Genomic DNA, 72,089 nt, shown 5'->3' on the forward strand with positions numbered 1-72,089 from the left:
ATTTCATTTAAAACTTTCAATATATATATTCTCAACTAGTATGTTGGTAAATTCTGAATTAAAAAAACAAAAACAAAAAACCCTTAGAAAAACAAAAATCATGTACAAAATTTATAGGAGTTTTAAACAATGGTTATTCATGATATGTTAATTGCAATTTTTCATCTTGCCAATAAAATTAATGGAAGTTCAATTCTGAATCATTTGTAACAAAAATATTTCATAATCTGTTTGAAATTTAATAAATATATAAAACTTAACTTCATAATTTCTTACATAATAACTTTTTTATGTACATATGTTTCGCTAACAGATTTTGTTTTACATATAACTGGCTAAAAAAAACCCATATACTTTCACTTAACAGTATCTGTAATTCATTCTTTAGTCTTAAGTTAAATGACTTAACTTATGATAGATGATAATAAAATGCCTCCATTACTAAACTATCTATAATGAACCCATCTACCCTTGTTCCACTCATTATGTGTTTCCCAGAATTCATACTAGGAACCATTCATGCTCACGATTCAGTTTAAACAGAAACACTTTCAATGACTCAGTAAGCTACTGGGTATGCCTTTCTCAGTTGTTGTTGTTGTAGTAATGAATTTCATCTGGCCTCTGACTGTACACAGGTTTGATTATGTTACAGCTATTCTTTATTCCCCTGAAAATTCCATCAATGTTTTATTCCAGCAAAGATTAAAGTATATGAAAAAATATCCTTTTATCAATTTCACACATTTTTTCTTCTATGATTTTCAAATTTCCTCCCTTTCACTTCAGGTTCCTCTACTGTACACAGTATAGATGATTGGGTACTGCACTCCCATTTACAGACATGTTTTAAAATTAAAAATACACACTATAAATAAGATGGATTTTCTGTACACATGTAATACTAGGTGAACCAGCCAACTTTAACAAATATTCCTGACTCGAGCATCTAAACCAGTCAACTGTAACAAATATTCCTGACTCGAGCAATCTAAACGCCAGTCAACTGTAACAAATATTCCTGACTCTAGCATCTAAACCAGTCAACTGTAACAAATATTTCCTGACTCGAGCATGCTAAACCAGTCAACTTTCACAAAATATTCCTGACTCTAGCATCTAAACCAGTCAACTGTAACAAATATTCCTGACTCGAGCATCTAAAACCAGTCACACTGTAACAAATATTCCTGACTCTAGCATCTAAACCAGTCAACTGTAACAAAAATATTCCTGACTCGAGCATCTAAACCAGTAAACTTTAACAAATATTCCTGACTCGAAGCCGCAAACTGTCACCTGAGATTATGTTCTGTACACGAGGATCACAAGGTTTCTCGAGGTTTCGCAGAAATTAGAAGTTCTTTGACACGTTCTGTGGTTGGACCCCAGCGCTGGTACCCGGCTTCATTTTGAAGAAATACGACTAAAGTTCCATGCACTGCTTTAAAGCTCATATCATCTCTACAATGAAAGAATAGTTTTAACTTTTAAAATACTTATTTCTAAGACTGTAAAGAGAAACATGTTGTAACCAAAATTAAAGTTATTTTAAAAAAGACTTAAGGACTGAACAAAAGTAATATCCCACTCTCCAATATCTATAAATGCGGGGCAACTAAACATATTCTGGCTATCTTTCCTAGAAAAAATCAGTGCTTTGTATACAAAATTAAAGTATAGCTGTAAAAATGACAACTGTTAGAAGGACAGTATGCTCTTCTATTCTTAATACAAAAACAGCCAAATTCAAAAAAGGGTCATAATTCTGTCAAAATCCATGTTAAAGCTATAAATATGCCTTGAACAAAGACCTCCTATTGTGCTCTCAAATGAGTGTTTATAAGTTTCCACCCATTTCCTTTAGTTGTTTTGAGAATACCAACTTGCACGCAAAAACTTAAAAGTGTAATGCAGATGCCTGGGTGAGTATGATAGCTTTCCTTTTCTTTTGAATAGTCAGGACAAAAAATTATTTGAAATTCTTTTTACAACAATGGAACATAAAGATATTTTTGATATATGTCACAATAAATTAGTATAAAGAAATAAAATTACTTTGAACACATGTGTTGAAAATCCCATGGGCCTATACTCCATGGGTTCATAGGGCGTAAGAAATGACTTGTTTTTCCGCTTGAATGGCTAGACTCTGAGTCTCAAATTAAGGGGCCTCTGTTGGTGGTCACGCCACTTCCGGTATGAACACAATAAAATGATAGCGGCTCTTTTTGATTCTGTTAATAAACCCTGAAATTTGGAAGATATGAATACTGTAAATCTAGAAGATGACGTGGTAAATTATAACCATGTTATTGCTTTATGTCTCCAGCGAGTCATTTTTGTCAGATTTACTGTCATTATTAAATTGTGTAAAACTTTAAAATTTACACAGTTCAATGTAAATCCTTTTCTTTTAAAATATTAACTTAAAGCATTTATTGTGCAAAAATAAGATTGTCTCACATATGACCTTAAAGGTTAACCATGACTTTCAGCCAGCGCAGAGGCAATATGATTTCTCCACAAACCTTGGTGGAGTGAACATTTGAGCCAAGGAAGAGAGGTAAGGATTCACAGAGCGACACAAAATTATTTGACAATAGAATTCCTCCTGTCTCCAAAATTATGAATATTTAAAACCAATCCTTCAAGAGGAATAGAATTTACAAAGCAGTCATGGTGCAGACAGACAGATAGACACAATTAATTTTAAAGTAGTCTACAGAAAAAACAAAATGTATGACAACAGCTGAGAGAAAAGCAATTCTGGATGACCTTGAAGCATTTATATATATTATAATTTGTCAAATACATATATAGGGCAGGCATTAAAGTAATTCTACAGAAGCAGGCTATTTTGATGGCATCCATGACTTAAGACAGTTATAGTGATACAGAGCAGCAAGGGTAAAGAAATTACATAACAACCATTACTCAAAATGATCCACCATGGACTCCATGAGTTCTTCACAAAATGGTGGGTTAGCCTCAAAATGAATCCACCTGATAGGGGTAAAACTTTTAAAATTGGACTGAAATAAAAAACAAAAAATTTACATTATTTACTCTCTGACATTAAAAGTGGCATTATGCTTCATCCAAGAGTAAATCTTGAAAGTTCAGTTAAAGCGGAAAAATGAGGCTTTTACATTTTACCATATTTGGTAAATATTCTACCTATTTACCCCACAATGACACACTATAGAATGAGCCGCGTCACACAACAAAACAAACATAAGTGTGTTTGCGACCAGCAAATGGATACCAGCCTGTGCATCCGCGCAGTCTGATCAGGATCTATGCTGTTCGCTTACCAACACTATTACAAGTAGAGAAACTGATAGCAATTAGCATGGATCCTGATCAGACTGCGCGGATGTGCAGGCTGGTCTGGATCCATGCTTGTCGCAAACGCACAACGTTGGTTTTGTCGTGACGCGGCTCAAATATCCTTCAGAATTTATCAGTTACGACCAGTAGATAAAAAGAGTGAGGCAGTTTTTATATTTTATCCTCAACATTTCAAATGATCTTTTATTGGTAAATCACCATTGAAACATATATATCTAATTTAACTCAACTTGACAATGTAAAAATGAGTATAAATGTCAAATCAAATAAACAGCTTGACTGAAATAAAACAAAATGTATAATTTTTACAACAATTTATATATTTTTATTCTGGGCTTCAGTTTTTGTCATGATAAAACCATTATTTGAAAATACCTTTGCTGTTAAAGCAGCTTTTAAATGCTCAACTCAAAGAGTAAAGCATAATTTAGCCTTCCTTCTTCAAATTATAGGAAATGTCTAAAAAGAGTGGCAGCGTGGCCAAGTTGTCAACACGTCAGACTAGTAATCTAAGGATAGCTGGCCATGTGGGTTCAAACCCCAATTAGGGGCAAGCTGTTGTTTCCGTAAGCAAGAAACTTTACACCAATTGTTTAATACTAGTTGGTTACAGGAATGGATTCAGGAGTGCTTCAATAAGCTTATAGTTTCAAACACAATCAAACTAAAATAAATTAGTATATATTAAATAAAATGAACAACTTTGACCCCTGGTTTTCAAAATAAAATTTACAGACTAAAACACTCACCCTCTGGAACCAAAGTATGAATCTGTATCTGGAAATGCTGAACAATACTGTGGAAAAAACAGTTAAGTGGAGATGCGAACATTCAAACGTAACACCAAACACCACGATGTAGACATTCAAAACAGATAACGGCAGTGCACCTTGTAAACTGAGACCCTTGTTTGGATGACTGCCAAATAATGTCTTGAAGTTTATAGAACATCTTCAAATTTTCAAAATATTGCTTTTAGTAAAAACACTAATATTTCAGTACATCATAATTTTATTTTTCTCTGTAAAAACAATAATAACTTTTTAACTACATGTAAATAAGAGTTATAATAATACCATATTCAGAGATTTTCGGGGAAAAAATTCAACAATGCATTTCTTTTAGCAAAACTAGTCGTCTCTAAAATGTCAAGCCATGCACTTTTGTACTTCTTTTAATACAATGTTAGTATGATTATTTACATATGCCTAGTATTTTACTATTAATTACCAAATTAAAAAAGAAATACCCTTAAAAAACAAAACAAAAAATCCAAAAAATTAATTTTGGGAATTACTTGGAAAAAAAATTTTAAAAATCCCCAAAAAGAAGCAAAAGTGAATAAAAAATATGAAAAATTTAAAAACAAAATATCACTAATTTTTGAATGCCCCTTAAAAAAAAAATCAAAAAAATTAAAAACGATTCAGTTGGGGAAAAAAAACCCGGAAAAGTTATTTACCCCCAAAAATTTTGAATATTAATTACCCCCTAATGCCAACCGGGCAAAATAAAGACAATCTGGTTCCGGCAAAGATTTATAATTTTTTCTGAAAAAACAAAAAAATTTTAAAATTTTCCTCCCAAATAGCATTTAGACTTCCCCTTTAAATTTTTTATACTTAAAAAGTTTTCATTATTAAAAAAATGTATTAATTATAATTTTACATTTTTTTTTTCCCCTTTTAGGGAAAAAAAATTTTATCAATTTTCCTTCAGTGATTATAATTTATACAGATTTTCATACACATTCAATAAAAGGTATACAATAGGAGGGCAAAATTGCAAAAGTGTTTAATTTTGGTGGATTGCAAATTTTCTCTGGCTGTGTTAAAGGGAATCCACTGAGGCTTTTGATAGGACAGGACTGGAAATATTTTTTCTTAGCCCTGTGTACCCTTTGATGTGGGTCTGAATCAATAACATGTGTATAAACTTGCAGATAATTCCCCTCAATCCATTTCAGATCATTTCTTCAATCCATTTGTCCAAATCTATAATTTCTATTATGCAAAAAGACCCAAAACTGAAAAACATTTCAACACTTTCAACTCAAACTGTGCTAAGAAGGTACTAACTTTCGATTTTCTAATATTCTCAGTACATTACTATAGTATCCTTTGCAGGTTTTTACATTTTAAATGCTGCACTTGCTCTATGGTAAAATTTCAATTTTCATGTTTTAAGGTTTTTAACCTCAGTGGAGCTCCTTTAAAGTTGTATTCACAATCACCCTGCAGGTTCATGGGAAAATATCTTTGTACAAGCAACTTCAATACAATCCATCCAAATACTTACGCAATATCACCCATATGTCAAAAATCATGAATACAACAAAGTTAACATCAACTTACAAGTTTATAAAAATGAGAACTGTTTATTTTGAGAGTTTCTCCTCTGTATTTAAGAAGATGTTGTTCATTTTCTTGTGACATTTCCACAACTGGTTGCCGTGGCATTGGTACTATCATTTGTATAGGATAACAGAATACTTTTCTTCGCTGAATAGGCTCTGGTGGCTGCTGGATTTCTAAACATTATGAAAAAAAATATTGCTTAATTCAAGTCAATTGGATACTGGGAATATACTTTCTAACTTGTCTTCTAATAAAAATTACTCCAAACTTGGCAAATATTTCTTACTGAACTTTTAATAAAAACTACTTATCAGAGGTGATGACAACACATTGTTGATAGAATACAGTGCCGCCCACTTAGCTCTATAGGGAGAGCATTAGATTTGTAATTCAGACGTTATTAGTTTGATTCTTCAGTGACACGAAATTTCTTTTTAAGAATTGATCTTGGACATTGAGTCTAATGATTACATATCACTTTTCTCTAATCAACGATTCAGAAATCATGTAAGAATAAGTAGAAGTTAATGATCGGACAAGGAAGAGGTGACATACATACATACATACAGACAGACTGATTGACATATGTACATACAAACACCATCACTCTCCCATTTTAAGTGAGGGCATAAATGAAATAAATTTTATCTTACCATTGATATTAAATTCTCTGAGAAGTTCCCAATGTTTGTCTGAGATCTTTTTTGCCATCTCACATGCCATATTGTACATCTTTGTACAGATACCCTCCACCGAAGTTTTAGCTGCCTCTGTCACATGGGGTTGACATTGCCTCTTTAAATGTGCTAATCTTTCCTGTAAATTACAGTATTCTTTAAGAAGTTATTCACAATAAAGTCCTAGCAAATATTATCTTCAGTTGCTTTAGCTTTACTAAAATGGCTGTTGATACTAAATAGACAACTTAAAAGTATATCCAAGGTTTAAGGTTTTTTGCATTTTTATATTTTTGCACTTCCTCTTAATTCTTAGCAAATAAAAAGCATTGGCAATTTACACCTACCAAATAATCTTCATAAACAGCATTTTGTTTCCGTAACCACGTAAATGTCTCCTCCACATTCCATTTTACAACCTTTCTACCCTCAGGCGTCCCACCCCTAAATTTATAAATATATAACTATGAAATACAATAACAAATCAATTCAACTGATTATTTACCAGTAGATATTAATTACACAAACAAGAAGCTTTTTCTTTTCTTTTTTTTAAGTTTAAAAGATTTTGAAGACATTTAATTTTCTAACACCATCATAAGATGTTAATATGGTAACCATCAGTCATTACAACACTGGGAATTATCATTATCATAATGATAATGGCCAGAATTATCATCATTTGTTATCATTATCCACTATCATTAGTATCATCAGTAATTACAATTATCACTTAAGCCATTACAAAACATCACAATCATCAGCAGCAATTAGAAATATCACCAGCCATTTCATAACAATTGACTATTAAAATTTGCCACCAGTTTTTTTGGGGTTTTTTTTATGGCAAATTTATTACATTTTTGGGGGGCATATCTCAACAGTGACCTTACCGGCTTACCTGGATATCTAACCAATAAATTCTTTTCTCTCAACAAGTCACCTATTAATTCCCCTTGATTTCTAAATCAGTCATGTGAGACAAATGACCATTAGACTCAATGTCCAGAGATCAATTATCACAAGAAAATTTCTGCACCCGAGGAGCATCCCTGCAACCTCTGGATTAAAATTTTGCTGCCCTCTCTATTGTGCTAAGCCAGCAAACAAACAATTATTATCAGAAATTATCATCATCATTTATTATAATATGCATTAGCCATTATTATCATCATTATCACCCTTTATAATCAACACGGCCATTTCAATCATCATCAGCCATTATTATCAAACATACCTTGAATCTATCATCTTTTTAGCTGCCTCAGCATACCGTAACAACTGTTTCCTCGCATCACCTGAATATTTTGGCTTTACAAGTTTCACTGGTATATCGTTCATTATTTCCCTATACATAGACTGTGACACCTCATTAGGGCAAACTGTCGGAAACAGTGGATCGGTTCCCATGTCTACAACTTTACGTTCCAACAACCAGCGGTTAAATGATTCTGTTGGTGCGTCTATACCTATAAAATTAACTGTCAATTTGAGTTTATGTCATGTTTAACACAATGTAAGATAAAGTTCAGTAACAAGTTGGGTACTTTTAAAACAACCTAAATCTAACTCCTAAAACAGAACAACAAAGTACCACAAACCTGTATAATCTCAGTTTTCTATGTTTAAAATGTGTTTAACAAAACAACACCATAAGACTGGCAAAGTTGACGATCAATTTTAATCAGGTTGCTTCATTTATTTAATGAAAGAAACATAATAAGCGAATTTCAATAACAAAAAATTTCAAGTTATTTTAAAGAAAGACTTATTGTAAATAAAACAATTTTGCATTAAGTCAGAGAGCAGAGAAATTACAGAAATGAAAATTGTAAGCCCTCTTTTGACAAAACCTTAAACATTTGAGTGATATTTCCCCATATAAAATTTAGCCTTTTTCCGAATGGGGGAAACAACTGAAAATTTCAAATGTATACTTAAAAAATCTCAAAAACAAGAATGCCACAACGGCTCTTAATCACTCACACGAGTGCAACCACTCCAGAGAAAAATGTCCTATCTAACCAAACAATAAACAATTTCAGTTGTTCTGGTACAATTCAAATTACCATCCAAAGTATCATGTTTATCACAGAAATAGCTTTTTTTAAAAATTTTTATCATTCTTACCTACCTCAATGTATTGTGGGCATGGTTCCAGATAAATACAAAATGTAGTTCATAGCTTGCATTAGAAGAATTAAAAACATTCTAACATCAAAATTCACTCTCTTCATCTTGTCTCAAACAATAAAATATCTTTAACATAAATCTGTATAAAGAGTTCATTTACCTTCTCTAGAGTGGCACAATTCCTGGTAATGTTGTCGCAGTTTCTGCACTAATTGGGCTCTCATAAGTTCTATTTCAGGATGGGGTGGTGGAAGTACACATGGGGCTCTCTCATATATTACTGCATTTGTTGGCATCTCAAAATTCCAGAATGGACTGAAATATAGTAATATAAAATTATAATTTAACAAGAAACTAATGCTTTTTATCACTAATTATAATTAACCATGTTCAAGCCAATCAGAATCAATAGCATTATAATGAACAGTTACACAGACAGTTACACAGATAAAAAACACCTCTCAATTATCTCTATGATTAATAAAATATCAAGAGAAAAAAATCATCATAACAAAGACATTTGTTGTAACTTAAGTTTCATGATGTAATCTTCAAAAACAACCAATACTTCTTTAAATGTCAAAATTCAGTTCAAAAACAAAACTTAACAACTTCATTCAATTGCCATTTGTTTTTTTAACTTCAATGTCAATTACTTGCTGTTGCCAGGGAAACAATATTCAGGAAGCTTTAAAAAAAATCCAGCTAAAGATATAAGAAGATATTTCAATGAAACTAACCTGTAAGCGAAAGCGGGTCTTTTAGCTGTCGGGCTTCCTAAAACTTCACCACTATGTCGTCTCTTGTGCTGTGGAAGCCCGGACGGTGGTATATCTATACTCGGACGACTTATACGTTTGTCACCAACATGTGGGTGCGGGATATGATCTGAACCAATTCCAAGAGGGTCTGTAGAGGGATCCTAAAAAAAAAGAAAAAAATAACCATTTCCAGATTACCGATAACTAAAAGAATGATTTCTGAAAACTAAAGATTACTTTAAAACATTGCATTATACAATTTACTGTACAATTTGTATAACTTTGCTTGTTTTCAAGTTTATAGAAATCTAAATCTAATGGTAATGGAACGGACAACAATAAAAAATATTTAACAGATATGTTGGTATTCCAGCACGTCATATACACTACTTTACATGTACACATGAACATTTTAGTTTTGTTGGGTCACATCAGCACTGTAAAGGTGATAATTATGGCTACTTTAATAAAATAAACAAGACCTTTAATGATGCAGTAAGACAGATAGACAGGCATCAGAGCATACTTTTCCCTTACAAATTGCTTTATATCAACTACATAAACATTTGGTCTAAGTGAACTAAAACTTCGAACTCATACAAAATATTCAATCTTACATGAAGAAGCTGAGGCATTTCCCAGAGTGACTCATTTGTTATCTTGTTAAAATAGTATGGCATATTTTCTCTTTTACTCCAGTATTTTCTCCAGCCTATCTGTAGAAGTTCCTCCGGTAAGTCATCGGATGGTAACGGCTCCGGGGAACCCATTGACCCAACTGAGGTTTGGTGCTGTAGGGCCTTTTTGTTCGGGTCTGGTACAATTTGATCAGGGGTGCTAGGACTCTTCGAACTACCATTTGTTCCACTTGACTGGATTCCATCGCCCGCTTTATCGGGCATAGTTTTGTCAATCATCGGGGCTTGCTGGACTTCAGCCATTTTTCATATACAGCAATTACATGACGATCTGAAATAAACAGATAATTTTCTATTCATCTTCCTATCAAGATTTTGATTCAAGAATGGTAGCATGAATTAAACTTAATGAGATCAAAAATAAATGTATAAAACAATATAAAAGAAATGTATGAAACAAACAACATATAGTGCTTTAATTTTAGTAAGCTAAATCCAGACCTAATCCTTAATCATTTTAGGTAAAATTTCAACAAGTACTGACTTAATAAGCAAACAATGCAGACAATGATCGTGCAGTATATATCCATTATCCATCTAATTACGTAATGCCTGCTATAAATACTAATTCCTTATTTACAACTGTTTAATTGAACTGCTGAAATTCTGTGCATGCACAGCATTGAAATAAACTGATGACTGATCAACTTTTTTTATTTCGGTATCACGGAGGATATTTGGAAATGTTGCCAGAATCTGAAGGCAACAGTTCCATATGTTATCCCTAAAAAGTCAATTTGACTGTTCCACAAATACCCATGAAATAACTGTATATTGTTCAATGTTGATTACTGGTCAATAAGCCCTAGAAATGGTCATATAGCTATTTCTAGGATTAAGGAAAATGTAGCCCAATGAAATATTAATGGACCCTGTAACAGATGCAGGTAATATTTTGAGGCTACACCCTGATGTGATATTCTGAATGGATTTATTATGACAGAAACTAGTGGAAAAGCACCCTTTATTTGCTGTTGAACCATCAAAATAATACAACACTTAATAATGTGGAGGGGACTTTAAGCTCTCAATGGAGGGAAGATTGGTACAACATTCTTTATTATATAGTTAAGAGTTGGACAAAATTTTAGTGGTTAAGGCCTCTAGGATTTTGACCTTTGACCTCATAATAAATAGGAGTCATCATCTACTAATCATGAACCTCCACAACAAGTCTGGACTGTAGACCAAGGGTGTTTTAAAGATTTTTGTACATACAGGGAAAACCCATAACCTCCAAACCCTTCCCCCTGAATCAGAATGGGGCTGATTTTCACCCCAGAACAATAATTGGAATTATTTTGGTAGATGTTGCATGACAAATAAGAAATATCTTAGCTCTTAGTGTTACAGAATAAGAGCATAAGATTTCTTAAATTTTTACAATAATTATACATATAAGGAAAATCCATGACCCTGCCCAATGTTTACTTTAGGGCAATAAATTTCACAACCTTGTAGGAAGTCCACTTGTAGATGTTTCATGCCAAATATCTAAGCCCTTGGGGTGTAAAAGAAATAGATTTTTTGAAGGTTTTACTACATACATATAAGAAAAACCAATGACCCCTGGGGAGGGCCAATTTTGACCCTCAGGGCAGGACCATAATTTAAACAATTTTGGTAGAGATCCAATAGATGATGCTTCATGTCAAATAACTAAGCTCTTGCCCTTGATCTTCCTGACTTGCAGAAGATTTTGACTATATTGTAAAATAAATAAGAAAAACCCAAGACCACAAGGCCGCTTCCCAATTGAGTGTTGTACTGAGGTGTCCAATGTTTTGGTGTTTATGTAAGAACTAACTAAATTCTTCATTTATCAAATTGATCATCATATTACATTAATGATAATGTTCTGTCTAGTAAACTGAAGGGATTATTTCAATGGAATTGTTAAGACTTCATTATTACACAGACACCCTTACACTATTTAATGACAGAGATCGAAAAAAACTTGTCTGCTCAAAATTACGGGTAGACTTTAAGAGAACTTGATGCAGGAAGAGTAGAAATGTTGCCTGCACAATAGTTTAGAAGCTACTCATCCTGCAGGCCAAGTGACTCTGAAAATATTTTTCGATGCCTGAATGACAAACATGGCTCAGTCTATAATTAAACTGCCTGTGAATCAGACAAGGCTGGTTTTAGTTGGTTCTTGATTTTTATAATTATGTGTTTCAAATATGTAAATTTAGCGGTTAATTGAAATAATAGGTTGGAAATTTGTTAAAAATCTACAAAGACTATTGTGTGTATATGTATGCAAATTTAGTGACTTTATGTCTATATAAATTAAACTGTGCATCTACCCAAGCTACTGTACAGTAATTGTTGCACTACATTAGTTTGGGTAGTATCTGTAAATAATTCTTATCTAAATTAATACTTAATAGTAGTCAATGTTACTGCATTATTGATAATAACGTGGAAATTATCTATTCAGGAAATAGTTATCAATTTTAAGTAGAATAATCTGCAAGAATACTCTCATGAAGGCTGGAGTGATTAATTACAAAGCATTTGTGTAATATTATAAACCAGGCATGCATAACTAAACAATAATGCTAGTAAAATTCTACTTCCATTCTCAAATGCTAATTAAAAAGAGAACTGATATGAATGGTTGCACTACACTGAGCATAAAAGTATTATCAACAACTTTCCCAGATGCCATTTGGGTTATTGAATTCAAATATCACATGTATTTGTTGTTTTTTTATGTTGTGCATATATCCCGTACTAATGTACTTAATTGCCCTATATGTTTGGTAGGAGAATAGTGGGAAGCTAATTAGAATATAATATGAAAATTTCATAACTGCGATACATGACCATCCAAACCTACTGCTGCAGAATGAAAATGTAACCAAATATCAAACAGTATTTAAAAGTAATGGTACATCATGTATACGGGCACATTTTGTAGGGACTGAAAATCAATGTCTAGATGAATTCTCAACAAAATATATTATATATGTAGAAATTTATTCATAAATGATAATCTTCCTGGTAGAATTATTTTGCAGTGAAATCAGGTTGCAGATTGCAGAAAATTTCGTTTGAACTTCCTGTAAAATCATAGTAAGAGGCCGCACAAAATAGCCACATACTTAAAACATGGCCTAACACTTTTAAATGTTCGAGTATTTCTTTATTTATGTTCTAAACATTGCATTTTGTAAATCAAAATACAAAGCAACGAAGCGTGACTGATCTGTATTTTGCAGAGATAAAACATCGATTTGCAGAACATCTACGCCACAATTTTTAAAACTTCATAGCTCATAAGATGCAGCTTACTTTGCTCAATCTTTTGGTATGCAAAAATGAATGTGTTCCCACTTAGATTGCGCAAGCTAACTGAAAAACTAAGAGCTTAAGTTCTACCTCAACAACAACTATGGCCAGTGAAGCCAGAAATGACGTTTCAGTCAGCGTGTTACTATAATTAGTAACATAAAAAACTTAAGAAATAAATAATAAACGAAAATGATTATTCAATATTTTTCTTAACTAAAACTAGGTTTTGTAAGTAAAGCAAAAAACACAGATAAAAATGTATTTCTCAATCAAAAAATCCTTTTATATACAATATATATATATGTACACCTTACTTAAACTATTCTTTTTTGTAAATGTGTATTTTTTCGTTTAAAGAAATTGTAATAATTGTATTAAGCGCGAACTTCCGTGTTGTTACGGCCTACATCTGACTCATTTTGCACAATAGTTAAAAAAAAAAATCCGTAAAATATGATAACTCGGGCCAAATGTAAACCTTCACCGAACAATATAGTACAATAAGGCCGGTTTGACTCTCTGGTTGCCAATAAAACTCAATTAGCCGTTCAATCAAGTTGCATCCCGAATAATATATCATGTTTTTAAATTTTTATATATTATTTGGTATGTTAATTCTGATAAGAATTTTTTTAATAATTGAATTGAAACATATATAAGTCTAAAGTCAACACAGGTATTTATTTATTTATTTATTTATTTATTTTATATTTATTTATTTATTTATTTATTTATTTATTTATTTATTTATTTATTTATTTATTTATGATGAAATACTCGAAGATGACGTAAACTATATCTATAAATATATTTCAATTGGAGATTAATTTTAGATTTTCTGATGCAACAAAACGTATACATATTAACCGAAAAGAAAAAGTCAAGCTTTATGTGCATTTATGAGAGACTAAGTACTGTACACAGAGATTAATTATATTCTTGTTACATTTATATGGATACAGTGATAATTAATACATTTAAGAGTTAACAATAAAGTACGATGTCCGTAAAGGAAAAGGTAAAAATTACAAACATTTTCCCGCGAGCATTCCAAGAAATTATATAGAATACATTCAGAATGAATGATGCAAGTAGCCGATTTAAGTTTGTTGATATATTCCTTTTATGCGGAATTAAATTGTTGATGCCGTAAATTAGCTTTATTTTACCACGGATCTTAATTACTATCCGTAAATCCGTGATTTTACCAAATTAGAGCAAGTCACAGCCTGCAATAGTCTGGGATTTCAGAGCTGATTAACGTTTCCTTCTGTTGTGAAGGAGGTATACATGTATCTTACGGTCCTGATTTAACTGATATGCAAATTTTCTTTCAATAAAAGATTAAATTCTTTTTAGAAATCGTGATTCTTCTGACAAGTGACAACAACAAAAATATGGAAGCAATGAATTGCCGGAGATAACTAATATTGTAAAGAACATGTATTTTATGTATGTAACGAGTGATTATATGATAACATTCTATGATCATAGTTACAAAAATGAATTCATGCCTATGACTTAAATTCTTATATATATGGTGTGTCATATATCATTTTGTGAAGCCTACTGGCCACTATCAAGTTGACATATACATGTTTTATCACTCAACATCAAATAAGCCATTTCTAATATGCGAGTATATATATCTAACTAAGCAAAATCAAAATGCTTCACAAACTCAAATTTTTAAAATGTTTGCATGATATTTCTTACAATGAAAAAAAAATCTGAAAAAGTCAAATTCCTGGCAATAACTAATCATTTATCCTGGTTATCGAAGTGTTTCTTCTCTTGGCTGAATTATTTTAGAACTAACCAATATATGAGTATCGAACAATGCTTAAATATCTCATGGTTTTGGAAGCCTCGCTGATACTCGTGATCGTTTTCCTACCTTATATCAGGCTCTTGATATTGGTAAGCCTTTAAAATCTACACACAAAAAATAGATTATCAGTTACATAGGCCTACTGGACCAGCACATAAGATTTTGCTACGTCATTCTTATGTCGAGTGAGTTAAACAAACTGGCCAACCAAAAACCACCATTGCTTAATATTTCAATGATATATTGAATATATTAGCCTGATAAATATATTGGTATCCGCATCTGGAACTACCAATTTCCGCTGAAAAGGAAAGAAGTTCGTAAACATCGCTCAGTGTTTTGTTTTCATCAATTGTTGATCATGATTTTTTACATTATAAAATGCGTACTTCAAATTTCTGAATGTTTGTTTTTGCACTATATCTTTTTGGTAATTCATCAGAGATGTAGATATGTTACCAGTGATTATGAGACAATTTAATGATCACAGTTCTATGATAAAAGATATGTACATTTAAGTCAATATCCAATGTTTGTTTTCTTGATTTGGTTTTCGAGAAGAAAACATATTAAATTTTACGATGTTTCCGTATTGGTTTGTGAAATTCATTTCCATGTAACTAATATTTGTCTTTCATGTTCCACATTTTAAACTCTGTCCAAACACCTTGAAACAGACAAGTGTTTTGTGTATTTGTTATATAATAATGGAAATGTCTCTTTGTTTGTTACTTTAACGTTTCGTGAAAAAATGTTAAACAAGAACCTGAGAACCATGCTAATAAGTAGTATTATACTTCTATGCACTATGAATATGTTAGTGTTCATCTGTGATGTTCTATAGAAATAAGAAACATTCTCCGGTCGCTATCGCTCGTCGAAGCTTCTAATTTATGTAGAACAGCACAGATGAACACTTACATATACATAGTAGCACAATTAATTATGATTTCAACTAGTTATGAGTGTCACGTGATCGATTATGAGTTTTTGACTCGGTCTGTTGAACAAAAGTACGTGAAAAAGATGAAACAATGACGTCACATTTTACGTCATCAAAAGCTAGCTGTAAAGAAGTAAAAGTAGGTTTTCAGAACGGATCGCCAATTTATTATCAAAACTTAAGCATACATTTTACAAACACAGTTTTATTGAAATTGAAAGAAGAAAGAAAATGACAATTTTATTCCGAGAAACTTTATTCTACAGTACTGTAGCGGACTTTGTAAGTTTGTATCATATACGCTTTAATATGGAGTCAACTCTGTATAAGTTCCCGTGCATTACACTACAGTTCAGGAACAGGAACTTCATGGACAGAATTAATCAATTATCAAAGTATATCTAATTAAAAAATAGAGCTACTATATCAAGTGTATTAAAGATATCAATACACGTTAGAGACGTACCGAAAAGTGATAGCCCTCAAGGTCATATTATTCATTTTAAAGGCCGATTATTACCTTCCACCCCTACTGTGCAGTGTATTAAAACACTTTAAAATAGTTTTAATATCATGAACAAACCACTTTTAAAACAGTACTGTAAATTAATTGTGTAATTTTGGGATATGCTTTACATGTTCGCACAAAAATGATTCATAGAGTATATTGAAGTTTTTTCTTTATATACAGGATTAAAATTTTATTTCACCGAGTGGTATGAAAATAAATATTTGAATTTTCATTAGTGGCGGTATCCTCGAGTGACATTTGATAATATTTACAGCACACGATGAAAATAATAACAAGAATTTTCTGTTTGTAATATACATTTTTACTTTTTGATATTACAATTTGAAAGATTTTCCCTTAAATTTTGTGTATTAGCTGACTTTAGGAGAAAAAAGTTCGGCAAGACACCAGTGAAAATACGGAAAATATGTCCCACTGCAATGAAAAATACTTTTTTACAGTGAAAATATGGAAAATGAAAATACTCATTTTATGTCAACAATATTTCATTTACTGAGTATAGATACTCAGTAAAAAGTTATATCAATAAGATTTAATAATTCTATTTTGATTTCAAATTAACCATTTTAATGATCATTTATTAATTTAAATAACGATAAATTCAATTTTTAAAAACATTTATACCATAAGTATTAAGATTATTTTGGTGTGAAGTTAGAGAATGAACGTCTTGGGAGTGAAGTGTCTGCCACCATTTATCTGTATAATTTATATTCCTAGTATTGAAGATCTACTAGAAATAGCTTACTTCAGTAGACAATTTCTATTTTAACCAAAGTGTCTTATGAACTGTGTTTGATATTTCTAAATTTTCTCTCCCTGGTGATTTATTGAATCTTAATCACAATTTGTGAATTTAAAAAAAATTACCAGTCGTTGTTTGGTATGAAATTAGGGAGCGAAACGTTTTGGTACGAACCAATTTGGCCACCGAAACCAACACGTATGCCGTATCATAAATGTCCTTCACCTTTACGAAAACTGATGCAATGTAAAAATCAGCTGTTGAAAACAGATGTAAATACGTATATTTGATCGTGAACTTTAGAATAAATTTGTTATATTTGGAGAACATAGTTAAAACATAAAAAATGGCGGACGAAGAAATGGTAAGAAAATCAGGTGTTGAAATTATTCGCTTACCGGTTAGTCGCATGTTGAATTCCAATATGGCGGCCTCCATGCCTGAAAGTATTTTTGTGTCTCGTGTACATTTAAACGTTAGATTTAAATAAATTAAAGGCAGACATGGTACTTGATTGAAGTCTTTGCCCATATTTCAATTACTCTGTCTCTGTTCTACCCATCAAATATGCACTTTACTTCACAAAGGCATTTTAAAAGGTAAAATTTGTATGAAAATATGTTTATTGAACGGATTGAACATATGGATAAAGGAAATAAGAGACATACTATTCAGCCCCCAACCGGCAAGTCAAAACAGTAGTCAGACAATTCTCTCCCTTACCAGTTCTCCCCTGATGGTTCTCCACCAAATCGTTTCCTCCCATAACAGTTCTCCCTCAAATTTAAAATATGCAGACAGTTCTCCCCCCATTTCTAAAGTTATATGGAGCCGTTATTTTCTGAATTTTCATGTTGAATTTTCATGTTGGACAGGATGCTGTTACTATCTTCCCAGACTGACGCACATGACTGGCTTATTTTCTCAGGGTCCAACGATTTTTAAGCTATGCTTTCAGGGTTCCCACGCTGTCCGGGAAAACGGGAAATGTCCGTGAATTTGAACACAGGAGCTCCCGGCCTTGAAAAGTCCGGGAATTAGTGTTGATACATAAAAAAGTCCGGGAAGGTACGGGAATTAGTCTGGAAAAGGGGAGGTAAATCAAAAAAACCAAAATGGCGGTCTTTGCACAGTATATTGACTTCCGCATCTTGAATGTTGATGATTTTCGATTTACAACTGTTTTGGGAGGCCAAGTTTGACATTTATGAGATTTATCATTTATTTTCTGGTTACTATGGCGGTTTTGTTTGGAAAATCTAGGAAGACAGTCACAAATCAACCTCAAGTTTGCTTGATTGGCCTGGTTGTTTCCTTTGGCAAATTTTTGTATCCTAATTGCTCACTACCATGCTAAAAGCCAAAGGTAAATCAATATAAAATAAAAAAAATAGTATTACATGCATGAACTATTGTCAAGGCAGAGCACAGCCAATTGGCCACACCATATCTGGGTAGCACAAAATACCCAAATATAACAAAAATATGCTAAAAATAAATGTGTTTTACTAAAAAAGTGCTGTTTTAATCATGAATACAATATACACTTTCACTAAGATGTAATGAAACATACCCAAATATACATTTTTGAACCAAAATATACCCAAATACAGTATACTCCATTCAAGCTATTAAATTAAAAAAATAATACGAATGAACTTGGATGAAATTTCAACAAAATTATACCCTACAAATTTAAATGTAGACAACAAATATTATCATATCTTGCAAGTACATTTGCCTATTCATTAATGAACCTAACAGTTAGATAAATAAGCAAATGTCACTCTTTTTTCTTACAACATCTGAACTGCCAATTTCAATGGAATGATCGAAAGTTATAGTTGGCTAAGTCATATTATTTTGTAAATATCAATTCATTTTCTCATTAAAATCAACATTGTATACAAACCAAAATGAACATTGCTATAATTTAGTGTGTTTGGGTATATTTGGGTATTTCATGCTGCCGCCATATTTTGTAGATGGTTTAAAAAATTGTAAGATCAAATCAAAAGATATGTCATTGAAATACAAAAAAGAATCCCTAAATAACATCCAAAATGGCAAAATTGAAAATGTTGTAGACTAGGGCTTGATATATGGTACTGGAAGTGCACCCCGTAGCACTGGCTTAAGCAGAATACAATATTTTAACATGAAAGTCGTGAAATTTTGAATGTAGAAACACCTGCAGGCAGTTTTCATATACCCTTCAGTGTGACATGCTTTTGCCATTCTATGAAGCCTTAGTGGACTGAGGTCAAATGTGAGGTTACTAATTAAAGTACTATGAATATCTGGTATAAAAAGTGATCCCTTGGAAGCATTAAAAACAGCAAAATTACATGAAAATTGCAGACAACCTGCAAAAACAGTTGCTGTCACAAAGTACATTTCATTATTTATAGACACTGAATGTATTTCTTAGAAAGAATTAGATTTATGTCATGAACTACATGTATTATATTGGTGTTATTAAATGTTGTTCTAAACATTACCATGAACATATTCATAGGACAAAAAATCAAATACATGTAGCTTGAAATTTAATCTTCTAAAAAGTCCTTAAAAAATCAAAAAAGGTCCTTGATAAGTCCTGGAAAAGTCCTTAAATTTTCAAAATATCTAAGAGTGGGAACCCTGTGCTTTGTTCGACTGTCTGACATTTTTTTCAGGATGAAGGGAGACTAATATTGACTAATTCCTTGGTTGTTCCTAGCGAGATTACTTTTCCTTGAATGTTGCGTTATGTGTAAATTATTTTCATTGGCTGATATCGTGAAATTAACCAATGCCTGAAAACCGTTCAATCGGCGTATAAAGTACAAGTTGTAAACATGGAGTCCTTGAAATATTACGAAGGCTCAGTGCCTGGGGAAAAAAATTAACGCTGTCAGAAAAAAACGGAAAAAGAAAGTATGAAAAACCAGACCAGATAGAAAATTTAATTACAAATGGAAAAAAGGGTGTGAATAGCTGATTTTATGACAATGTATAAAAAACAGGAAAACACAAAAAAAAAAAAAAAAATTGTGACACATTTATTACTGGAATTTCAAATTTTCACATTTCAACTGTTAAAGATCATGAAATATCAAGTGTTCACAGAAAAAAGCAAATGCATCATAATGCCATCTGTCTGTGCAAGACAGAAAATTGTGAGTGAGAAAATTCAGACAAGTGCTTGGATAACATTTACGAAAATTTAAGTCTGCTGATCAAAATCAGAATGACGAATATTTAGACTTTCAGGATGTACTGTTCAACTTAAATAAACATACTTTACTTTCACCTAGGTTGAAGGCCCAAATGGCCTATGATCTAGAAAAGTTATTTCGCAGACTGATAATTTCAGGGCATTTTTGCTTAAAGTATAGGGTAAACATGGACGAAAAAGACATAATTCAAACAATGTCTATAAACTCTATTGCACCACCTGCTAACACTGCCAAACAAAGTAAAACTCATTTAGTGTACAATTTGATTAAAAGTGGTACACGTTTCTTATGTTATGATATTATGAAATTCATGTATGTTGGGGGGGAAATCCTTATAGGTTTTGTTTAGTTAGAAACATTATCCTAATTCTATCCGTCTTTCTATAAATTAATTATTGGTTCTAGTCACAGAATGATGAATAAAAGACCTGGGACATCTTGAGTTTTATATTACTGGATATAGAACCTTAAATTTCTTTGATTACAGTTACCCTTTGACCCTAGCATGAAAAAGAAGAAGAAGAAAAAGAAGACAGGGTTTGATCCAGATGCTGTTGATGATGCTCCAGCAGAGGCACCCGCTGAAGAAACAGCTACAGAAGAGAAAGCTAGTGAAGCAGAACAAGTCCAAGAAAAACCAGTGGATGAAGGTTGTACAGAATTGATTTTCTCTAGCATGTTCTTCTTGTGTCTCTAACTTATACTTTTAATTCACTTAAAATTGTTAAAGAAATGAAGGAAACCATACATAGTATCTTCTTTTTTTTAAACAAACTCAAAATAAATACTGTACAAGGAGTAGATAGCGCAACTTTTTAATGATGGCAACACATATATTTAATTATCTTGACTTAATGCATGCTAGGGGAATCAACAATCTCATAAAGCAATTTTAATATTTTTCACATTTATGTAAGAATACCAAATTGTCTCACAAGATGAAAACTTCACAAAGCTTTAACTTATTGAAATAACCAATGAAATTGCAGAACTGTCATTGGATTTTGGTGGTTTGAAGAAAAAGAAAAAGAAGAAGAAAATGGACATGGATGATTTGAAAGATGCTTTACCTGTAAGTTCAAGATTACTATAATTTAAGTCACAGGTTCTTGAATAATATTCAACTTTATCATTGAATTTTCTCTAGTTGTGCCTCTTTGTCATCTTAAAATTTTTCTGTTTACTTTTTAGCTCATCTGAGCATATGCTCAGGGTAAGCTATTAGGATCACTCGTCGTACGTCGTCCGTTGTCCGTTCACACTTTTAAAACGACATCTCCTCTGAAACCATAAGGCAGATCATAATGAAACTTCACAGGGATGTTCCTTGTGTGAAGCCTTAACAAAGTTAATCAAAGAATTCCATTCCAAAGAGCTAGAGCTAAGATATTTAGCATGAAACATGTTCTAATGGATGTCTACCAAGTTCGTTCAAATAAGAGCCCTGGGGTCAAAATTGGCCCCGCCCCAGGGGGTAATTGATTTTCCCTATATGCATATAGTAAAAACTTAAAAAATCTTCTTTTAAAGAATGCAAAGAGCTAGAGCTAAGATATTTAGCATGAAACATCTTCTAATGGGTGTCTACCAAGTTTGTTCAAATAAAAGCCCTGGGGTCAAAATTGGCCCCGCCCCAGGGGGTCATTGATTTTCCCTGTATGCATATAGTAAAAACTTAAAAAAATTTCTTTTAAAGAATGCAAAGAGTTAGAGCTAAGATATTTAGCATAAAACATGTTCTAATGGATGTCTACCAAGTTCGTTCAAATAAGAGCCCTGGGGTCAAAATTGGCCCCGTCCCGAGGGTCATTCATTTTCCTTCTATGTTTATAACAAAAACTTAAAAGATCTTTTTTGAATAAAAAAACAAATAGCTAGAGTTTAGATACTAAGCATGAAACATCTTCTAGTGAGTGTCTTCCAAGTTTGTTCAAATAAAAGCCCTGGGGTCAAAATTGGCCCCGCCCCTGGGGTCATTCATTTTCCTTATTTGTGTATGACAAAAACTTACAAAATCTTCTTTGAAAAAACCCCCTAATAGCTAAAGTTTAGATATTAAGCACGAAGCATCTTCTAGTGAGTGTCTACAAAGTTTGTTCAAATAAAAGCCCACGGGTCAAAATTGGCCCCGTCCCAGGGTACATTGATTTTCCTTATATGTGTATAGCAAAAACTTAAAAATCTTCTTTGAAAACCCTGACTAGCTAGAGTTCAGATATTAAGCATGAAACATTGTCTAGTAAGTGTCTACAAAGATTGTTCAAATAAAAGCCCTGGGGTCAAAACTGGCCCTGCCCCAGGTGTGTCATTGTTTTTAACTATATGTGTAAAGAAAAAAACTTGAAAAAATCTTCTTTTAAAAAACCCAACAAGCTAGACCTTAGATGTTTAGCATGAAACATCTTCTAATGGGTGTCAACCAAGTTTGTTCAAATAAAAGCCCTGGGGTTTAAACTGGCCCCGCTCTGGGGGCCTATATACAGGTGAGCGACTTTAGGGCCATCATGGCCCTCTTGTTTCTTATGGTACATTTTTCAAGATCTTAAAACTGATCACATTTGAAATACATTTCTGATAGGCAGATAATCCCGAAAGTCCTTTTTGCTTGATTATTTCCCTTTTTTGACTAAAATTATTTGCTTTTACTAAAAAAAAATGTATATTTTTTTAATAAAAATACTTGCGTTTTCTAAAAAAATGTCTAAAGGTATTAACATCAATCCTGAAATATTTGTTTACTATCTTGGGCAGGTTAAACCTGCCAAACACTTTTGCAGAATTTAAACTGTCCAGCACTGAGAAAAGTGACATGTGCTGTCCAGGGACACGTCTTGTTTTAATTATGCCAGGGCTGGCAAAATCTGATTTTGACTTACTTTTCCGTTGTTATTTAAAGTGTTTCTTAACTTGTCCGTATGATATTATATAGTAAATTCTTGAAATTTTCCACTTGTTTGTCAGTACAGCCAGTGGAACAACCTTTATGTTTATTAGCAATACGGAAAGTTTATTTTACCGCCCTTGATTATACTGTCCGGCACTGAGAAAATTTGAACTGCAAACAGACATGTCTTGCTTGTTTTAATCATCATCAAACCCCAACTCCACATTGAATATCTTTAGTTAAGATTTTTCTCTATGTTGAACAGACAGAAGATACAGAAGAACCAGCTGATGACGGAGGTGTAGTGGTTGATACAAGTTCCAATGATGCTGATCTATCTCTACCAATGAAGAAGAAGAAAAAGAAGAAAGTTGATTTTGATGAATTTTCTAAGCCGGAGCCAGATGGTGGTGAGGAAATCTGTAAGTACAATACATGTATATAATTGTATTAACTGGCCAATCAGCTGGCATATTTGTAAGGGTTAAAGATACAGTACTAAGACCCAAGAGGTTATGGTTTACATTGCGTATTTCTAATCAATTACCCTTCATCCCTGCGGGTTCGAATCCCATCAGGGACTTTAGATTCTTTCATCTGATAAAACTATCCAGCTAGCTTACAGAAGGTTTCTGGTTCTATTTCGGTGCCCACTTGTATCCGAAATAATGCACAGTGGGCATCAGAGGTCTTTTCTTCACCACTGAAACTGCGGTGGCCATATGACTTTTACAAAGTGTCAGTGTGACTTGAAACCAGAGCGAAAAAAATGTAAAAATTCAAAATAGAAATCACTGATTTAGCTGAAAAGTTTAGAAATTGAATAGAAAAATATTATATTTTACTTCATATTGTACTGTTACATGTAACAACAGTTTTAAAAGTATTTTATCAAAAATGTTTCTGTTTATGTTTAAAAATGTGAGAATTCAATATAGTAATCAGTGATTTAGCTGAAACTTTGAGAGATTGGATAGAAAAATACTCTAGTTTTAAAAGTATGTTATCATAAATATGTTTGTATTTTATAGATGATACAACTGACAGTGATAAGAAATCAGGAAGTTCAAAGGGCAAGGCTTGGGTAGGGTCTGACCGAGATTATTCATATGATGAGGTTTGTTTTTGTAATATCACTGTATGGAATTATGTACATGGCTTTGATGAACTATTTTTTCACTATTTTGAAACTGTTACTTTGCAAAGAATTTTTTGTCTGCATTAAGAATTAAATGAAAATTTATTGAATTTTCTAATGATTTTCAGCCTTATAATGGTAGATTGCCAAAATATATTTGTTCAATTAAATTTGGAAATGTATATTGCTATATTATAATGTAATGTCTGACTTAAGATAATTTTTTTCTGTTCACCGCAGTTGCTCACAAGAGTGTTCGATATAATAAAAGAGAAGAATCCTGAAATGGTGACGGGTGAGAAAAAGAAAATTGTCATGAGACCTCCGCAGGTCCTCAGAGCTGGTGCAAGAAGAACGTCTTTTGCAAACTTTGCTGAAATAAGTAGAATGTAAGTCATTTGATCATTTCAGGCGAGATAGCATTATGATATGGTAATTTCCATTTTATCTTTTGGAAATTTACTGAGTTTGCCCTCTTTGTGCGTTTTTCTTATATTCTCTCATTACCTCCATTCTTCAATTATTCCTCCAATCTCTGTTAATAAAGTCCAGGCTTGATTGTATGTATCCTTCAATGGTAATGTCATATCTTATTGTAAACTCCCAGTGTCCAGTCTGAGATATGCCATCTGGTATGTTGCCAAAGACCCTGGCATGTATTTTATTTTCAATGAACAAAAACATGGTAACATGAATATTTATAGACAACCATTACATCTTTAACTATTTTTTGATAACGCTGACTTTTGGAAGGAATTGCACTGTATGATTATTTATTTATTTTTACATCACTTTCTTCAACATTTCAATTGAACTGAAGTTTAACATGATTGTCTCCCTTAGACCATACTCCTGAATAAAATATCTTGAACTTTTTAAACATTCTTTTGTTGTAGACTTGTACTAATTTGTGTATATTTCTGTATTTTAGGTTACATAGACAGTCAAAACATGTGTTAGCCTTTTTATTAGCTGAATTGGGTACAAGGTATGTATACAATCTGTTCAAATAAAATATTATAATCAAGGTTCTTCTGTCCATTGTCCTTCCATAGACTTTCAAAACATTGGAATTTAGCAAGCATCCATGTCCTTATGGACACATTCCTAAATTTCATGTGTTTTTTTACAACCATGCAAAGTCCTTAAACAGTTTGATGGATAAACTTCTTTCAACAGGTGTTGAACTTAAAATATTCTTCGTGAAATTATTTGAAGAGAATGCATGTTATGAACATTTTTGATAACCTCTTGTTTGGAAATGATCATCACAATATTGGGCTGAGTCAGGCTAGATTACACCTCTATATGCAGCCTGGTCGTACTATTCTATGTTTTTATACCATAAATCAGAAATGAACTGCTCCAAATACTATACAAGATGAATCCATTACAATAATTTGGGGGGAGAAGGGTTATAGAAAAAAAATCAACAGGCTCATTACTGAAATCTTATTCAGCTGGAATGACACATGATTAGAGCCACCCTGCAGTTAGGCAAGGCTTTGTACTGTTGGTACAAAGTAGCTCAATTTATGTACTTAAATATTGAAAAGCCCTTTAGCTTCAATTGGACTGTTCCAAATTCATAGCAGGGCCAATCCATTACACAAATTTCACTGGGTTAAGGGGTTCATTACAGTTATATAAAAGAACTCTCACACTGTCTTGAGGTCAGTGTTTGAAATATTTATGAGTTACATTATTACAGTGGTTCACTGTTTTAGGGTCTATATTTGAAATATTTGTATGTATTTTTACAGTGGTTCACTGTCTATGGTGTTTGAAATATTTGTATGTTGTATATTTTACAGTGGTTCAGTAGATGGTAACAATCAGTTAATTATTAGAGGAAGATTTAACCAGAAACAAATAGAAAATGTTTTAAGAAGATATATTAGTAAGTATACAGTACAGTACATAGTTTAATTACTTTATCTTATAATTCTATATTATACAATAATTATAATGAATTAAAACATTTCAACATTAAAAATAATATTTCAGAGATTAAAATACTATTATATGCAAAAATTTACCACTTGCCCCTCACTGCTGTGGGTTCGAATCCTGACAGGGACTTTAGATTCTTTCATGTGAGGAAGCTATCCAGTTAGCTTACGGAACAGCGGTGGTTCTACTGAGGTGCCCGTTCGTGCCTGAAATAATGCACGGAAGGGCACCTGAGGTCTTCCTCCACCAGTAAAGCTGGAATGTCCCCATATGACCTATAATGTGTCGGTGTAATGTAAAACCTAAATAAACAAACAAAGATGTGCAAAAATTTAATAATTATTGTATGACTATGTAACATATTAAATGATTTTAATAGATACAATTTTGGTTCATTCAGTTTTTAACAATTAAAAGAGTTGCAATCTTTACTAAGAAGTTACCAATGATTTTAAGGAATTTAACTGTTTTCCTATGAACCAAGGGGTCAAAAGTTCAAGCCCTGCTCTGGTCACAATTAGGCTTGCTTAGATGACCATAGTACAGGCCTCAATGTAATAGAACTTTTATCTTGAGTTATGTCTTTATAACCGCATATCCAGGTGAATCCATTGATCAGAGTCCAGAGTGGTTCAAACTAGCTCAAAGCTCTTAATAAAAAGAAATCAGGTGAAATAAGTTCAAATATTTGGATTCATGATTGAAAAGGAGATGTTATTGATATTGTTATGTAATTTTATATCTTATTTCTATTTTGTTTTTGTTTTTTTACAGAGGAATATGTAACTTGTCATACGTGTAAATCCCCGGACACATTGCTTCAGAAAGAGGAACGTTTGTTTTTCTTACAATGTGAAACATGTGGATCCAGATGCTCCGTGGCCAGTATCAAATCAGGTTTCCAGGCCGTTACAGGACGTAGAGCAGCTATGCGCGCAAACGCGCAATAGAAAAATATTTCCAACTAGTGCTAATATAATTATGATTTAGGAGAGGAGTATGTGAAAATCGGGTGTTTTGATAAAGCGCGGCAGTTCATGTGTAATTCCCAGTATCTAAGTGATTGATTGAAAATAAAAGCTAATAAACAAAAAACAACAAATGTACACGTATCCTTTTATGGATTTGGTTCTTTATATGACAACATCAAGGGATACCCTGGTGAAAGAAACTGACAGATCTTTTCTGGCCAGTGGTGTCTTTTTTCTGTGAATTCTGCTTTATTTTGATGTTATTTGTACAAGTTAAAGTTCAGGAATAGATCAAAATAAGGATTGAGTGGGGACACAAAAAATCTAAGATTACCATGTTATATTTAAGGTCTGTAACCTTCAGAAAATTACTTAGAATTTAAGATTACAGTTTGATTTTTTTTAAGTTCAAAAATAATGTTATTTTAATATTTATTTATTTCAAAAAGGGAATGGTTAAAAATAAAGTTATTGTTAGTTACTTTTGATCTTTTTTTAATGGAAACTTGAGGGAAATGTTGAAATCTCACATTTGAAAGGACATTTTTATTTTAAAAAAATTGGTGTGTGCTAAAAGAATTCTGATAAAAGTTCCAAAAATAGTATTGAAACTAGATTTTATCTGGTAATGGGTTTTTCACATTAATGTGCCATTGTATGTAAAAGTTTTTCAATAGACATCAGCATTTATTGTATTATGCAGAAACTGTTTTACTTTTTTCAAGCCATTATTGTTACAGGAAGAGATTTTGTACATGGAAAGCACATAATACTTGTGTGTGTGTGCTGAAGTTTTGACCGACTGCTTACTGGTCAAGTATTTGAACAATATATAGCACCGCCATGGCTCTCTTGTTACGAATGCGAAAAGTATTTGCATAAACCATAATACAATGCTTATAACAAGTATAAATTGTAATATATACAATGTTTTGTTACCTTGAATAACAACATATGCACTAATTAAGAAATAATATTAAAAAAAAATGGCAAAGTTATTCAGACTACGCGGCATAATGTTGACGCTCGGGGAAATAAGTCTGTAATACTTCTTCATTCACAGACATTTACAGCAGTGTTATAAATTTTAATGTGTCGCCAAAATGACTAAACTCCGACGCAGTTGTCTCCCTTCGCTTACAATTCTGCCAAGGGAGTTAATCTCTGTGAGGAGTTTACAAAATGACATAAAAGCCTCTTCTTTTTTTTTCTCTCTCAATAGATCACACTTATTTTGTTGCCAAAAAACGCCATTGCTTGGAACATTCCTTGTTCTAGATAATCTGATTAATTGAATGATTTTATGAAAGTGTTTGAAGTGCCTTTATATAAGGTTTTCTGAATTAAAGGCCCAACTGGACTATAAAAGCCAGCAGATGGCGCTAGGGCAGGTTTCTCATTAATTTTATGCATGCTTCACTTCAGGGACCCTTTTTCAAAGATTTAAGATTAATTACCAAATGCATTAAAACAACACTTGGCATGTTTGTAGGCATATATATTTTTGATAAAGATTGACCAAAATTATTCAAAATATAACTTTGTTTAGTGTATTTCTGGAAAAAAATACTGGCTGTCAAATTTGAAATTTGAATTTCCCTGGGAGGAGCCATGTGATCATTACAGGTCATGAACCTTCAGTAGTAAACAGAAGCACATGGCAGTGTCAGGCAGAGAGATTTGTAGCAGACGATGTATATTTCAGGGAGGGAGATTTTCAGCAGACGACAAATTGGAATGCTGAATACATGATAAGAAAAAAACAATAACTTTTACTGACTTGCTTTATCAAATCCAACAAATATACAATAATCCATTAATCTATGATTTTTTTTTTTAATTTCAATTAAAGTACTGATTTAACTTGTATTTGCATGAAAACAGTAAAAGTAACTTCCAGGTATATTTCATTTACACTATATTTTGTTGTAAATATCTTGTAGTCAAAAATTACATTTCATAAATGTTAATCAAACTAAATGTTGCATATATGCATAAAATTTTATACATAAACAGTTTAAAAATAATTAAAATTCTTGTCAAGAACATTTTTAGCAGGTTGTTCCTAAAAGAAATGCCCTATGTAGGGCACATCTTTTGAATTTGGATATAATTGTATGACTTGATGAAGGACATATACAGCATTCAAGTGAAAAAAAAAGAAAAACAACTGATTTCAAAAAATAATATCTGGACAAGATGACTTGATAATGTCTTTAATTAATCTGTGAGTTATATAAAACATCCTTTAAACCTCTCCTGTGTAAAATCAGCTGTTTTTGTTTACATTCTCTCTGCAGGTTAACACTGCATGCTATTTATAGTTCAGGGTTTATAACAGACAGTTTTACATCACTGATTAGTCACACCCACAAATACTCGCTGCCGCGGCAGCGAATGTTGCCCCTTTAAGCAGAACATGTTTCAGTAGATTTTCTGGTTTCTGAATTCCCCTTTACACATGACATTTGTAAAATAGAGTTTCCAAGACTTGCTGCTCTGGTTTTTAATAAGAATTAAAAGAAATACAAAAAGCAACAACCTAAGTCGTTGAAGGGAAATGGAAAATAACTTCTTAATTTTGTCACTTGTTTTTTTCTTCTCAAAAATGGACATTTGGAACAGGTATTAATTCTGTTTATTGTATGTAAATAAATTTGTATTAAAATGTGAGATCTCGATCGAGATGTTCTTTGTTGTTGTTTTTTTAAATCGAGCGTTTAGGGACAATAAAACAAGTTTAAAGGTAGATGGTTTGTTGACACAGATGTTCAAGTTACATTTAAAGCACTATTATAATGCTTGCAAAGTAAGCAGACGTTTATATAAATATGTTCGGCGTGTACAAACCAGTGCTTAAAGAGCTGCATCTCTATTCCTGCCCTGTATATAATCTGGATTTCTATGTAAGCCTATGCCGGTGTTCATGCACGATAACTTGCACTTCCAGTACTGTTCATGAACAGACTTGTAACATTTTCACTTTTGTCATTTTGGGCGCTCTTTAGGGATTCCATTTTTCTCTAAGTGATTCCGTATGTCACTTGTGCTTTAAAAATAGTATCCGTTAAAACTACATGGCTTAGAGCTTACAAAGTGTTTTGTACAGAATTGGCTAGCCAGTGTTCCACAAATGCGTTGGTTACACTCCCATGGACAAAATTGATTACTTAATTCAGTTATAAAATGAAGCTGACGCCAGTCATTTGCATTTCCTTTACAGAGCGTTTTAATGTACTTACTTGTTAATAAACTTCACTATGTTAAATCCCGACAATTCTTTACTTCCGTTCATATAGAAAAACAAATTCGGTAAATGATTACCAATAGTTTCTAATGATTAATGAACGTGGGTGTAGAGAGTAATCTTTTCTATCATAACTGGAAAGCGCCGCTACGATTTTTTTCCATAAAGAAATAGTTGTGCCTATCTTGAATGTCATTTAACTGGAAAGCTTTTCCCCAAAAATGACAAAATAATTCGTTAAAGATAAACCTGTAAATTTTTTAAGATAATTAGATTGAAAAATATATAAGTAATTTCAAATAAAACGATGTTTCTATTAATTAATGATTTTATTAGGTATAGTTTGAAATTTAACAGCAATATTAATGATCAACATTAACAGTTTAAATAACAACAAAAATAACATTTTACATATAACAGGTTTAGCAATAATATACTGAAAGAAATAAGTTTAGCAAGTTCTGTAGGGGTACATATAGATTAAGGGACAATGTATGTATACATGTTTTATGCTGTTATAATGTCTAGCTTGACCTCTACCATAGATTCCCTGTACAGTTTTAAGCATATGTGGTTATGAAACGTCAAAACGTGTAGTAACTGGTAAACCACGGAGAGCACGTGCAGCACGAAATCTGGCATGTATAAATTCAAACGTAATATAGCCTTGTCAATCTTATACCATAAACAAATTAACCACATTTAATTTTGAAAATTATTCAATGGGACGTGCTCCAGGAATGACGTTACCTCGACGTCATATGGCTATTGGCATGCTAAATGCTGGTATGACCGCGTGGGAAGTTGCACGACAATTTCACGTAAGCGAATCGACTATTAGTCGTCTAAAAACTAGATATCAGCTAACAGGGGATGTAAAAGATATGCCACGTTCGGGTAGACCACGAAAAACAACGTTTGCAGAAGACCGTTATATTGTTGTGACGTCACGGCGAAATCGATTTATGTCTAGTCGCAGGTTGGCTAATCACCTCAGAAATTCTACCGGTACTAGAATTTGTGACAGGACAGTGCGCAATAGACTTCACGCTGCCAGACTCCATGGACGTCGACCTCACGTGGGGATACCGTTAACACGACGTCATCGACAGGATCGCGTCGCTTGGGCTAGAATTCACCAAAGATGGAACCGTGCACAGTGGAATGATGTTCTTTTTACCGACGAGTCAAGATTTAATCTTTCCTTTGCTGACGGAAGGTTACGTGTATGGAGGCGAAAGGGCGAGCGATTTGATCCGGAAAACGTCATTGAACGCGATCGTTACGGTGGGGGCAGTGTGATGATATGGGCGGGAATTCATCATGGTAAAACTGAATTGATTACAGTAGCTGGAAACCTTACTGCAGTGCGGTATTGTGACGAGATAGTGGAGCCAGTTGTTGTCCCGTTTCTGTTACAACATGCACGAATTTTGCAACAGGATAACGCCCGGCCACACACTGCAAGGCACACACAGAATGTTCTCAGGCGTAACAACATTGCTGTTCTTCCATGGCCATCCAGATCGCCAGATCTTTCACCAATTGAACACATGTGGGACCATCTTGGGCGTAAGCTTAGAGAACGTAATGACGTCATCACCGTTCGTGATCTTGAGCGGGCTTTGCACGAGGAATGGCGCAGAATTCCTCCAAATGTTGTTAACAGCATGAGACGAAGATGTACTGCTGTACTTGATGTTAACGGAGGACATACTCGATATTGACATTTTTGTGAGTTTTCCCTTACATCCCTACCATTTTCGGTTAACAGAATCCAGAGAATTCAATATCTGTTTTCGATTTACTTGTTGATTTACAAATGGAATTAAAAGCTTGAAGATGTATGTCATTGAGTTTTTGTTGAATGTTATATAAACATATCAAAATATTATATTTTATACGAACTTGCTAAACTTTTTTCTTTCAGTATATATGTTCTAATAAAGGGGGAAATGTTCATAACAGAAGTAAGGATATTTGAATACACAAATCATGGTTTATAATACTAAATAAAACAAACCTAGTTATTATGTAAGAACATCGCCTTAAAAATGATCATTTTGCTCTGAGAGTCTTCTTTTTCAGCAAAGACACTTTTTAATTCATTTCTATAAATTCGAAGTTCATTGAAATCTGAATAATAATTTATTTACATCTTAAACATTTACGCTGGTTATGTTTGTAGTTCTGGAAATTTCAGGATCAGAAGATTAAAGTTAGGTAGCCGTAAGTACAGTTTTTTCCAGACAGATCCGTCTCTTCATTGGTGACATAGGCTCTCATCGAAAACATCCAGAGTGAAAAAAATTGAAATATCAATCATCGCAGAAAAGAGGCGCAATAGGAAAAAAAACTTTTCTTTGAAGACCAACGTTAAACGAAATTATGACGGTCATAAAATAAATTGAGCCGATTTGTTTGATTTTTTTTGTCAAAGATAGTATATTGAACAGCCTGTTTCAATTTTGTGGATGGTCAATTGATACTAAATCGAGGCACGATATGATTCAAAATGTCTGTAACTATAAGAACGAAGTTCGGATATGCATTTATGAGATAATAGATTTAAAAGAAAATTCTGCTTACATTTTTATATAATAAAAATAATTCTAGATAATTTCTATTGAAATACACGCAGTCTGTTCCAGCAATGATCCATGCTAACTAGACGATTGTTGCATTAACGCTCCTTATATATTGCTCATGGTACCCAGATTGTCGTATGTTCCAGTTTCAGCTTTACTATCGCTTTCTTGAGTCTCGTCTTTTGGTTTATTGTCATTCTTAAAGACAATAGCAGAATCTTCTTCGAACCGGTTCCATTTATGCCTCTCGTCAAACCACGTGAAGAACGCCAGGGAAACAGCAGTAAGAAAAGCAAGGCACGCGCCAATACCGGAAACAGCAGCTGCCCATGGCATATCGATTTGAACAACTTCCTGTTCATACATGTGATTGTTCTTCAGTGTCTGGTTTATGCTTGCAACACGAGATATAGGCACAAGGAAAAGAATGCCTGCAAAAGACAAAAACGTGCAATTTAACCAATTTTATTACATTTTTTTCAATTATAAGGTGTTTTGTGGTTTTCTTTTTTTAATTTAAAGTTCCGATCTTGAAATGAAATATCTGTGTTTCCCGTGTTTGCTTAAAATGGAACAGTTAGATGGCCATAAAGATGCGCAAATTTTATGAACACTGCTAAATTGTGGTTTTCTTGAGCAAGAAACTTTACACTCATTGCTCAGTACTGGTTGGTTCCAGGAACGGATTCGAAAATGTGTCTATAAGCTTATAGCTTCCTACACAATCGAACTAAAATTAAATCTGTATAAACGAAATTGGGCACATATTTTAGTACTAGTAACATATTTATCCTGCTTTCAATGATAATAATAGCCTATCAAAAAAACGAAAATAGGAGCAAACATTGAATATAGCCAGGTCTTGAGTTGGCGTGCAAAGTGGCCGTGGTGGTGATATAGTATAGTAAAATCATACACAAAAACGGCAAGCCGCAGCCGGGACTTAAATCACGGATCTCTGGATTGGCGGTATATATACTATAGAATTCAGAAAATTAAGATAAAGGAAACCTACACGAAAGAATTAATCCTATTACGCCAATAATGGCTGTCACTCTTTGGCGGCCCTTTAGACAAAATGGCTTCACTGTTAACAGCGTTCCGACGAAACCGACTGCGCCAGCGGCCAATGCAAAAATAGTCTCAATGCGAATGTTGTGCCATGTTGCTACTCCCCCGATATCTAAAAATAAAACACACATTTATGACATCATTTGTAAACTTTATATGGTCGTTTATCATATACCCTTTTGCGACTCCGTTAAAATGGTAGCGAAAAATAAAGATAACCAAATCGCAGAATTTCTAGGGTTTATTTTACCTTCTTATTCAAATCAATCACAGAAGGCGCTGAATTTGTTTGGGTCTCAGAATGTCAGAAAGGTGAAAGATTTGAGATTATAAACCAATTTGTTTTTAGTATACTGCTACCAATGCTTTCCAGTGTTTTACCTGTAGTAAATTGGCTATAATAGTAATTGCAACACTGATATTCAATTCAATGTTTATTTGAATTAACAATTTAAAAAATGAGTTGCCTTAACTGGGATTTGAACTCCAGACCTCTCGCTTCCTAAGCGAGCGCGCAAACCCCTCGGTGAAGTTATGTTTTAACGGCCCGAAGAAAACCATATTATTCTAAATTAGGGTTTGTAACTCTCATTATTTCGACGCTAAACGAGTTGTTTAACACAGATGTAAATAATCATGGAGCTTACTATAAGCATGTATATCTATAAAGAATAAAACAAAATTAGAAATCTTCGAGCATTCGGGAACTATTTTGCTTAAAAATTAATGCGCCTGTCATTTGACAATCTTTACGCAGTGATCTCCCCTGAATTTTTCGGCGTTAGTTTACATATAAAGGGAAGTAACCGCTTCAAAAAAGCGAGCTACTTTCGGCATTTGCAATTAACAGCATCAGAGTCTGAAATTTCGCTACCATTATTTGTTTGGTCTGACGACCCAAACAAATAAAAACTGTTAAAAGCTGAGAAAAATACGATGAACAATATTGATCGTAAAAATACGGCTTACATGGTCAAGCAATCGACATCCTAAAGTACCTAGCAATTATTAAGGTTGCGAGATTAAAACATTTAAGACCGGGGTACTATGGTATTCATCGAAAATAATTGTATATAATATGTATTGAAACAATAAATTTTCCATTATTTTCTATGAGTTTGATAGGAACTGCTTGTTTTTACAACTTCTATACATGTGTGCTCAAATTGTAAGATTAAGTTTAACAAGATGTAAAAGACTTTTTAAGGATTATCTAAGGGTTTTTGTGAGATTCGTTAACAAAATACTTATACATCGACAGCGCGATCAATATAGATTTTTTCATTTTTTTTTGTTTGGGCCGTCAAACCAAACAAATAATGGTAGCGAATTTTCAGACCCTGATGTGCTTATTTGCAAATACCGAAAGTAGTCCAAACTCCTCGAAGCGGTTACTTCCCTTTATAAGTACACTAACGCCGAAAAAATAAGGGGAAATCACTGCGTAAAGATTGTCAAATGACAGACGCATTAATTTTCAAGCCATTCTCGGGGAAGAAAAAAAGTTCCCGATTGGTTGAAGATTTCTAATATTGTATTATTCTTTACAGATAAACATGCATGCTTATATTAAGCTCCATAATTATTTACATCAGTGTTAAACAACAGGTTTAACGTGAAATTAATAAGGGTTACAAACCCTAAAATAGAATGATATGGTTTTTTAGGTTGTTATCTCAAAACTACACCGTGTTCGAGGGGTTACACGCTCGGTTAGGAAGCGAGAGGTCTTGAGTTCAAATCCCAGATAATGCAACTTTTTTTACAGCCAAATAAACATTAAATTGAATATCAGTGTTACAATTAGCCTTATAGCCAATTTACTACAGTTTTATTGATGTCACTATACAAAAATAAATTGGTTTATAATTTCACAACCTTCACCATTCTGACACCTAAAAACAAATTCAGCGCCTTTTGTGCTTTGATTTACTCTTTGAATCAATCAAATTACTAACCATCAGCTAAAGGTCTTCTTATCACAGAGCGCATTAACAAAAGGCAGTCCCGTGTGGTAAGTTGTGTGCATTTTTCATCCCCATTGATTTCTGTTTGGCATGCCATTGACGACCATAATCCGATTCGAAAGTTTCCCGTTTTACCCATCTGTGATAAATTATCTCGTTGTTTCTGTCTTGAGCTGTTGAGTTTTGCAAACGGACCCTTTCCTGTCATCGCTGGTTTTCTTGCGGTTAACGGCGGCGAATCGCTTTTCGATGGGAATTGAACACGGGGTTTATTAGGAATATCTTTTAATTGGTTATTGTGTGGTTCCTCGCTATTTTGATTAAGATCTTCAGGATTTATTTGAATTGATCCACTGTTCTTAGAATCTCTTTGCGTGCTGTTACTATCTTCGTCAAAAGAATTTACATTTTCGCTAGACGGTTGTGTTAAATGTATCTCGGACAACACCGTCGATGTCGTGGATGGATGTGCGGTATCTTTTGGAATTGTCTTTCCACCATCATCAATTAATTTGTCTGGTCGCTGCAGCAGTGTTTTACTAGGAAGTTGTCTTGCCATCGGATTAACTGGTCCTGTACTGTTAAATTCTTCTGAATTAACGTTGGTATTTCCTTTAGGAAAACTTGCTCCACCATCATCGGTCTGTTTTTGAGGGCGTTCATGCAACGTCTTCGTTGGCAAAGTTGTGGACCGTGTTTTATTTGTCTCTCTTGATTTAACATTAATATGTCCTTCAGGGAAGATTTTACCGCCATTATCGATCTGTTTTTGAGGTCGTCTGGACGTAATTTGTATATGTTTTGGCCGTGGTGTCGGACGCATTGGTGGAGCATTGTTTGTCTGCCCTGGTTTGACCTTTCCTGGTATGACCTTTCCACCACTATCAATTGGCTTTTGAGGTCGTGCAGGCATTGGTCTGGGACGAATTGGCCGAGAATTGTTTACCTGTTCTGGTTTTTTATTGACAGGATCTTTAGGTATAACTTTTCCACCACTATCAACTGGGTTTTGAGGTTGTGCATGCAAAATGTTAGTCGGTAATGGTCTAGGCATGGGACGAAACGGTCGAGCATTGTTTGTCACTTCTGCTTTGTCATTGACAGACTCTTTAGGTATGAAATTTCCATCATTATTAACTGGTTCTTTTGGTTGCACTGGAAACGGTCTCAAAAAGAATGGTCTGTGTATAGCACTTGTTTTGTTTCTTTCCGCTAATTTTGCATTAGCATTTACCTGAGGAGAAGGTGCATCTTCTACTGGCAACACGACTTCTTTGTTAATGGTATCGCCATTTTCGTTGATCAGTTTTCCAGGTATTGTTCTTTTTGATATTCTATGATTGGGACGAGCTAGTGGTTCCGACAATGGGTTTATTTGTGCCTTCCCGTTTTGAATGTTTTTCTCGATCTCGCTGTTATTGTTTAATGCACTTGTATGTCCTGATTTTGCGTAGTTCAATTGAGCCACCAACCAACCAGACGAAGTGATTCCTATTACTTGAAATAAAACCGCTAACGCCGCAATACAAATTATGACAGCCGGTAATTGTTTCGCCACATTCAACTTTGACTTCATTTTTTAATCCTGTCAACCTTGTATTCCAATATGTATGTAAAATCTCAGCAACTTAAGGTAAAAATAATTTTTAAAAAATGAGAGATCCCTGTTAACATAGATCGACTGCTCTTTGAAACGCTTACCGAAGAAATGAGTTATAAGCATAGTTATTTTATACATATATCCATGCCCCGGTATTACACTGCTTTTCAACAAAGGGGATGACACCACAGTTGTTAGCATAGCATAACACCCAATTATATAGTTCTCCCACTGTGCTAATTCCGGTTATTTTGAAGGGATTTATACAATTTTCATCACGTTCTTGTATTGATGGACTTAAAAGATATTATAAAACTGACCGATTATGCACAATAAAACTAAAAAAGAGACAAGTTTTTTGGTCAAAACATGAACTAGAATGTAAACATCTAAATCCGAGGTTATGTACGACTAAATCGAGTATTTTGGCCTAATAATTTGACAATCCAGTTGCTTTAATTGTTGCATCGTACAAATATGGTATGTACTTATCCTTGTTTCTTACATCGTTATTTGCACGAAGTTTTCGTGCTGTGTTGTTTTAAAAGAAAGCGGGTCGCTATAGTTTATCATTCGAGGTATTCACATTGTAGCATATAGCCAATCATTGTAGCATATAGCCAATCACGTTTTATAGTTTGATACACCATCCTTATCCCTTTTATGTTATTTTTTCTTTAAGCTTTTATAAGAAATATTTTTGAATTAGTAAGTTGGCCATTTTCAGTGTACAGTGTTTCTGATTACTTGGAAAATTCCACTATCAATCGAATCTTATTATAATTAAACTACTAGATATAGGTCTACTGTACACTTGTAACAGAATATCATATTTTGAACATTTTCAGGTTCATTAAAATTGTTATGTTTTTGGATAATATCAGATTCGAACGATTTTTATTTACTATGTTTGTATATTTATACATATGTTTACATATGGAATGTTACAGAATAAATGCAATGTGAATGACCGATGCTACATATGTGTTTGTGTTTTATTTTCTTGGTTTTTGTAGATTTTAGGATAAATGATTTATTTCCGTTTGAGCAAAAGCGTACACAGGAAATAAGACAATTGATCTGTTAAACTGGAACAAGTTCAGCCATTTTCAATAACATGTACAAAACACGATCGGCATTCCTTTTATTATTATTATTCAATTAATGCAAAATAGATTTGAAATACTCGTAATAAAATACATTTTTAAATGTGTTCTCGGGTTTTTTTGCCGTTTTAATTGCTGTCCATATTCATTTACCTTTTATTAGACGAATATGTTATTTTCAAAATATATACCATAATGCTTCAGCTTTGTTTACACAGATAAAAAAAACTACAAAAACCTTTATATTAAAATATTTCTTTTATCCAAATGAACAACATGCATGCTTGCTTTAAACAAAAGCAAATCTTACTTACCAAATCCATCTTTCTGCAACTTATATGTATCTGTGCTGTAACATTTGTCCTGAAAGCATTCCTTCCCGTACCATATTCCGAGTCTGACAGAAACCTCTATATTGCCACTGCCAAGCATAGCCGCGGGATCGAACCATTCACCAGGAGTTCCACCGGCCGACTTGTTGTATTGAATGGCCTGGTAGAACCATGACTCAATGACAGTTTCATACAGCTCTACTTTATCGGATGGATAGATTCTGTTAATCATTATATTAAAGTAATCATATCTACTTTCCATCTTCTTAATCCTGTTCAAATCTTTTGCGAGCCACGTCACAAATTCTGTGTAGTACTTCGGCAGTTGCCTCTGCACTGTCCGATTTACGAATGCCCTAAATTCGTTGTAAATCATAGTCTGTTGAATTTCAGAAACATCTGAATTGCCTGTGGCATGTGAAAGATTTTCTAGAACATTTGGGTGATTCGGATCGTCTGCAGCACCTCGTAACCAATACTGTATCACCTTGAAATATGCTAATGTGGTATTCCGTCCAGTATTTGTCATATTTCCTCCATTTTCGCTTGCACCACTCATGAGAAATTCATGCAGATATTCTCTAACAGTTAAAAAGTTTGCTTTGTCTTTGAATATCCATTTTTTAAAATCTGTAACGTTTCTTGGGACGGATCTTAAAAGTGTTGTAAGGCTACTATTTCGGATCCATCGCAGGAAGTCTCTGAATACTCTCTCTTCCTGCGCAGCAGACGGCGATAACGTCCGGTTCTTCAACAGTTTCTTACCGCGTGGAGCGTCCCCAACCTGTTCTAGTGGCTTACTCGGTGGTGGCGTGAGTGTATCTTGCCGACGGACTCTGCCAAGATCGGAAGTGTCCAGCTGATTAGCGATGTCGTCTGTCCATTTTATGTCACTGGTGTCTGAAATAACGGCATGATATTTTGCCGACATACATAGCCATCCCGGCGAAAAAAATCCGACTAATTCAATAGTAACCGCCAATGCAGCAACAACTAGTAGAATAACATGAATCACTTCTTTCCGCTCCATATTTGCTGAATGGCTTCGAAAAGAACAATTTTGGCTTTATAAAAGAGATGAGAATGCAGTATGCCCGATATAAATGAACTGTAGGTATAATATATTCTATTTTACGAATGGATAACGCCAATTATTGTATAGTATTGCATTAAATTGTTAATTCGTGGGTAATAACTTTTGTGGCCATCACGACATTATGTTTTTTTCTTGCTCCAGAATGTTTTGAAAATCGTCTGCTGCAACCGATAGAGTTCAACCGTAGCCATCAGTATCGAGCCGGGCTACTCTGCATATTCTCGTATATATACATGTGTCTTCTGTGCCTGCACGTTTACTTAATGAATAAGTGACATTGAAAAATATGTTTGTGCAGAATTGTCGATTCGCCAATCAGGTCCAACTAAAATCATTAGCTGTAATGCATTTATAAATAAAATATTTTATAACTTCCTACGTTTGTGATAGCTTTGTTATATATTGAAATTTAAGGAAGTTCAATTTTAATGATAATAATGCTTAATAAGGATCAGCTTCTTAATGAGTCGGCAGGAAATATCATCATTTGTGCATGTGTGCATGTCGAGAAGTTGAATGTATTTATTCATTCGTCCCTCCGTTTGTCCGTCCGTCCGTTCATTCGTTCATTCAATCATGTTATCATGTATTCATTTATTTATTTTATTTTATTTATTTATTTATTTTTTTTATTTATTTATTTATTTAATTCGATAGTTCACGCTCTGTACACGTGTGTACCTTAATTTGCTTATTTCCGGAAACAAACTTAGACTATTAAATCGAAACAAACACATCATCGATACTGTTGCTATAATCGGTCTACTCGGAGTACTCGAACACCTTAATACAGTACATGCAACAGACATTTCACTTCAAAACAACATGATTATGTTTTTATGCCATAAACAAAAAAACTGGAAATAATTGTGTGCACATTCTCACGACATTCACCGGTACTGTAGGTAATATTTAAAGTATCCGGTTATGCAACATGATCTTAAATACGCCGACAGTCTCTAATATTCAGTGTTTTATGAGACACGAGGCCTTTTACATACGTTTCTATTGAGATTTTTTTTCCATTTTATTTGTATGTAAAATTTGAGGAAACGTTGTAATTATGCCATGTACACACTGATTAAAATAACAATCTTTCCAAACCAAGAAATTATTGAAATTATTTAAAATGAATTGTTTTTAAAAAAAAATTCTATATACTTCAATGAAAGCAAAACAAGTTGTTAAATTCTCTTTAAAAATAATTCTGTGATGCAAAACTGCATTTTCGTAATATATTTTGACAATGACGACATTAAATGAACTCCATTATTATATGCAAAAGAAAATTAATAACTGTACAAAGATCGTATTTTTGTGCTATTCTTAGTTCGATTTGAGTAAAAGGTGTGGCAAAGCTTTTCAATTTTTGGTCGTTTTTCACAATCATAATAATAATGATAATTAAATGATCTGAAATTTTGCATGCTTGCAAGTTCTTGATCTAGACCAACTAAAATGGAGAACTTATCTCGTAAAATTGTTTCCAGTCCCGTCATGTTAAAAAAAAACTCTGTAGAGTTCCTTAAAATAAAAACCCAGCAGTTTGATTGAACGTTTATAAATACATGTAATGCAATTGTGAAATGTTATCCGTTGTTTAATAGGCTAAATTACTACTGGATTCAGTTAAATCAGCGATTATTTCAAGGGACATATTTGTGTATGTTTCCGTTCGTATTTGAAATGCGCTTCTGTTCGTCTATAGCTAAACTGGCTTTATTTTGTGTCAATTCGAAATTTAATGCAAGATTTCGCATTTTTCGTCAAATTTCTATAAAAAAAAAAGAATTCATAAAAAGATAAAATATACACTATTTATTTCAACACTTGATATATACAAAATTATTGTAATTTCATTGTTTTATCAAAGCATTTCAAATAGATCTATTAGTTATACAACTTCATTAATGGCAACCTAAGCAAGTTCTATATAGTATTACACATTGTAATCATAACACTGACGTTGCCTTACTAAAAATTTATACTCAGATTGAACATTCTTATTGTTTTCTTTTCCAATGTGAAGAAGTCCTGAATAAAATCGACGAAGAAATCGGAGGAAAATATCAATTTCACATAATGCACATTGAAACAGCTGATTGGATGCGTCGATGGCATAAACAAAAATTGTACAACAAGGTTAATATACAAAATGTATTACACGAGTTTTATTTACTAGCTACTTAAACGGATTTAATAGTTTCTTTCGCAATGTAACCATAGAAACATATTAAAAAGGTTTTCTCCGAGGTAGCTGTTTGGTTAATTGTCTAATCAATTCCTCTCCAAAGGGGTCATCTTTATCTCAACAGCCGTGCCATTCTGTACTAATCCATGATTATCTGAATTCATTGTTAAATGCTGGTACCAGTGCTTCGTCGCCCGAAACCATTTTGTAGCAATAAGCGCAAACGACGCCATCAAAGCAAAGGGGGCACCAACGCCGGAAGCAACAAGTGACCATGACGTCATCAGTTTTATTGTTACGTTGTAGTCGGAATCGATGTTTTGTTCAAGGTCGGAACGAACCAGAAGAATACGGACAATAGGTATGAAGATGAGAGCACCTAAAATATAAAACACTCATTTAGTACAAATTTAATCAAAATTAATAGTATAACTAAATATATGGCACATAAAAACGAAGATGCTGAGTTAGTATTAATTCTATTACGTTCTATAATAATGTACAAGGGAGAGGTGTGGGTGGAAATAACTGTGCTGAACAAAAACTGCAACTGCTGGTATCTCAAGTGTAACAAATAACACACATTACGCACTCGTCTATAGTTAAAGTTGTTCTAGCAAAAGACAAATACTCCTTGGTGAAACTGGTTCCAAATACGACTTGACAATAATATCGTGAAAAGTGACAATTTTAACTTTTAAGAAAGAAATAAAATAGCTAGCTCACTAATACAACCATCTTTCAACAACTTCAATGTCCGAAGGTAATACATGTATTAAAAATAATCTTTAAAGTGCATTCCGCTGTCAAACCTCGTCATAGCATTTCAAGACATATATACTGTCTGAGATCAAAAGTTACAGTATTATCAGATCTATTTTAGAAGATATGTCAAAAGATGTACTTATGGGCAAACGCAACTAAATCCCAATGAATTTAGTAACTGTGTTGATATCACTGAATACTTGGTGGTGATTTTAAAATGAAAAGTACCCTGTTTTTGGTGTTTGTTGTTGTTTTTTTGTTGTTGTTGTTGTTGTTTGTTGTTTTTTTTTGTTGTTGTTGTTTTTGTTTTTTCTGGGTTTTTGGGGTTTTTTTTTTTTTTTTTTTTTTTTTTTTTTTTTTTTTTTTTTGGGGGGGGGGGGGGGGGGTTAATAAATTTCATTATAAGTATTTTTTGTCATCGCCTAGAAAGAGATTTTAAATAGATTACCTGTTCATTGCAGCTATACTATTCATTTGAAAAAAAAAAGAATCTATTTTATACATGTAAATATTAAAACACCCTTTTGTTCTTTCTATTTTCAAGAAGAGTTTTGTGTTTAATTATATATTATGATATATACTTACCTGAAGCGAAGAACGAGACGGATCCGAGGTAGACTGGTAGACGTTTGTTATGACAACATGGTTTCAATGAAGCAATCAAGCAAAGCAATCCAAATATGCAAGTGACCACAGAAAACAATGACTCCACCCTCAAGTTATTCCACATCGGCATATTGATATCTGAAATACAACATCTTTTATTAATTTGTAATTTGTACCCTGTATTTTCGAGGCATTGAAATCGTTGTACAAAATAAAGCCTTTGCCTTTATTTATTTCAATGATTCTGATTCGTTAAACTCCTGTAGAGCCTTTGCGCCTCTATTACAATGATTCTGATTCGTTAAACTCCTGTAGAGCCTTTGCGCCTTTATTACAATGATTCTGATTCGTCAAACTCCTGAAGAGCCTTTGCTCCTTTATTACAATGATTCTGATTCGTTAAACTCCTGTAAAGCCTTTTTCGCCTTTATTACAATGATTCTGATTCGTTAAACTCCTGTAGAGCTATCTCCTTAGAACAATAGTATTAAAGTGACATGTTCATTTTTTGCTGTCAAGTAAAGTTGAAATAGTAATACATTTGAAACAATTGTGATTGAAAAGTAATTGATAATGGAAATCGTGTATGATACAATATAAAATCTACCTAAAATACAAACAGAAAGACCCACTCTGCATAACAGATACTTTCTGAACTTTACCTTGGGCATTATTTTTTTTATAGCAAAATATAAAATTGAACACAATTATGACAAAATGTCAAGTTATTTTCAGTTTTACCTGTTCACTGACCATTTTCACTTGGGTGGTCAGTTTAATCATTTCTACCCTGAGCAAGACTTCAAAATAAAGATACAAATAAAGCTGCACCATTCAAAAGGGTTTTGCAAACCCGAAGGATGATGCAAAGGTTGTCCAATTTAAAAAGATAGTGCCTCGTATTCATTTTAAGCACCGGCTCTTAGTATCAATACTGAAAGAAAGGAAGCCGGAAAGGTGGACTCTGTAAATCATGTAAAGTTTATTTTACGAGTTCAGTTCTGTGGTAGCTCTCATGCCATCTTTTTCTACGGTTAACTCTAATTCGCCAATAATCCGACAGTTCCAAGATTCCGTATACCGTATGCTTACAAATTTTCATTTTTTTTTATAAATAAAATATTACCACTTGATATAAAAGAAACATCGTGATTCATGGCATATATAGCTTCGTTCACCGACACAGATTTACACCTCTCCCTCGCGTTCTTCATCACTGAGCACACTGTTCCATGAAAGAGCCCGAGCCGGATATTCTGTGTAATGGGCTGGTCCTTTCAATAATAAAAAATAATGATACATGCACACCATCCAAAGGGATTTAGGCATTTGGAAAAAAGTCTTTATTCAAGCTTAAATTTCATGATGAACATTTGAGCCGCGTCACGACAAAACCAACATAATGGGTTTGCGACCAGCATGGATCCAGACCAGCCTGCGCATCCGCGCAGTCTGATCAGGATCCATGCTGTTCGCTATCAGTTTCTCTACTTGTTATAGGGTTTGTAAGCGAACAGCATGGATCCTGATCAGACTGCGCGGATGCGCAGGCTGGTCTGGATCCATGCTGGTCGCAAACCCACTATGTTGGTTTTGTCGTTACGCGGCTCATTTATCTTTCTTGAGAAAATAAAGACACTAAGAACCTGCCAAGATAAGAATGTCACTAACCAGTATCTCATTTTCAGCGTAACAATGTGGCGCTTGAACTTGCGCAAAGCAAACTGGGTTATCGTAACATACATGCGTACCATGTCTGTAACGACGGCCAGTGCGTGCATATCGGAAAGAAATCACTAATATTTTCAAAAAGCACTTTTTTTCTGATACAGGGAAGACTAAGACACGTCCCACAAAAAATGCTAGAAAATTATTAAAATGTCAATGTCAGTTTTTCATTTGTGCTTTTATTATTTTACAAACTGTTTTGAGACTTTAATGTATCTGAGATATTTTTGTTCAAAATGGCGGCGTCCTTGAAAGGTAAATGACGCTGAAATTGTTTTTGACAGATAGATCAATAAATTTATTAATTGTTTTATTTGAAACATGGTTCGTTTATAATAACTGACTTCCACGTATTATACCTGAAGTCTTTGTTCGAGCGTCATTTCATCCGAATCACTCGATTCCGAATCTCCTTCACTGTCAGAGTCGCTAGATGAGGAACTACTTTCATCCATAGTATTTTTGGCGGTCATTTGTCCTTCCTCTTCCTCGTCACCTGAATTTATATAACAAACAAGTTTATCAGAATAATTACTATTTTTATAATGAAAACAATACATGTGTAAATAATTTGTCTACAGATAGAAGTTTTAAATTTGCATTCGGCTGAGACATTGCAGGAATTAAAGAGAAAAAAATATCGGTTTATTGAAGTTTATAGAAATAGGACTTAACACTTTTAAATTTAAACTGGGTGATTGTGCTAGGGGGTGGGGTTCCGGTTTATTAACAAATAATGGTCACCATTTCTACTTTTATCCTAGGTTTTATGCATAAGTAGCCCATGGCAACAATTTTAAATTTTGTGTTTCTGTGACTTAACATTGTTGAAAATGGAAAGTACAGTTTTGAAAGGCAATATGACATACAATGTAGTTACTGATGGGCTGTGGCTAGATTGCAGAATCAATAAACTGTATGAATTTAATGACTTCAGTCGTACCAACGCCCTAACAACCCCCCACTCCTACTCCCCCCCACACACACACAGAAAAACGAGAGCAAAAACAAGTAACCATCTTTTTCGTCATCGTCTTCTTTTTCTTCTGCATCATCTGCACGTTTTCTCTTGATATTGTCATTATTATCATGATTCTTATTAAGAGTACCTTCAGCAACGGCATTCTCTTTGTGCACTGTTTCATCAGTACTGTAAGTCACGTTAGCGCCATCTTTCCCGCTTATCACATGTACAAAAGTTCCTGTATTTTAAAATGAGCAAATTTTGTCTAATATAACACAATCTACGCTTATGAGAGGCTCTTTATGAAAAGTAAACTTTCTTTTTTCAAAATCTATACGTATTATTGTTATCATTATTATTATTATTATTATTATTATTATTATTATTATTATTATTATTATTATTATTATTATTATTATTATTATTAAATCTCTCTCTATATATATTAAGTATTTGACGTAAGTTATTGTGTAAATACAATATAATAATGGTAAGGGTGGAAATGGAGAAGAATATGATGATGATGATGATGATGATGATGATGATGTCCTCTGTATATTGCATTATATAGAGTTCATATCAGTATACAGTATAATAAAGATAAAATTGACAGTTTATATGGTGGCTGATGTGGTACCTATATCGTTATCGCCTGTTCGTCTTGTCGCTAGCGACAACAGGACAAAGCGCCAAACGGCGCGTTGTCGCGCTGTAGTCTTTTCTTTAGCGCAGCACACCAAACGGCGCGTTGTCGTGCAGCGCGATGTCGCACTGTCGCTTGGCTTATAAGCCAATCCTTCGAATTGAATAGAGCGACAATGTGACATCGCGACAACACAACGCGCCGTTTGGCGTACATCGTTAGCGACAGGACAAGATGAAAGTCCGACAACGCACCGTTTGGCGCTTTGTTCTGCTGTCGCTAGCGCCAACACGACACACAAAGGCGTTCCAAATCAGCCACCATAGTTATAAGAAATGTTCAAAACAAGGTAACGCAGTTTTAATTGCTGAAGACGTTTTTATTGTCCGCTACACCGGCTGGAACCGGTGATAAATCCGGTGGATAAACTTGTATATACCATTACGTTACATAAATCCTGTTGGATTTATATTAAATGAATATTTTTCGTCACTTGAAGCGACATTGAAATGCAATACAGACAACGCGAAACCAGATGAAAATTAAATGAACAAGAATTTGTTAGACCGTAAAGAAACTCGTCTTAAATTTAGGCCTAAGGTCACATGAACTCTCGCAAAATAGTTTCATCTTTATTTGCAATGAAATCTATGTCGTCTCCAGCAGGGATTAGACTACATTTCAAATGAAAGATAGGTATAATACCTGCTGTAGTATTTAAACAAAAGGTTGAAACGTTGGAGATGCCAGCATGTGAAAATGAAAGAAAATAAACAAAACGGTCCTTTGCAGTATAAAAAAAAACTAGTTCATAAAACAATAGGAGGTCTTAAGAAGTATTGCAACGTAGCTTAGTATAATAAAGAAATTGAAATTTAAGTTATACACACAAACAAAAATGAAATCAATCTTTCAAACCATCATAGAGCGTGTGAAACAAAGTGCATCCGCCAGGACCTGGTGTCTCGTTCACCTCAGTTTCTGAATTCATTTTAAAGCTGTTCTAAAATACTTTGAGGTAATTATTCAATGCTGAGTACAATATTGTTTTCTGTTGGAAGAGAACACAGCTGTCAAAACCTATATCGGACGACGGACCCACTAAGTCTAATGATGACATGGGTTTTCAGCTTTGTATGAGGCCAATAGAATCAGTATTGTACTCAGTTATGTATAATGCCGCTAAATGTTTGACATTTTGGCAGAACTTTATTATTTCGGGTACAATAAGAGTTTGATATGAAAATTGTCTGAAAATGAAAACGAGACTTGACGGAGTTCAATGGTGATTTGATACCGATTTTTTGGATTAGCACAGATGAAAAAAATGAGGTCAAATTGGTATTGGATCCAATAATGATTTTTATCGGTACAAAGGCTGGAAGTTATTGACTGCATTCTTTAATGTGCAAAACCAATTGTAATATTGAATAAAACTGCTTTAGATTTAGCCAGGTACGTGAATACTCTACAAAAAGCAGAAAGCAAAATTGAAGTAGTAATACGCAGTATAATGATATCTATTTCTATTATTTTAATTGTAAGCAATTGATAAAAAATTGTAGTCGCCAATAAATTTATAATAATAATAATAATAATTAAAAAAAATAACTGTATGTTTGATAAATGGTTACAGCTTAAAAATCCAATACGTTGAATTCAGGTTTATATTGTATTCAGATAGAAAGTATTTCTAACAACAAAAATAGCAAGTTTTTAACTTTTTATCAATGCTGTATAAAATGACCGACGGCTATTGACCAGATGAAAGATAATAAAAGTTTTAAGATCTTATACGTTGACTCTGCTCTGAGTTTATATTAAAATTATGGTACCTGGAAAAAATGTGTATTTTCATAGTCGTACAAGACACGATAACGAAGAAGATGATGAAGAATGAAGTAGAAGAATAACTGATAATAATGACAGCAATAGTAAAAACAACAACAATGATAATAATAGAGTTAATAAAATTATATAATAATTAATGAAATGATTATATTATTTTGTTGTTGTTGTTGTTGATAAAAATGATGATGATGATGATGTTGTTGATAAATATGATGATAATGTTGTTGTGTTGTTGTTGTTGATGATGATGTTGATGATGATGATGATGGTGATGTTGTTGTTGTTGTTGCTGCTGCCGCTGCTGCTGCTGCTGCTGCTGTTGTTATTAATGATGATGTGTTGTTGTTGTTGTTGCTGTTGGCAATGATAATTATAATGATGATTATAATGATTATTATAATTATAATTATTATTATTATTATTATCATTATTAATATTATTATTATTATTATTATTATTATTATTATTATTATTATTATTATTATTATTATTATTATTATTATGATGATGATAATGATGATGCATACTTACCGTCATTATCGTCCTCCTCACTAGAATCACTAGAATCACTGTAGTCTGATGTTTGGTGTCTGCTAAGAAACTGCGCGTAATTATTTTTCACGAGCTCGAATTCAGCAGACGACAGTCCGAGTTCCTTAGCAGTCCAACCATCCAGCTTGCCACTTTTCAAGACAACGAGAGTGTAAGGTTTAGACTCGATCACAAGTTGTGCCGGAAGGTTTACTGAAACCAATAACAGCACTAATGCAATAATTCCACCGACCAACGCAACATAAAATGTCCGTCCTCTCTCCATTGCTGTTTTTGTTTCCAAATACCGGGGCAGATTGGCTAAACGAAATTTAAATGTTTCACAAAGAATGAAATACATGCATTTGACATAAAAATAAATTTAATCTTGCGTATCAGTTTCAGGTCTTTGGATACAAAACCTGACTTGACACAGCGGTGAACAATTTATAGTGAATTTGAGACTCTAGACAGCGTCTTAAATATGTAACTTTTGCTACCTGACTGATGTTATTCTATCTTCAAAATTGCATTTGGGAAGTCATTGTTGTTTTTCACGGTGACTGGTCAATAAGTTTTACATTTCTTTTGTTAAAAAGCTATAGAAAGCTAGACAACCCTTTGACCTTGCTGATTCTTTAACCTTTACATACCATTAAATGTTTGATACAAACAGTAAACTTTATGAGATCAGTAGATTTGGTGTAGTACAAGCTGGGTGAAGTTTGCGCTATGCCACCAACTCAACACATCTGTATTGACTGTATTAACTAGTGTGGCGGAAAATGAAAGTCACCATTGGTGATAACTTTCAGGGTTCAGCATTCTTGAACTTCAATGTATCATAAAGGAAGTTTAAAAAATGAAAGACTTATATAAGCTTTGCCAGGTGAAATTAATGTATACCTTATACAATACAATGTATACCGTCAATTTACCTCATCATGTTTTCAGGTAATATGATCTGTCTTGGACGGAAGTTTATTGTGTCATCCTCCCTGTTTTTGCAGAGAGTTACCTGCATGTTTTATCACCATGCATGCCCTTATTCATTACTAGTATCTGAAACCAATCCTCGACTGTTTACAAACTTTTGATTCGAGAATTTCAGGTTTCTACCTAACTTATATATATATATATATACATGGGAAAGAAAGAGGCTGTTTCGTGCGTGTGTCTGCAGCGCACATAAAAAAATCAGTCTTATTTTCTTTAAATTTGAACATTTGTATGGTTCATATTGTGCAGGAGTAAGCAGGTTTGAATTTATTAAAGGGAAGTAACATACAAGGGACTATCTCTATATATATATCTTTACAATGCAAACCTATATCAATGTTGTTTCCCCTGAAACATTGTATCCAACGTGTAGTTACGAATCTCTTAATAAAGAATACCAATAATTTCACTCCTTCACACCTAGCTACGGTGGCACAAAGGTGATATGTGTGTGTTTTTATTTATCTCGTGCGCACGAGATACTATGTCGTGGCCACGAGTTACTAAGTCGTGGCCACGAGATACTATTTCGTGAGATACTATGTCGTGGCCACGAGATACTATTTCGTGGCCACGAGTTACTAAGTCGTGGCCACGAGATAAATAACCAATCAGATTACACCATTTATATGAATTTCCCTAATTAACTAGCCCTGCTTCACCAGCCTGTAAAAGTGCCATTTATACAACTTATTGACTGGTCAATAATTTTACATTTAGCGTCACTGTGACCCTGATTTTTGACCCAATGACCTCGAAATTATTAGATGTCATCTACTGATCAGGTGCAATGATCTTTCTGGGTTATATAAACCATGGCTTATCCCTTCTAAATTATTCATCAGACAAGGATTTTACATGAAGTGTCATGGTTACCTTGACCCTTGACCTCAAACATCCTTATAGGCTATCTACTGTCCATGGGCAATGTCCCTTCCAAATAAAATAAACCAGGACTTATTCCTTCTCATGTTATCGTATAAACAAGGTTAACAGGCCGTAGTACGTACAAACTGACCAATTCGGTCACAAAATTGTTCCAACAAAGGGCTGTAGTCAAAACCATTGTCTGATGGGCCTTGGAAGGTGACTTTTTAATATGATTCTAAAGACAAGTTCAAAGAGAATATCTTCGGTATTTTCAAAGATCAATGTTGCATGTAAAAGTAAGTTGTGAAGTTAAAAAAAAATTATGAAATATATAGTGTTTTCTGATTTGTTAATTATCTCGTGTGCACGACTCAGTTATCTCGTTCCCACGACTTAGAAACTTGTGGCCACGACGTAGTATCTCGTAGCCACGACTTAGCTATCTCGTGGCCACGACTTAGTAACTCGTGGCCAAGACATCCATGGTATCTCGTGGCCACGACTTAGCTATCTCGTGGCCACGACTTAGTAACTCGTGGCCACGACATCTCATGCGCACGAGATGAATAAAAAAACGCACATGTCACGTTTGTGCCGCCATACCTAGCTCTCCCTTTGTTCTTTCACGTGAAGAAGAATCTGAGCTAGGACTTGAGATCCTGTTTTTATTCAAATCTATTACGTCCCTTAAAATGGAAAGTTATTTTGAATACTGAATAGATTGCACTTTTGAACAATATATTGAAGCAGAAGAATATTTTGATTGCAATCATCGCTAAATTTTATCGTCCGAAGAAATTAAACACATAAATAAGAGACATTTTGTCATAAAGATCGCGCGCATTTTCTTCCAACTTGTCATGGAAATCTACAAGTAGGTCAGTTATAACTATGGGTAAATGCATCTCAAGAAATGATGCAAATTAGCAATAAATCACGCTATGGCCGGAAGTAACCATGCTGCTTGTGCTCGCAATAAACCATACACATCAAATTATAAACAGTTGCAAGAAATGCAACAATGATTTCGCAATGAAATTAATACTAAAGTGCTTAAAACGTGACATTTTTTCAACCTTATATATTATGAAGCTGTCAAATGATATCCTTACTATTATTTTTTTTTCCTGACTACAGTCACGATTCTTCTTTGTTAATGTATTTTCGTTTTGGTCCAGTTAAGCTGAATACGGGTAGATTATCTAAAAATAGATGGTCTTATCACGATTCGTTATATACACTCTATTGGAATGTGTACGTTGGCAAATTATGGGCAGTGTGCGGTGACACTTAAACAGTTTTCGGCAAGACGCTGTAAATGCAAAAATAATCAGTGAAAAATGTCTTTGAACGATGACAGAGACTGTAACATGTGCTGCAAATTCGAGTACATATACATATAGATAACTACACCTTTTTATGAGAAATGAAGTTTAAGCGTCGGGAAACGACCGCAAGAGGTTTGGAGTCAGCAACCACCCGGTCGAGTAGTTAAGAGAGCAGAATGAGCAGAAATATGTTTATTCATATTTTAAGGGATCAATAAATTATTGTCATTTTTTTTATTAACTACATATTAACATTGTGTAAAAATAATGTTAATACGTCAGTTTTAAAAAACAAAAACAAGAAAGGCGTCCAGAGTCGGTAAAAATATAGATATATAATTATGTACTTGCCTTGCTTAGACAGTTATGTTACGCTACGTTCTCGCACGTCTGAGTTAGACAATTTTCCTGCTTTTTTGACGCCAAAATAAAGTCATCACAATGATGTAGTGTTGGGATAACGTACCTTATTCGGTCCTGTTCATATTTGAATAATGTACGAGTATTTTTGTAACAGTAGTTCACCGTTCTAGAGAGTTGCAATAACCGCCGCGTGAACAAATTGATTTTCCATTTACGTACCTTTTAGAAATTGTGATGTTATAGGTAGTAATCGATCAGGCAGCGGTGAGACAACAACAAAATTCATTACAGAAGAAAGTTTTCGCTTTAATAAAGTAAACAAGATGGCGTGTGAGAAACGGCCGTATCTGTGTGCGATTCTTGTGCTGTGCTTATTTGCTTTATTTTTCCACATCGTCGGGTTTGTGGCGCCGGGATGGATAATCTTGAGGCGGTCCGTCGGAGATGATTCCTTATTCCCAATGGAAGGAAAGCCTATTGACGACGGCGGACTTCCCGCACCTCAGCCAGAAGATGATGAGCCGAGAGCTATGTTCAGGAAGAAAAGATCCCACGACGATGATACCGACAGTTCCGAAGAAGGGGACTCCCGTAGCCATCATGGACCACATCATGGCGGCCATCATGGACCACATCACGGCGGCCATAATAGACCCCATCATGGATCTACAAGAATGCCACCTAGTGAAATGAATGAGGATATGAGGAAAGAGAATTCCGAAGTGGGATCTTGGATGATGAAAACAGCGGTAAGTCTTCGCTGTTTCCTCTAAACATTCTAAAATTTGTCAGCTATAAATTTTTTTTTTAATTTTTCCGTAAGTTCAGTAAAATTAACACATGCATTAATTAAATTCAACGTCTTGAAAAATAGGCACTCATAACTATATAAGTATTTTATGAGCAAGACCAAAGAGATATAAGCCTGAAACTGGCGAACCTTTAAAAACATGGAAGGAAATTGGTTGGGGGCTGGTGAAGATTGAGGGATCACATTAAATTTCTGAAAACTATTTTAATATAAAAAAAGAAAGACTTAAATTCTTATGAGGATTGCAATTTGCTTCAAATTGACCTCATGCAAACTTGTATCAAGTTAACAAAACGTTATTTCAGGCGGAAATTGAATCTTTCGATGTTCGAACAAGTTACGGTCTTTGGTACTCAGTAATGTGTATTCATAAGCGTCGCATGGATGGTGATAGTGACTCGGACGACAAGGACGACATGGCTGAATCGTCTAGAGAATCGTCTAGTGAAGACGACGACAGAAAAAGTAAAAAACATGAAATCTTTTAACATAGTTATTTATTTTCGCGATTGAACTGAGTTTTGTTGAGTCTTAATATTTTAAGATATATTCCATTTGTGAACTGAATTGAACATCGTTCCTGTTTTTCTTCTTTGTATTTCAATGTTGGTACACTTACATGATCCTCCTTTTTCATTTTTGAAAGTGCCGAAAAATAATAAACTATGACGTGTACTATTTAAAATCATTGTCGCTGAAAAACAAACTTTATTAAACTATAAAATTTATTATATATAATATTTTCATAACACTTATTTTGATATTAAAATGCCTTCAAATGGCTGTTAAATATCCAAAATATGGCGAAATTATTACGCAAATTAAACTGATTAAAGAGAAATAAATAATTTGACTTTTCTCAAAGTGATATATGTTATATATGATATTATGATATGCATGTACATGTATTCTTTAAATTAAATTAAGTTACTTAAAGTAGTGAATATATTTTAAGGGCATAATAGCTATTAAATACGTTTTTTTCTAAATGAAATTTATTTCTTTAAAGCAAATATTATTATTTATGATGTCACCGTTTCTTTTTTCTAGAACGTCATCATTGTAAAAAGATGTCAACCAAATGTGCCTTGTCTTATGCTAGCATGTACGAAGACTTTATGTACGTACCACGTCACGGTGAACGTCTGAGTTACAAGAGTAAGTTACTTACTAACCCTTGGCCTACTTGCGGCTACAGAAACTACCCATGCGACCAGTGCAAACCAAGATCGGCCGACAGGTCCGTGTCATCTAATCACGGTCTGCACTGGTCGCTTATTCAGTCAGTACATACATGTATTTTGAAATTTTCACTGAAAATGATGAATGATCTTGTCCACGGATCCATTTAAAATGTGAAGGGGCTTAATGCTATGCTTATGTTTATAAACACATCTGACATTGTTTAAAGGCACATTGTGCCTCAGAAATGATTTTGTCTTTAAAAGAACAAACATGAGTTTAATAATGTTAAAATAATGGCATGTAATATGTTTATTACCTGGCAAAAGTAGTGTTGATTGTGACAATATATTTGTAATAAAAGCAGCAAAAATGTAAACAATGTAGTATTTTGACTTTCAGACAAAATACTAAATCACTTAAATTCTTATTGCCAAAATAGTAACAGAAACAAAAGATGGTTCAAGTAATTGGCCATTGAGTAACTTTTTTGGAAACTGTAGCGTGACATGAAAAAAAAGATTTAGGAAAATAGAAATTAAAGCATTTATTGTGCAAAATGGGCCTCAATATTGCTAAGATGCGCTTGATTCAAAAGTTAAAATGACCGTGTTATGAGAATGACATAGTCATTTCTGAAATGAATATTTATTGAAATATCACTCCAAAAATAAAAAAAAAGCTTTTAAGAAATGAAAAATAAAGCATACTTTGGCATAATGGGCCTTTAAAATTTAAGTTCGTATGGTTCGCTATTATACAGCGTTTAAAACCCTGAATTAAAACCGAATTATATGCTTAAATCATAACATTTAAGAACCTTACTGTATAGAATGTTTTAGTCTAATTTTTGGCAGTTACCACTTCTTAATCAAATGTTCGAAAATAAATTAAATCAACATTATATAACAGCGTGTGCTTTAAATCTTTTGAAAATATTCATATAATTTCTACACTTGTATAACATGAATGAATGACATTTCGCTGTACTGTGTCACAGTGAAATAGCTTTGGAGCATTAGATACCTTTAAATTATATCAGATAACATGTTAGTTATAAAGAGATATGTATATATGTGTAATTAAAGAAACATGGATAGGGAAAAAAATCAGAATTCTTTCTAGTTTCATGTAGAGTAATATTCACTTGTATGATTCTACGTTTAAAGGCGCATTATGCCTTTTTCCTTCTTTAGAAGGGAAAACATGAATTTGATAATGTTAAGAACCATAACTCAATCATGACTAATTACAGAGTTATTGCCCTATGTTATTTTTCCTTGTCCGGAGCATAATATATAGTAACAAACTGTGGTCTGCGTGTGGTTTCCGCACCCCCACCCCTTTTTATGACCATCATCATTTCGTTTGTTAGTAAATGAATTTTATTGTCTTAACGTCCGATCAATAATTACAGGTTTTGGTATGGCAAGTCTCAAGGAGCACCAAATTGAGAGTTGCCTGGTGTTGGCCTTCATGGTTCTTGGTTTGATCTCTGCCGTCGTTGGGTTCAAGAACGCAAACGGATGTAGATGTGCCCGGCTTGCTTGCGTTATCTTCATGCTTCTAGCAGGTGAGCTTTTGATTATTATTTGAGCCGCGTCATGACAAAACCAACATAGTGCGTTTGCGACCAGCATGGATCCAGACCAGCCTGTGCATCCGCGCAGTCTGATCAGGATCCATGCTGTTCGCTATCAGTTTCTATACTTGTTATAGGAATGGTAAGCGAACAGCATGGATCCTGATCAGACTGCGCGGATGCGCAGGCTGGTCTGGATCAATGTTGGTCGCAAACCCACTATGTTGGTTTTGTCGTGACGCGGCTCAAATTAGAATAAATTCTTTATTTAACGAAGGTAACTTATTAAGACCATCAAAGCATTAGATACAACACTTATAATGCAAAATCTTATTTTTAACAAGGCGTTCAATAAAACATAAACATAACAACGGACATATTCAAGCAATTATAAAGATTACAACATTCAGTAAATCTTAATCAACAAAGAAGACAGACATAATATTATATTATAGTATAGGTAAATTTTCTACAATTCATCTTTAGATAATAATAATGTTTGAAATGTGATTTAAACAATTTAAGACTATAAAGATTTCGAGTTGTGTTGTTTATCCTGTTTTATTTCACTGGCAGTGAGGTCTCTCCAAATTTTTGTTTGCTATTTTCTAAACTACTATCTAAAACTATGTGAATAAAATGAAACCTTTGTCTGAATATAACTGGACCAAAGAGGAGTAAACGCGCTTTAAACTTGCAAAAATATTAACATCATTTTCAACAGCTTCATTGTAGATGAATACCTTCAACTATTTTATTTTATTTTTTATTTCATTTTTTTATTTATTTATTTATCCATTTATTTATTTATTTGGGGGTGTTTTTGCAAAACTTGGTTAATGCAGGCGGACAAAAATCCCTACTTTTTTTAAATAGGTTTCCGATATTATATTGATGACTAAGACTAAGTGCATGTTTTGCATGTGTGACTTTTGAGAAGTGCATTTATAAAGTTCTTAAAATAGCAATTACTTTGGTTGCGCGAGAGCTATCTTATTTCATACCGACACTTATAAAGTTTATTGTAACTTAAAATGTTATAGATCAGTTGCTTGGCAAGCTTCCATAAAATATTTATTTTAACAAAGAGACTTTGAAATAAAATATGTTTATATATTTCTTTTGTATTTGGCAAAGGAAAAATGTTTTACATTGTGTAACAAAAAGATTATGTACGTACATGTATATATTTACTGTTATAAACAGGTAATATCCTTGTTTTCATTCTAATAATAGAATAAGGTAAATATAAGAAAATGTATGTTTACCTGTACGTTAATATTGCTTTAATGTGAGATTAAGTAATTTGAATTACATGTTTACGATATGATAAATTACAAGTACACATACATGATCGATTACTATGTTACTATGAACACAAGAAATTACATGTGTACATACATGAGAAATTACATGTGTACATACATGAGAAATTACATGTGTAAATACACGAAAAATTACATGTGTACATACACGATGAATTACATGTGTATACACATATTAAATTACATTTACACACAAGATCAATTACATGTACACATGGGTGACCAATTATCTGTACACATACATTATCCATTACATATATGATAAATTACATGTACAGTTCATACACATGATAAATTACATGTACAGTACATACACATGATAAATTACATGCACAGTACATGTTCAATTACATATACATATACATGTACATGATCAATCACGGACTAATATATGTTGCGTTATCTACCATATACTACAACATTTTCTTAAAGCATCATTTCCGCCATGCCATTTTCACCGTCTGTAGCTATGAAAAGAATGTTTTGTCTGAAACTATGTGCAATGGGTAAGTCAGTGATGTAGTATTTAGAATTTTGTGATCATACTAAAATCAGTTCCTAATTGATGCAGTTAGATTGCAATACGAAACTAATCTTAATTAGCAAATAAGCTAGCTTTAATATCAAAATTAGCCGCAACGTCGAATTAAGCCAGCAAATTACAAAATAAATCGCTACAAAACGAGCTTAAATTGATACAAATAAATGCGGATATATGTGATCATAAACTGATTCTAATAAACGTTCAGAATTCATTATATTGGTTACTATGGGAACGATTCCTAAGAATAAAAAATACAGAAGTTATATCCATAGAAACATTGATTAAAAGATAAAGCCAACGTACACTTCCTGAAAAATAAGGGTACATATACATTATTTTGTTATGAAACTGAATAAAAACGACACATATATAGCGGTACTAATTAATCTTGATGATAATTATGTTTATTGATTGGTTGTGACGTTTCTAACAACTTAATTTCACATGTACATTTATAAATACTAAATAACAATCTAATTTAGAACAGAAAAAATAATATAACAACAATCCAACAACAGATTTAATTAAGGCACCAGCTTTATTTACTGTTATCATATTTAAGTCAACAGCCGTTAAATTAATACACTTAGTCTAAGCTTTATAGGCGGAAAGAGCATCTTCAATTCATTTTAATATTTAGTGGAATTCGTTAAAAATGCACTTACAAACTTGTCAAAAAGTATGAGAAATGGTAATACATGTATATTTGTAGGCTCGAGAACTGCAAGTGTCATATGCAGGTCGTTATGTAATTAAAATGCATAACATGGTTGTAACAAAACAGAAGTTATTTTCACGATATCATAAGTTGTTCCAATCAAAACATCTCGGCTATTATTCATTATCCGAAGTTTAACGGAAAGGGACGAGAAGTTGCTATTGAAGTTTTCTTACAATCGTAGAAAAAATAGTTATGAAAATTAAGGGCTCAATCGTATAAGGCTAATTGTGCCTACTGCAGGCACTTTTTAAACAACAGCACACTTTAATTAGTGCTCTTCCACAAGATATAATTATATAATAAAAATAAGTTGAGTAAAATGGTATTTAATTGACTGTTCGTTTGAGAGGAAAAAAACATATATTTCTTATTAATATCTTATACGTTTAGATCCTTTAAACGTATAACAATAACAATGATAAAAATGTTTCAGATCAATACAGTTTTTCCTTAAATATTGCTATTAACGCAATAGAAATACGTTCAATTTAATAGTTATAATGAAAGTGTTATGATGAGAATGACATAATCATTTCTTAAATGAATATTGATTAAAATATAATAGTTAAAACCAGTAAAATGTTTAATTTATGAATATTATCAAGTTGTATTATTGCCTGACACGTGACTTGATATCATATGATGGTCACGTGACGCAATCTGAGGAGAGTAATAAAATATCTTACAGATTCTAAGCAATGGAGTGTTGATTTCTGTCATATGACATAGATAATGTATCTTATTTCAAAGTTTTAACGCTGACTTTGTCTCGCTCAATGTTCTTTCCGGGAAAATCGATGACTGCTTCAAAGTAACGAAAAGATAGGAAAATTAACAAAAAGAAGACATATTACATTGTAATCTGACTATTTCTCGTACAATGTAACTTCAACAGTTTAATATTACTGATTAAATTGTGAGATTCAAATCCCGAGAGAAAATAATAAATAACAGAAATTATTATCGTATATGGAGGATTTACAGCAAACCTGTCTTTATCTTTTCCATTCAGTTACGACAGAGTCACGTTACGCCGTCAGTAAACTTAAATTTCGTGAAAAAAAGAAATGTTTAATCTATATTGAACTTACAACTAATATATACCACGTAACTCAAGATCTTAGGCAGTCCAAGCATTTTTAAGTGTCTAAAGTTTTTTAACATTGCATACATTTCAGGCCTACGATCCGACACCTTTTTAGTGTTCGTTCAGAATATCTTTTTATTTTATATTTTATTTTCATGACAGCGTTCCTTTTTGTCAACTGGTCATAATTTTGCTTTTATACAAAATGTGTAAACCAACGATTTATTTTTTGTTGTTCATTATTAACAGCGTTCATTGCCATCGTGCCTGTTGCCCGGCTTGGACACTACAGTGTACACAGAGCTCACCAGAAATCTATGATCAAAGTCCATGCTCCATATTCTGTAATCGCTTCTCTGATTGGCGCAATATTTGCATTCACGGCGGCACTTGTAGCTGGATGTGCCTTATACAAAACCAGAAAGAACCAAGCTGGAAAATGGTACCAGTTCAACAACGAACTAGAAACACCCAACGAAGAAAAGAATGCAAAGCCCGCTCTGTATTACTCAACAGACCCGCTTCCGGCGAAACCAGGACTGTATGACGTCTGCGACTTCAGTAATATCAAACCAGTCGAAGAAATCAAGAAACCGGAAAAGGAGGAGCCGGACGAGTTCGTTCTGTAAACCATGGACTGGTTATATGCGTTCTTAGAGATCAAAGGTTAAATATCAGTCTGCAAATACCGAGATAGTGCTATGAATTCGTGAAAACAGTATACGCATATTCTATAACCTATATGTTGTGTTTTTATTATGACTATCGTGTAATTGTTGTTGTTTTTTACTTTTTTAAGAATGCATCTTGCACTCTTTACTTGCCTGTGTTTACATGATTCTTTATACTCAAAGATGAGAGGGAGAGCGGAATTATTTCGAACAAACGTTGCTGGACAATAGTTTAAATCGATCAAACAAAGACAGACCCATATTTGTATATTTTAAATGTTTGTTGGGTTTTTTTTTTTCAAATAAATTTTCTGATTATAATGTTCTTGTAGTGATAACCAAATTAATCAACTTGATGTTACTGTTATCTGATACTTGTCTTTGTTTGTTAATAAAAGGGTTACTCCAAATAGTGTTTGTATTATATTTAGGTGTATAAAACTCGTTTTTTACTATCCGTAATATGAGGAATTTCATTATCAAAATACTTAAATCAAACTGCCAGCAGTAAAGTCTGGTCGGAGTGTTGAGTCTTGCACGCGTGACTGTGTAGCGGCTGGATAGACAGGTAAATCGATGTACATACATGTATATATTTGTCACACTTCCGAGATATTGGTCTCGGACTAAAGGATAGTACAAAACTGTATTTGAATGGTAGGAATTTGTTAACTGGGGCGATATTCAAAGTGATTCAATACCCCAGCATTTGAACGATGAAAAGTGATAAATATGGCAAAGAACGGGCTTGTTTATACCCTTCAAAAAATTTCCAGTCATCCAGCTGAATGCCAAACGAGGGAGACGCTGTTACTGGTTTGCGAGACTTGTAAAGTACGACACCCCAGAAATCGAACTGCTGACCTCTTGCAATCTGCGTGGACACTTTACCACTAGTTTAACATTAAGATATCAATATACAAATGTATAATGTATGGAAGGGTTCCAACCAATGCATGTAACCATGCAAATACATGTTTATGCTTCTATTCAAGAAAACAATAAACATGTACAGTGAAGGTAATTCAGTTGATGTCGCGTTAAGAAACATCATTTTAGCAACTTACACTTGCAAACAATAAACTCTTGCAAAACAAATACTTCAATTAATAATAATATAAGAGGATTAATATTGAGGTTCACAAGTATAGCCTTCGTCTAATATATTACTGTTATAATCATATATACTATTTGACTTGCTTGGCTGAAGCAATGTTTCATAACCACAGCAAGCATATGAGGGGAATACATAGTCAAATAAATTATTCAAATAGCCCTATCCTATATATGATGCATTATTAACATAAATTTTATACAATGTATCATGTGATAATTAATGTATATATAACAACTCATTAAAGATATACTATGCTCAAATTTGATGTTTGAAAATATTGATAATTGCTACATAGTCTCTCTTTTTAAATATAAAATACAAGTAAATAAATTTAGAGAAGAATGAACGCTCGATGTTAGCACAGTTTCGGTGTGGGATTTTACCCTTAAGAGTAGAAACAGGACGTTTTATTGGTGAAAATGTAAACCAGAGATTATGTACATTCTGTGACCAAGAACAAATAGAAAATGAAACTCATTTTCTCGTAGAATGCACAAAATATGATAATATAAGACAGCAAGTGTTCGAAGATTTATTGTCAGATCCATCCTATATTAATAAAAATAAAGAAGATAGACTGACCTTTTTAGTAAATGAAAATGCTAGAAAAACAGCAAAATATATTGTGAAAGCTTTTATGTTTAGACGAAGCCTTATATACTCACTTTTATTTTATGCTTTTCAGTGGATTACTGATTTATCCGTGAAAATTATATTTGGTAATTTCACAGTGAAAATTATCAAAATATAATTTCACTCTTTTCAATGACGAAACTACTTTTTTAAGATTTTCCCCATGTGGTACCTCAATTTTATCTTTGCTGACAATTCTGACAATGTCAGGCTGTTTAAAGAAAAAGCAAAACTGAAATTGATTAATAACTTAAATGTCAAAAGTAATAAAAAGAAGAAAACTTACTTCTATTCATTCAAATTCATGAAATTCCAATCACCAAATAAAGGCAAATTTCGTTTTTTTGTTTCATTTTGACAGTCTCAAAAATACATTCCTTCCCCATGCAAAACTGCTCTTGATGACATTTGGGCATATTAAAGTATCCTACGAGCAATAACTGCCGTATGCTTTATGAAAAATTGAAAGCATTGACAGCCATAACTCGAAGAATAAGTTAAATCAACCCAGCGTTCTTGAGCAGGTTTCCAAGTTTTCCATTTTCCTAGCTCCTTTTCTGAATGTTTTCACATCTGTCAACACTTATTTTTTGTCTGTTACAATCCTCAAATAAGTTTTCTTTCTTTTAAAAATGTGTATGAATAACAAATCCAAAATATATCCCTCTGAATCTTACACAATTATTTTCCTCCAATGAAATACACAACTTTAAAAAATGGCTGCCGCTTACAATTTACAAAGCCAGGTCTAATATAAATTCGCACTAAGTAACAGAAATATGGATGGATGGTTGGACTTTTTCTCCTACAAGAATTGTTTGTTTTTATTATCAAAACAAGCGATCATTCATATTTTTTTAATAAAATTAATAAATATCACCGTCATTTAATGTTGATTGGCGGACTTATTTTTCAGCTCAAGACTTCTTTTTTTTAATGAGAAATTCCGAATAAATGGGGGTCTCAATGGGGGAAACAGTTTTAATATTAACGTTAAAATTATGGAAATTTCGTTTTAACTTGTTTTTAAGCATAAAATAAAAAGAAAATTTGTCTGTTTGTTGTGTAAGATGTAATTTTATTTCATCTCGTGAACTTTAAAAACAGTATTCTCACTCGTGGCTTCGCCACTCGTGAGAAAACTGTTTTTAAAGCCCACTCGATGAAATAAAATTTCATCTTACACACAAACAAACAAATATCCTCTATATATTTAATTCCATCAATTACTCATATATCTAATTGCTTAATTTACTTGATAATTATGAAAGTGAAAATATACTATTCTATGTACATCGTCCATATATTTGAAATTGAACTTGTACAGGAACAGACTGGAACCGGGGCACTACGGGTAGCATCCCGACGTGCAGTCTTCGTGAGAAGACACCCACAGACAAGCTACAGACTCCACTAATGAAAGACACCCCCAGAGTCTTCCGAGAGGGGGGGGATGAAAGACTCACATGGACGGATTTTATGGAATCGACACGGCCTGCCCAATCGACTACGAACTCAGCACCAGGGACAGTAATTTGCCCTTGTGGCAAAGTCTGCAAAAACCAACGAGGGTTACGCATTCACCAGGGGAAGTCTGGTTGCCAGCGCGTGAGGCCACTTGAGCAGCGCATAGCCAGTATGGCTAGTGAGACGCGGGAGTACTCCAGTCAGGAGACTACCCACAGTACTGATGAACTCTCCGCTCAAGAGACAGCGCACGATGCCACCCAGGATCCAATGATGGATGAAGACGACCCCCTCCTAGAGCTACAGAATTACTCGCAGGACACTAGCAGCCAACCACAGGAGCAAGAGGCCGTCCCTGACCGACCACGCCCAATGCCTACCACAAGAACACCCAAGATCAAGTGGCCCAAGGCATCTGAGAAGGCACCATGGAAACAGTTTGACGAGGACCTAGACATCATCCTCGAATCATCCATGCAAGGTCCAGTACACCGGAAGTTACACACCCTTTCCACCCTTGTATACTCTGTTGCAAGGGAGAGGTTTGGGATTGAAGAAACAAAGAAACGCAAGGAGGCTCCAAAGCCGAACCGGAGGCAACACCGCATAGAGAACCTGAGGAAAGAAATCAGACAGCTGAAGAAGCAGTACCGAGACAGCTCACCAGTGCAGCGCCTTGGCCTGTCCCAACTACGTGACACACTGCGCACACAGTTGAAGTCTCTGCGGCGAGCTGAGAACACGAGGAGAAAAGCGAGGGAGCGAACAAGAAAGAGAGCTGCGTTCACAGCCAACCCATACAAATTTGCGAAGACTCTGCTTGACAAAGAGCGTTCAGGAACATTAGAGACCCCACTTGAAGAGGTTGAGAAGTACCTGCATGATACGCATTCAGATGTCAACAGAGAAGACGCCCTAGGGGACTGTGACCGGATAGATCCTGCCTTACCTCCAGAGACGCCACTGGTAACCACTGAACCCACTTTGGGAGAGGTGAAGGACGTCGTCAAGAAGGCTCGATGGGGCTCTACTCCTGGTCCTAACGCCATCCCGTACAAAGTGTACTAGATGTGCCCACTCCTACTGAAGAGGCTATGGAGACTCCTCAAGGTGGTTTGGAGGAAAGGGGAAGTACCAGAAGCCTGGAAGGAAGCAGAGGGAATATTCACGCCCAAGGAAAGGAACTCCAAGACAGTCAATCAGTTCCGGACCATCTCGCTACTAAATGTCGAGGGGAAGATATTCTTCGCTATCCTGGCCAGAAGACTTACCTCTTTCCTGACGACCAACGCGTACATCGACACTTCAGTCCAGAAGGGTGGAGTACCTGGTTTTCTCCGGTTGTGTAGAGCACACCAGCGCCATCACCCAACTAATCCAAGAGGCGAAGACGGGGAAGAAAGACTTGGCAGTAGTTTGGCTCGATCTTGCCAACGCATACGGAGCTATTCCCCATCAGCTGATCTACACAGCCCTCCAGCACTACCACGTCGACAGCCATGTCCAGAAAATCATCACCAGCTACCTTGACGGCATCAAGCTTCGGTTTTCTGTTGGCGACCAGCTGACGAAGTGGCAGAAGTTGGAGAAAGGTATAGTCACCGGATGTACTGTTTCTGTGGTACTCTTCGTCATGGGGATGAATCTGCTCATCAATGCTGCCATTAGAGAGACCCGCGGACCAAAGACTGAGTCAGGTATCTACCTCCCATCAAGCCGAGGTTTTATGGATGACCTCACGTTGACGACACCAACACACGTCCAGGCTAGATGGATGTTGACAGCACTGACAGACGTCGCGTCATGGGCCCGTATGAAATTCAAGGCCGCAAAGTCCAGGTCCCTCATTATCAAGAAAGGCAAGACGACAGACAGATTCGTGATCCGAGTACAGAACGAGGAGATCCCATCCATCACGAAGAACCCAATCAAGTGCCTTGGGAAGTGGTTTGATGCCAGCCTAGTAGACAAGGACAACGTCAAGAAGCTAGAGAACCAGGTAGAAGACGGACTGAAGAAGATAGACCGGAGCAACCTACCTGGGAAGTTCAAGGCCTGGCTATACCAGCATGCCTTACTACCAAGGCTGATCTGGCCAATGATGCTGTACGAGGTACCCAGCTCAACAATAGAAGCCTTAGAGAGAATCACCAGCCGACATCTTCGCAAGTGGCTAGGAATCCCACCCAGTTTCTCCAGTGTTGGACTGTATGGGAAAACCAACAAACTGCAACTCCCACTATCTTCACTGGTAGAAGAATTCAAGACGGCGAAGACAAGACTGGTGCTTACCCTAAGAGACTCCCCGGATGAGCAGATCCGGGAAGCAGGGATCGTTACCCGTACTGGAAGAAAGTGGTCAGCGACAGAGACTGTCAGCCAGGTGGAGAGCTCACTCATGCACAAGGACATCGTCGGTGTAACGGCTGTCGGACGACAAGGTATTGGTGCAACCAAAACACTCCTATGGAGCCAAGCCAACCAGACTGAGAAACGAGCCCTGATACAGTCAGAAGTACGGAAGGAAGAGGAGAACAAGAGACAGCCAGAGCGGTAGAGATGGGTGCGCAGGGTGCATGGACAACGTGGGAAACCATGGAAAGGAAGCTGACCTGGGAAGACATCTGGAAGTATGAACCACTTCGTCTATCCTTCCTCCTCAGGTCAGTTCATGACCTCCTGCCATCTCCAGCTAACCTCTGTCGATGGGGACTAATCACAGACCCAACATGCAGTCTGTGCAAGAAACCAGGCACTCTGGAACATGTTTTATCTTCCTGCTCCACAGCACTGACGCAGGGCAGATATCGCTGGCGACACGACAACGTCCTCAGAGAGGTTGCCGATTGGCTGGAAGGGGAGAAGAAGAAGCCACGCAGAAGTAACTCACAGGCAGGCCACATCAACTTTGTGAGACCGGGTGAAACTGCGAAGACAGAAGCTTCACAGAAGAAATCGATCCTTGACGGCGCCACAGGATGGAATATGTCAGTCGATCTAGGAAAGAAGCTTGTGTTCCCGGGTATCGTCCAGACCAACTTGAGACCAGACATTGTACTGTGGTCCGAGACAGGGAAGAAGCTCGTTGTCATCGAGTTGACAGTACCTTGGGAGACGAGATGTGAAGAGGCCTATGAGAGGAAGAAGGCCAAGTACACTGAACTACTTGAGCAGTGCCGACACCGAGGTTGGCGGACTTGGCTATTCCCCATCGAAGTAGGCGCTAGAGGGTTCTGTGCGCAATCTGTATGTAGATTGATGACAGCTGTTGGCACCACTGGCAGAGACAGGCGCCGGGCAATCCAGAAGCTGAGCCAGGCTGCAGAGCGGGCGTCTAGCTGGCTGTGGCTACGACGCGAGGAGACAAGCTGGATGCGATCAACCTCCACACCGTAAGACGGTGGGCCCACCCGCCATTACAGATGTACTTGGATAAGAGCCGAAACATCTGGCGGGCACCAAGCTGACGATAGAGGAAGATCCGCAGTCGAGAACCAGACCTCAGAAAGGTGCGTTTAAGACTGTATTATCCACAATATTTGAGAACTATACATAGATACTGTATTAAATGTCAACAGTGACTAATAGGCTATGAGGCCGAGTGTTTTAAATACCTTTATTAAAATATTTGTATATGATTATATTGTAAATAACACATGTCACTTTAATAAACAATTTACCTACCTTACCTATAAATAAATAAATATAAACATGTTTTGACTTCACACAAAGTAGATATGTTATGTTTGAAATTCTACACACTATAGGTGGTAACAATATGAAAATGTAGTGCATTAAAAAAAACGGCAGTTTTTTAAGAAAAGACCAACTTAAAATGACATGAAATAGGGAACGTAGCTCCCCATACATGGTTTATCCGTATTTTTTTTTCAAATTAGACATATTCAGTAAAAATTTCATAGATTTAAATAAATTTCTGTGATTAAAATATTTGCTCAAGGATAAGCATAGTATATCTTTAAACTTTCCAAATACATATAAAAATCACAGACAGGATTGATATAAGTGCTACTTGTTAATGAATTTGTTACTGGTAGAATGAAAAAATATTGTATGAAACATGCTTAAGCGTATAGTGTCATATATAATCGTATATAGTGGTAAGTCTATAACTAACGTAAACTGTACTTAAATTGTTAAATTTCTGCCTTGACCTAAATAAATAACAGGTCGATAGAAAAAAACCTATATCATGCCCCTGATATTCTGAATGGCCAACATCAAACACACACAATTCAATGTTACCTAACACATTTAAGTATTTATTACTATAAATTCACGTTTGTTCATTAAACCTAATGAAGAGCCTTCTTGGTCATTTTAACGTTACATATACATAAACACAGATCTATATTTATTTCTGGTATAAAGGGAGGAAGCAAATTTGTTGGCCATATTGAAATTTAAGATGAATATAAAATATTACTCCCCTCTCTCCGCGTCTAAGCCCCCTCCTGATCTGCTTGTTTATACTACAGTCGACATGAGCAAATAAGCATTGTGCAAGGTTAAAAATCCAAAAACTTAACCAGCCTATCATTTTATGTCTTTTTGACTTAAATGAAACGTGCCAAATTTAGTACAGCATCGTATGATTTAATCTGTCTATAAGAAGGACCAGGATCAGATGCCTAAATACTTCCAAGGAGGTAGTCTGAAACTGCAGATTGTGGTAACAGGTCTTCGTACCAAGTATAAAGCTTGAATTACAAACCCTTTAAGAAAAATATTGCTCTTACCCTTCGTTGTCACTGTAGTGATGTTGAAACTATCCATCACTTCTTCCATTGTTGTCCAGATGACGCCGTCTATACTCCCTAGTTACATTCCTTCGTAACTTGGAGAAACCTTCAAATACTTCTTTACGCTGTCAGGAAACATATCCTATCATTTCCTTTTTATTAACTTGTTTATATGACTTTTTCCGTAGAAAACTGTAGTATTACTCAACAGCGTTTTTCCTCGTCTAGAACATTTTCAATTATATTACATACTTTCCGACAAACCATATAATTCGTCTTAAGAGAGGAATTTTGTAAGACTTTGTCTTGTCATTCAATCTCATTTACATTTTGCAAAAATTTTGTTTGTTGAATGCTGGCATGTTTATATAATTAACCTTTTTAACAAGACGATAATTCTATAGAAACGGAAGTATATTACTATAGAAACAGAAGTAGGATTTTCATGGGTCATTTTAAGGCACTCACAAGCGCCACAAGACTCTCGAGACGCATTTTGCTATTACCGCATGCGATCGTTCCTGGGACGAGGACAGCTTCTCACATATACAGTCAAAAGATCACGCCTGAATGGAAAAATACATGCTCACAGTGCGTTATCGGTAAAATATTCAAATGACCTATGATGCAATTAAAGTTAGTAATTATACTCACATTCTTTCCTTCAAAAATAAATTTGCGCGGCAAAAGTCCATAGGTCATAGTAAAAAGTTTATCGTAGTGAAGCGGCTACGCTCTTCGAAATTGTTGGGAGGTTTTTTTCCCCCGTGTGATTTGATTCAACACAATGAAGCCAGCATAGAATCGCCTGTCAACAGAGACATGTGCGTGTGGAAAAATGGTAATTTTGCTACAACTTTCAATTATTAATAGCAAATCTACGTACAGAACATAAATCATACTATTGAAAAGATGAAAAAATAAATGACCACGCGAACAGTATTTTTCACGAAAAAAATAAGGTACATGTGTATTCACATTGTAAGCTAAAATGTCAGGGTCATATCCGAACTTACCAGCAAATTTAAGTTTTAATGTTAATAACCTAATTTCTTATTGGTCCTTTAAAGCAGCATGCCAATTTTCACGAAAATTTTTGAAACTGTAAAAGTAAAATATTGTGAAGTGAACAAAGGAAGTAATCTACACATTGCAAACGGCACTTGCAATCCACGTAAATTACCAAAAAAGAGGTCAAAATATACATAAATACCTCTTACAGCGTTAGTAACGCAGTAGAATTATAGTGATTGATACTGCAAAATCAGTCATTAATCGCACATAACATGTAAATAATTAACTAAATATTGAATCTTTTTACTTTTCTTAAAGCTGCATGCCTCCAGATGAGCCAAAAATACTTCAATAAAATCAAGCATGAGAAAAATGTACTAAATTTTTAGGAAAAGTAAAAAGATTCAAGCTTCAAGTAGTAATTGACATGTTATGTACGATTAATATTGTCTGTTTTTGTTGTTGTTGTTGTGTGAAAACACGTCCCATATACTACTCTTTATAATTAATTTTCAATTTTTTCATGAAAATCAGTATGAATCTGGAGGCGTGCAGCTTTAAAATAAATTAAATCTATTCGGACTTCGAACAAATGCAAAACCACGAACTTTAAATGTAAATTTAAGTGGCAAACCTGACTTAGCAATGAAACAAACTACATGTATTTATTTAAACTATAGGTTTACTTTTTCAAATAATACTAAGCAAATAGATACGCGCGCGCTTGTCCTGTTAATTAAATAAATCTTCTACATGTAAATGCTATTAAAGGCATTGCAGTAAACAAGTTTGAATTTGACTGTTCCGGAAACCTAACATTTATACATGCACAGCCTTTCAGTTATTTTTAGCATTTGTATCATTTTAATTGAGCAAAAATCGATATATCTAAACCAATGAAAAGACGTTTTCTTGCAAAGGGAAGTAACTTGTATATTGACTTGCGCACTGAAGGTAAACAGTTTCATAACAAAAACACAGAACAGACATTAAAACAAAATGGCGTGCGAAAAGAGACCTTTCCTGTGCGGGATTCTTACCCTGGGTATGCTAGCCCTCTTCTTCCATCTGGTTGGCTTTGCAGCACCGGGTTGGCTGATAATGAGGCTGTCGTTTATGGAGGAAAGCCGCCAGACGGCTATGTTTCAAACTCAGATAATTGACCACGGAGGAGTGAAAGCCCCGGAAGAGCCAGAAAATCCATTAGATAAAATGAAGAAATTGAGGAAGAGACGCAGTGAAGAGGAAGTTGAAATCGTTGAAGAAGAATTAATCGAGGAGAACAATATTCTTGACCAGTGGATAATCGAAACAACGGTACTATTTTATCATATTTTGCTATTCATTTCACCTGTTTACCTGTGTTTTTATTATCATACCTTTATATATGGCTTAGCATTTCGACAATCTTCACCTGTAGCGACAGTACAATGTAGAGCAGACGACACAGCTCAAATGCGCAAATTGCCAATATATGTATACAAAAATGTTTTATTGTCTAGTTTTTCTGGAGTATTCAGAATGATATTGATTTCAACTTTTGTTTTATTGTTTAATATGTGTGTATTTTGTAGTCCAACTATAATTGTACTGCGCGACGAGATATTGTGATACGTAGAAGTTAGAAGCGAGATTCTGACCCAGAACGAAAATATCTCAGAATATAGCTTTGGCACGTCAATATATTTTGACTATGATATTTTGGTGCTTATATAAAAAGCCTTAACTTTAATAATATTTATTTTGTCAGTAGATCTAAATACCTTAGCTATATAGGCCTAACCGTATTAATCAGAAGAGGATACTGTATTGGATAATTATACTG

The 72,089-nt window shown here is 34.2% G+C and overlaps 5 protein-coding genes and 1 pseudogene across 8 annotated transcripts in view; 3 read left to right on the plus strand and 3 right to left on the minus strand.

Annotated features, from left to right (window-relative positions):
* Positions 1-1,210: 1,210 nt before the first annotated feature.
* LOC132750937 (mRNA (2'-O-methyladenosine-N(6)-)-methyltransferase-like) lies at positions 1,211-13,407 on the minus strand (annotated as a pseudogene).
* A 741-nt stretch (positions 13,408-14,148) lies between these two features.
* On the plus strand, positions 14,149-28,050 carry LOC132750938 (eukaryotic translation initiation factor 2 subunit 2-like). 2 transcript variants are annotated; one of them, XM_060741030.1, is made up of 9 exons: positions 14,149-14,301; positions 21,043-21,205; positions 21,545-21,627; positions 23,705-23,861; positions 24,471-24,556; positions 24,818-24,966; positions 25,509-25,565; positions 26,392-26,477; positions 27,305-28,050. In XM_060741030.1, exons 1-9 carry the CDS (start codon positions 14,284-14,286, stop codon positions 27,478-27,480), a joined length of 975 nt encoding a protein of 324 aa, XP_060597013.1. In that variant the 5' UTR covers positions 14,149-14,283; the 3' UTR covers positions 27,481-28,050. The 2 variants fall into 2 exon arrangements, with proteins under 2 accessions (XP_060597013.1, XP_060597012.1); XM_060741029.1 differs by lacking the exon at positions 14,149-14,301 and adding an exon at positions 17,539-17,698.
* Positions 28,051-32,685: 4,635 nt separating this feature from the next.
* Positions 32,686-38,081, minus strand: LOC132750939 (uncharacterized). Its single transcript, XM_060741031.1, has 3 exons — positions 36,366-38,081; positions 34,352-34,519; positions 32,686-33,767 (listed from the first exon to the last, which is right to left on the minus strand). The coding sequence occupies exons 1-3, from the start codon at positions 37,948-37,950 to the stop codon at positions 33,442-33,444; spliced, it is 2,079 nt and encodes a 692-aa protein (XP_060597014.1). The 5' UTR covers positions 37,951-38,081; the 3' UTR covers positions 32,686-33,441.
* Positions 38,082-42,303: 4,222 nt separating this feature from the next.
* Positions 42,304-50,235, minus strand: LOC132750941 (uncharacterized). Of its 3 annotated transcripts, none has more exons than XM_060741034.1 (6): positions 49,788-50,235; positions 46,908-47,000; positions 46,158-46,294; positions 45,197-45,344; positions 44,050-44,208; positions 42,304-43,078 (listed from the first exon to the last, which is right to left on the minus strand). In XM_060741034.1, exons 1-6 carry the CDS (start codon positions 50,146-50,148, stop codon positions 42,786-42,788), a joined length of 1,191 nt encoding a protein of 396 aa, XP_060597017.1. In that variant the 5' UTR covers positions 50,149-50,235; the 3' UTR covers positions 42,304-42,785. The 3 variants fall into 3 exon arrangements, with proteins under 3 accessions (XP_060597017.1, XP_060597016.1, XP_060597018.1); XM_060741033.1 differs by having other exon boundaries at positions 46,815-47,000; positions 49,788-50,234; XM_060741035.1 differs by lacking the exon at positions 46,908-47,000 and having other exon boundaries at positions 49,788-50,234.
* Positions 50,236-53,548: 3,313 nt separating this feature from the next.
* LOC132750940 (uncharacterized) lies at positions 53,549-61,680 on the plus strand. The gene is made up of 5 exons (XM_060741032.1): positions 53,549-54,096; positions 54,464-54,623; positions 55,209-55,316; positions 56,758-56,913; positions 60,849-61,680. Exons 1-5 carry the CDS (start codon positions 53,671-53,673, stop codon positions 61,226-61,228), a joined length of 1,230 nt encoding a protein of 409 aa, XP_060597015.1. The 5' UTR covers positions 53,549-53,670; the 3' UTR covers positions 61,229-61,680.
* Positions 61,681-71,214: 9,534 nt separating this feature from the next.
* Positions 71,215-72,089, plus strand: part of LOC132750943 (uncharacterized) — a 7,201-nt gene continuing 6,326 nt past the window's right edge. Inside the window, exon 1 of the mRNA XM_060741036.1 lies at positions 71,215-71,581. Coding sequence (XP_060597019.1) covers positions 71,264-71,581 — 318 coding nt within the window. The 5' untranslated portion in view covers positions 71,215-71,263. The remainder of the gene's footprint in view (positions 71,582-72,089) is intronic.

This window comes from Ruditapes philippinarum, unplaced genomic scaffold (genome assembly GCF_026571515.1).
Source record: "Ruditapes philippinarum isolate M1 unplaced genomic scaffold, ASM2657151v2 ctg795_1_1_1_1, whole genome shotgun sequence".
In the NCBI taxonomy this organism is placed as follows: domain Eukaryota; kingdom Metazoa; phylum Mollusca; class Bivalvia; order Venerida; family Veneridae; genus Ruditapes; species Ruditapes philippinarum.

What these genes read in the sequence shown, in the direction of transcription:
- LOC132750938 (XM_060741030.1), top strand. An exon ending in AGAAAAACCAGTGGATGAAG is followed by an intron (nt 21,206 to 21,544) that starts GTTGTACAGAAT and finishes ATGAAATTGCAG; the next exon opens with AACTGTCATTGGATTTTGGT. An exon ending in AGATGGTGGTGAGGAAATCT is followed by an intron (nt 23,862 to 24,470) that starts GTAAGTACAATA and finishes TGTATTTTATAG; the next exon opens with ATGATACAACTGACAGTGAT.
- LOC132750941 (XM_060741033.1), bottom strand. Translation starts at nt 50,148, where the DNA reads ATGTATTTCATTCTTTGTGAAACATTTAAATTTCGTTTAGCCAATCTG. An exon ending in TGAGGAGGACGATAATGACG is followed by an intron (nt 47,001 to 49,787) that starts GTAAGTATGCAT and finishes TTTAAAATACAG; the next exon opens with GAACTTTTGTACATGTGATA. An exon ending in AGACGATGACGAAAAAGATG is followed by an intron (nt 46,295 to 46,814) that starts GTTACTTGTTTT and finishes ATATAAATTCAG; the next exon opens with GTGACGAGGAAGAGGAAGGA.
- LOC132750940 (XM_060741032.1), top strand. Translation starts at nt 53,671, where the DNA reads ATGGCGTGTGAGAAACGGCCGTATCTGTGTGCGATTCTTGTGCTGTGC. An exon ending in CTTGGATGATGAAAACAGCG is followed by an intron (nt 54,097 to 54,463) that starts GTAAGTCTTCGC and finishes ACGTTATTTCAG; the next exon opens with GCGGAAATTGAATCTTTCGA. An exon ending in TGAAGACGACGACAGAAAAA is followed by an intron (nt 54,624 to 55,208) that starts GTAAAAAACATG and finishes TCTTTTTTCTAG; the next exon opens with AACGTCATCATTGTAAAAAG.
- LOC132750939 (XM_060741031.1), bottom strand. Translation starts at nt 37,950, where the DNA reads ATGAAGTCAAAGTTGAATGTGGCGAAACAATTACCGGCTGTCATAATT. An exon ending in AAGAAGACCTTTAGCTGATG is followed by an intron (nt 34,520 to 36,365) that starts GTTAGTAATTTG and finishes TTTTATTTTTAG; the next exon opens with ATATCGGGGGAGTAGCAACA. An exon ending in AATAGGATTAATTCTTTCGT is followed by an intron (nt 33,768 to 34,351) that starts GTAGGTTTCCTT and finishes TGTCTTTTGCAG; the next exon opens with GCATTCTTTTCCTTGTGCCT.